At 42.2% G+C, this 72089-nt stretch overlaps 3 protein-coding genes across 3 annotated transcripts; all 3 read right to left on the bottom strand.

Moving 5' to 3' along the window:
- Positions 1-19388: 19388 nt before the first annotated feature.
- On the bottom strand, positions 19389-28111 carry LOC145351352 (putative G-protein coupled receptor 139). Its single transcript, XM_080200969.1, has 2 exons — positions 28042-28111; positions 19389-20317 (listed from the first exon to the last, which is right to left on the bottom strand). Exons 1-2 carry the CDS (start codon positions 28109-28111, stop codon positions 19389-19391), a joined length of 999 nt encoding a protein of 332 aa, XP_080057095.1.
- A 20250-nt stretch (positions 28112-48361) lies between these two features.
- On the bottom strand, positions 48362-56938 carry LOC145351351 (putative G-protein coupled receptor 139). The gene is made up of 2 exons (XM_080200968.1): positions 56869-56938; positions 48362-49290 (listed from the first exon to the last, which is right to left on the bottom strand). The coding sequence occupies exons 1-2, from the start codon at positions 56936-56938 to the stop codon at positions 48362-48364; spliced, it is 999 nt and encodes a 332-aa protein (XP_080057094.1).
- Positions 56939-67607: 10669 nt separating this feature from the next.
- On the bottom strand, positions 67608-71875 carry LOC145351350 (putative G-protein coupled receptor 139). Its single transcript, XM_080200967.1, has 2 exons — positions 71806-71875; positions 67608-68536 (listed from the first exon to the last, which is right to left on the bottom strand). Exons 1-2 carry the CDS (start codon positions 71873-71875, stop codon positions 67608-67610), a joined length of 999 nt encoding a protein of 332 aa, XP_080057093.1.
- Positions 71876-72089: the final 214 nt, after the last annotated feature.

Genomic DNA, 72089 nt, shown 5'->3' with positions numbered 1-72089 from the left:
GGTCACCTCAGCACCTCACTGAACCGCAAGCCCACAGACAATCTCACAATGCTCCACTTCTCCAGTTTCCACCCTAAACATGTTAAAGAAACCATTCCCTATGGACAAGCCCTCCGTATACACAGGATTTGCTCAGATGAGGAGGATCGTGACAGACACCTCCAGACCCTGAAAGATGCCCTCATAAGAACAGGATATGGTGCTCGACTCATAGATTGGCAGTTCTGATGCGCCATAGCGAAAAACCACACCGGTCTCCTCAGAAGGCAAACACGGGACTCAGTGGACAGAGTACCCTTCGTCGTCCAGTACTTCCCTGGAGCGGAGAAGCTACGACATCTTCTCCGGAGTCTTCAACATATCATTGATGAAGACGAACATCTCGCCAGGGCTATCCCCACACCCCCACTTCTTCCTTTCAGACAACCACACAACCTCAAACAGACCATTGTTCGCAGCAAACTACCCAGCCTTCAGGAGAACAGTGACCACAATACCACACAACCCTGCCACAGCAACCTCTGCAAGACATGCCGGATCATCGACATGGATACCATCATCACACGTGAGAATACCATCCACCAGGTACATGGTAAATACTCTTGCAACTCGGCCAACATTGTCTACCTGATACGTTGCAAGAAAGGATGTCCCGAAGCATGGTACATTGGGGAGACCATGCAGACGCTACGACAACGGATGAATGAACATCGCTCGACAATCACCAGGCAAGACTGTTCCCTTCCTGTTGGCGGACCCTTCAGTGGTCACGGGCATTCAGCCTCTGACCTTCAGGTAAGCATTCTCCAAGGCGGCCTTCACGACACACGACAGCGCAGAGTCGCTGAACAGAGACTGATAGCCAAGTTCCGCACACATGAGGACGGTCTCAACAGGGATCTTGGGTTCATGTCGCACTATCTGTAACCCCCGTGACTTGCCTGCGTTTGCAAAACCTCACTTACTGTACTGTCTGGAGACAATACACATCTCTGTAACCTGTGATCAGTGCTCCTTCCACTCACATTGTCAGCCACTTCAGGTCTTGAACAGCAGGTTAGGTGTAAGGATTCGCATTCTAATCAGTAATCTCTAAACTGTCTGTGCTTTATATGCTCTGTCTGAGGCCAGAACTCTCCATTCACCTGACGAAGGGGCTAACCCCGAAAGCTAGTGAGTGTACTATCAAATAAACCGGTTGGACTTAAACCTGGTGTTGTCAGACTTTTTACTGTGTTGTAGGCACATAAGTCACATACCTTCCTCCTAAATAAGGATTCATGGTGCCTTTACGTCTGGCACACAACCCAGTGTGACCAGAAAGTCTTTTTCATCCTGGAGATGGCCCATATCCTGTGTATTCACTCATCAGGGTTGCAGCCTGTTTGTCTGTCTTTAAACTGCAGCCTGTCGGTTTAGTTTCTTGCCCAGTTATCCCAGAGTGCTTTACAAAACGCCATTTTAGATGGCCTGTTTGGCTACACCAGCATTTTCTATTTTTGTTTCAGATTCCAGCATCCACAGTATTTTGCTTTTATCTTTGGTCCTCTGTGATTGTGGCAATATTTATATTTACTGTTCAAGAGTGAGTGAAGCAAATGGAGCAAAGGAGAGACTGAGTGGATTGAGTCTGCATTCCCTCCATCAGCAATTTACAACAAGGGTAAAAACGATTAATAGTAGATTTCCAAGAGGTGTCCACCTTGATGATGAGTTCAGATAAAATAGGCACATCAATGTTTTTTTAAATAATCAAATTTTAAGTCAATTCCCAAACTGTATGCTCTCTTTAATTATAACCAATCAACTCTAACAAATAATGACTTAATTGGTAAAATGGGTTACATCAGGTATTAGTGCATTCATCTAAAGATGGCCCAATCCTTCCAGGAATTAACCACCAATGTGGGACTTCTTCAGTTATCTCAAAGTGAGAAAGGAGGATGACAAGATAGCTTCTTTGATTTATTAGTGTCACATGTATTGCTATACAGTGAAAAGTATTGTTTTTTGCATGCTATACAATGCGTACTGTACATAGAGAAGGAAAGGAGAGGGTGCAGAATGTAGTGTTACAGTCATAGCTAGGGTGTAGAGAGAGATCAACTTAATATGTGGTAGGTCTGTTCAAAAGTTTGATAGCAGCAGGGAAGAAGTTTTTCTTTAGTCAGTGGCACATGACCTTAGATATTTGTATCCTTTCCCTGACGGAAGAAGGTGAAAGAGAGTATATCCGGGGTGCATGGGGTCCTTGATTATGCTGGTTGCTTTTCCGTCAGCAGATAGGAGGCTGGTTTGCATGATGGACTGGGCCCTGTGCATTTTTTGCAGTTTTGGTCAGAACAGGAACCGTACCAAGCTATGATAAGAATGCTTTCTAGGTCGCGTCTGTAAAACTTCTGAGAGCGAACTGGACGTTTTATTTAGAACCGGGGATTTATATAGTGATTAATACAATTTGATAAATTTATTGTGTTGCAGAAATTGATTTGTTGAATGATCAATATGGCCAGAATCATAAGTATTCTTCGTTCGTGTAGTGCTTAGTACCTTTTACTGTCACACCGGAGACCAGTGTTCAATTCCCCAATGGGAAAAAAAAACTTTTGATTAATGGAAAATCAGAAGCAGAGTTGCAAATGTGTTATCCAGGAGATGTTGAGTGCAGGTAGAGATTGTGTATTGCTGCCGGCAAAGTCTGTCAGTCACTGAGCACATCGTTGATGAGCAGTGTTCTTTCTATCTGCTGGCTTCAGAAACCAGACTGGAAAGTGAAGATATGCTGAAACTTTCTGAATGGTTGAACAGAACCCAGCTGCAGTATTGTCAAAAGCTGTTCAGTTTTGAAGTCAATAAGAATAACTTAGTCATAGATATTTATAGCTTTCGGCCCAACTTGACCATGCCACCCCATGCTAGTCCTAATTGCCAACTTGACCATGCTAGTCCTAATTGCCTGCATTTGGCCCATATCCCTCTAAAGCCATCTTACCCATGTAACTGTCTAAATGCTTTTTAAAAGACAAAATTGTATCTGTCTCTACCACCACCTCTGTTCCAGACACTCACCACCCTCTGAAAAAATTGCTCCTCTGGACACTTTTGTATCTCTCCCCCCTCACGTTAAAACTATGTTCTCTAGTTTTAGACTTGCCTAGTTTTTGGAAAAAGATATTGACTGTCTAGCCGATCCAAGCCCCTCATTATTTTATAGGCCTCTATAAGATCACTCCTCAGCCTCCTACGCTCCAGAGAAAAAAGTCTTAGTAGCCTCGCCTTATAACTCAAACCATCAAGTCCCAGTAACTTGTTTCCATTCAGAAGAAGTGATCAGCAGAGGATAGAAACTTGATAAAATAATCAGACGGGAAATGAGGAGAGTTTCTTCGATGCGATAGATTGTTTTGATCTGGAATACATTGCCTTAAAGAGAAGCAGAATCAGTAATAACTTTTGGAATGGGTTTCAATAAATCTGTGATATTGGGAGGTTGCAGAGCTATGGAGAAAGGAAAGAGAAGTAGGACTAGGGAAGGTGTGCAGGCGAGATGGGCCAAATGTACACCATTTGTGCAGCATCACTGTATTATTCTAGGAGTTTTTGATTTTTTTTATATCACAGTGAAATGTGAAAGTCCTGCATGGATATAATGTTATATAGATACAGTAACAATCCTAATATTAAATAACGATTAACATTACATCCATTTCACCTCCAATATATCTGACTAAATTGCATGATGTTAGACAAACTGGCAGAATGTTGTCAAATGAATACACTATGCATCCACATCCTAAATATCATCCAGCTCCAACCCTGCCTCAGCTCATCAGCTGCTGAAACCCTCATCCATGTCTTTGTTCACTCTAGACTTGATTATTCTAGTGTTCTCCTTGCCAGCCTCCCATCTTAAACCCTCCATACATCTATGCTCATCCAAATTTCTACTGCCTGCAATTTCACCTGAACAAGTCTAGTTCACCAATCAGCGCCATGTTTGCTGACCTACACTAGCCCTTGTCTGGCATTGTCTCCATTTTAAAATCCTCATCCTTACTTTCAAATCCCTCCATAACTTCCCCTTCCTTTCTATGTAACCTCCTGCAGCCCAACAAATTTTCCAGATTTCTGCTCTTCTGCAATCTTGTACATTGCTTATTTTAGTCCCTACAGAGTTGATTGTTGTGCTTCCAGCTGGCCTGGACTAAAATTCTGGACTGTTGCCCTAAATCTCTCCACTCCTCCAGCTCCCTTTCCTCCTTATGATGCTCCTTTAAATTTCCCTCTTTGACCAAAATAATCCACTGCATCACCTGACCAAATAACTTCTCCTGTGTCTCAACATCGACTTTGTTTTGTTTTTAATGCTGACGGTTTTGGTAACTGCTTTGGGTTGTTTTGCCATAGCAAAGCTCCATGTCAAAGCAAAGGTTGTGAGCATAGCTTCAAGTAGTTAACCAGGGTTTAATTCCCAGTTTTTAAACCTCTCAAGTCAGAAACCCAACCTTGGAGCGGTAATGAAGGGAATGCCCATTGATGGCAGAGATTTAAACTGCAGCAATACAGAGAAAGCAACAGGTCTGACAGTTGTAATAAAGATATTGTGAAGGTTGTATTTTACCTTTTTTGGTTTTAACTTTTAAACAGACAGTGCTATTCTATTTGATTAGCTTCATTTCAAGTATCATTTTTAAGTGATGATGAAGATGATTATTTAATATTTATAAGTGAAGATATATTTTGCTATGTTTTAAATTTGTGAAACTGCTATTTAAATTTACACTATATTTTGATTACATAAATTTATGTTTGGCACGCTGAAAAGTGTTTGTAAGCTTTAACTTCGAATCTAGCAATTGAAAATATGACAGGAAAGTACAGAAGTTAGGATTTCTCTGATCATAATTTGGATAACTTTTTACATGACATTGAGCGAAGGAGAACGCAAATTTTGGGTCATAAAATCTAAACCAGCAAGAAAGATGTAATCCATGCCTCGGAAGGAAGTCGCAGGCATTCTCTTCGCAGACAGCAAAGTGCTTGAATTGCAGATCAGTGTCAAAAGAAAGTTCATGAACTTTCATGTGTTCAGGCAGGGAATATAAATATTTTGGTGAAAAATTGCAATAACTTCAAAAACACGCTGCAAAAGAAAAGAAAGGTTTCAATTTGTATTTGGTATGTTATGAACTAACCCAGGGTTCATAAGAACATAAGAAATAGCAGCAGGAGTAGGCCATCTGGCCCTTCGAGCCTGCCCCGCCATTCAATAAGATCATGGCTGATCTGTCGCTGCTCAGTTCCACATTCCCGCCTTCTCCCCATAACCCTTAATCCCCTCTCTTATCAAAAACCCATCAACCCGCGTCTTAAAAATATTTAGCGAGGTAGCCTCCACCACTTCAACGGGCAGAGAATTCCAGAGATTCACCACCCTTTGAGTGAAGAAGTTCTTCCTCAACTCCGTTCTAAACCGCCCCCCTTTATCTTGAGGCTGTGCCCCCTAGTCCTACTGTCCTTTCTGAGCGGGAAGAGTCTCTCCACCTCTATCCTATCCATCCCATTCATCATCTTATACGTCTCAATGAGATCTCCCCTCATTCTTCTAAACTCTAACGAGTACAAGCCTAGTTTATTCAGCCTCTCCTCATAGCTCAACACCCTCAACTCCGGCATCAGCCTAGTAAACCTCCTCTGCACTCCCTCCAAGGCCAAAATATCCTTGCGTAAGTACGGCGCCCAAAACTGCACACAGTACTCTAGCTGCGGCCTCACCAATGCCCTATATAGCCACAGCAAGACCTCCCTACTTTTATATTCAATCCCCCTCGCTATGAAGGCCAGCATCCCATTCGCCTTCCTGACCACCTGCTGCACCTGCAAGCTGGGTTTTTGCGACTCATGCACAAGGACCCCGAGGTCCCTCTGCACCGTCGCCTGCTGCAGTTTTTCTCCACGTAAGTAATACTCCTTCCTACCATTATTCCTACCAAAGTGGACCACCTCGCACTTGCCAACATTAAATTCCATTTGCCATTTCCTGGCCCATTCGCCCAGCCTATCTAGATCCTTCTGCAGACTCTCCACACCCTCCGCGCAATTTGCCTTTCCACCAATCTTGGTGTCATCAGCAAACTTCGACACCATACACTCGGTTCCCTCCTCCAGATCATCTATATAAATGGTAAATAGCTGAGGCCCCAGCACCGACCCCTGGGGTACTCCACCAGTCACCAACCGCCAATCCGAATAGCACCCATTGACCCCCACTCTCTGCCTCCTATTTGACAACCAGTCCTCTATCCACGCTAACACCCTACCCCCAACTCCATGTCCCCTGACCTTCTGCAATAACCTCTTGTGAGGTACCTTGTCAAACGCCTTCTGAAAATCAAGAAAGACCACATCCACCGGCTCTCCTCTATCCACCGCCCTAGACACATCCTCATAAACTAGGCTTGTACTCGTTAGAGTTTAGAAGGATGAGGGGGGATCTTATTGAGACATATAAGATGATGAAAGGGATGGATAGGGTTGAGGTGGAAAGGTTCTTCCTGCTCAGAAAGGACAGTAGGACTAGAGGGCACAGCCTCAAGATAAGGGGGGGGGTGCGGTTTAGAACAGAGTTGAGGAGGAACTTCTTCACTCAAAGGGTGGTGAATCTCTGGAATTCTCTGCCCGTTGAAGTGGTGGAGGCTGCCTCGCTAAGTATTTTTAAGACGCGGGTTGATGGGTTTTTGATAAGAGAGGGGATTAAGGGTTATGGGGAGAGGGCGGGAAAGTGGAACTGAGCCACTTCAGATCAGCCATGATCTTATTGAATGGCGGGGCAGGCTCGAAGGGCTGGATGGCCTACTCCTGCTCCTATTTCTTATGTTCTTATGTTCTTAACAAATAAAGTACTTCAGACTAATCGAGGCACTCAAATAAATAAGTCCCGCAGCCTAATACAAACAGTTGAACAAACACAATCCCTTGGTCTAGTCGAGTGATTTGGAAACAAAAATCAGTCCCTCGGTCTAATACAGACACTCGAACAACTGCAGCAGGGGTCAGTCCTCGGACCTCAACTTTATAATCTACATGAATAATCTCAAACAGGGACAGAGTGTAGCATAGCAAAATTTGTGGATGATATTAAAATAGTTGGGAAAGCAGGCAGTGAAGGGAGTATTAATATTCCACAAGCAGTTATACAAAGGCGAGGAGAATGGTCCACAATTCTGCAGGTGGAGTTTAATGTGGGTACGTATGAGGTTATCCGTTTGGCGGGAAAATAGGAAGACAAATATCTGGAACTCAGATTCAAAATGCACCCAGGCAGAGGGATCTGGGTGTTTATGTTCATGAATTGTGCAAAGTTCATCCACAGATGTAGCACATAATGAAAAACAGACTAATGGATTGACTGGCATTTATTGCGAAATGACTGGAGTACGAAATTAGAGGCGTATTGTTGCAATTGTTGGTGAGACCACATCTGGAATACTGTGTCCTGTTTTGTTATGGTGTTGGACACAGTTCAGAGGAGGTTCACAAGATTGATTCAAGGGATGAAGGGGTTGATGTATGAGGAAAGATTAAACAGTAAGTAGTGTTGCAACGCAGGTTCAACTCCAAAAGGTTTATTAGATAGCACAAGCTTTCAGAGAGCTGCTCCTTCATCAGGTGAGTTGGAGTTGGGTTCACAAACAGGGCATATATAGAAACAAACTCACTTACAAGATAATGGCTGGAATGCAAGTCTTAACAGGTAATCAAGTTTTTACAGGCACAGACAATGCGAGTGGAGAGAGGGGCAATCACAGGTTCAAGAGTTGTAAATTGTCTCCAGCCAAGACAGTAAGTGAGATTTTGCAAGCCTTGACAAGTCATGGGGGTTACAGATATTGTGACATGAACCAAGATCCCAGTTGAGGCTGTCCTCGTGTTTGCAGAACTTGGCTATAAGTTCCTACTCGGTGATTCTGCATTGTCATATGTCTTGAAAGCAGGCTTGGAGAACACAAAGATCAGAGGCTGAATTTCCACGATTGCTGAAGAATGCCCCTACAGGAAGGGAACTCTCCTGCCTGATGATTGTCGAGCCATGCCCATTCATCCACTGTTGTAGCGTCTGCATTGTCTCACTAAAGTACCATGCCTCGGGACATCCTTTCCTGCAGCTTATCAGGAACACAATGTTGGCCATGTTACAAGAGTATGTATCGTGTACTTGGTAGATGGTGTTCTCACGTGAGCTGATGGCATCTGTGTCGATGATCCAGCAGATCTTGCAGAGGTTGTTGTAGCAGTGTTGTGTGGTGTTATGATCACTATTTTCCTAAAGACAGGATAGTTTGCTGCATAGAATATCTTGTTTGAGTTTGTGCGGTTGTTTGAAGGCAAGCAATGGAAGGGTAGGGATGTTCGTCTTCATCGATGATATGTTGAAGGCTCTGGAGAAGATTTCATATCTTCCCCACTCCGATGAAGTACAAGACGACAACCTAGGATCAATCCTATTGTGCAAAATATTGAAATTTCATCACCAGTATAAAAGAAGGGGTCAGTAGGACAAATAGGGCAGAGCAACTGCCACCTGCCATAACTACCAACTCTCAGCTCTTATATCTTTTGAGAGAGAGAGAGAATCGCTGGCTCTCATAGCTTCAACCATGTCTTAGAGAAAGCACCATATAGATAGCAAAGATGCCAAAGAAGAATGAAGTTCCAGACAGAAGAATTAACAGAGAAACAATCCAGAAGGCAAAACATCTGACTTTAATTTAGAGAGTGACCAGTTAATTTGTTCACTGTCATTTAGATCAATAAATTGTTATGTGTTGATTTTAGAGAGTGTCAGAAAATTATTTTTATTTAAGTTCGAGAAGTTGCTGAAACTCAAGTTGCACTACTTGACACACACGATGCAGATTTCAATTTCAGATGCTCCTCTTTGAGTGTCTTAGTGTTAGTTTTCAGAAGGGAGATCAACCCTCTGCTTTAGATTATATGGGCGGGGGGGGCCGGGGGGGAGGTGGGGTGGGTGGGTGGCATGGCCCGAGATTTTAACATTTGTATATCTTTAAGTAAGAAGTAGAAAATCTGTTTAATTTTGGTGGCTTGTTGTTGGTTAAGTCAAAAAGGGGGAAATGACTCTTAACATTGCTAAAGAGGTTCTGGGGATGGAAGATGCTTCCTAAATTTGTCAAGAAAGTTTAGGAATACAGAAAAAAGATGGTACTTGCAGAATTAGCAACCAGATGAAAAATGGTTCAACCAGGGTTCAAACAGAAATTGTAACGGAGTTAGCCAAGCATTTAGGTATATCAGAGAAACTGTCAAGTGCAGTGGCATCAGAAAATATTAAATTGCAAATGAGACAATTGAAGCTAGAAGATAAAGGAAGGAAAATTTGTTCGAGTTGGAAAAGGTGAAGTTGGAATTTGAAGCAAAAAGATTTCAAATGGCATAAGTAACAGTACGGGATAGAAGTCAGATGAGAAATCTCAAAGTAGCCAACTGCCTTGTGGGGATCGACAAAAGTATGTACAAACATTGTCACAATTTAATGAAGAAAGATGCAGAAGCTTTTTTCATTTCCTTTCAGAAGTTTGGCTACACAGATGTAATGGTGAGAGGAGGTGTGGGGAATGTTAATTTAGACCAGCCTGGTGGACAAAGCAACTGAGGTGTTTGTAGTACTATCAGAGGTAGCGTCAGGAGAAGTAAAAAAAGTTATTTTGAGTGCCTACAAAGTGGTAGCAAAAGCATTTAGTCAACAGTTCAGAAATGCAAGAAAGGAGCCAGGAACTTATATCGAGTTTGAAAGAGTTAATTAGAGCAACATCGATAGATAGGTGAGAGCATCAAAAATAGAAAAGACATTTGAGGCTGTTAGAGATACAATTCTGCTGGCAACATAGAAAACTCGCTTCCAGAAATGATAAGAACTCATGTTGAGGAATAGAAAGTTAAAACAGCAAAAAGAACCGCAGAAATGGCGGATGAATGCACAATTGTGCATAAATTGAAATCTGGCTTCTGACAGCAATTTCATTCCATGAGGGATAGAAATCAATAAAGAGGCGGTGATAAAACCGGCGCCTTTGATGCCAATTCCTACATTTTACTGCCAAATTATTTCAGGTGGTCACGAACAGTTCAAGCATCAGACACTTTACATCAAGTGTGTACCATTCTGAATACCAGGGAACATTGGAAAGGTGGCATCAGACCCTGAAGATCACGTGAGGGCTTATTGCCAGAGTTGCACAAATGATGGGGATAAAGTTATCCCATTAACATTATTTGGTATTAGAAATGTTCGAAATGAACCCACTCAGTTTATTCTATTTGAATTTATATTCGGACACAAAGTAAGAGGACATTTCAAATTAATTAAGTAAAAATTGGTATGTCTGAAATCAGATGTCTCACAATTGGATAATGCATCTGATGTGAGAGAAAGATTAAACAGAGTAGGTGAATTAGGTAGACAACATTTGAAGGTGGCGCAGCATCTAATGAAGCAAGAAGCAGATGAGAGATCTAAAATTCATAGCTTTGTCCAGGTGATAAAGCACTGGTGCTATTACCAGTGGTAGGAAGTTCCTTAAGAGGCTTATTTGTCCCTATTGAGTGAGAAAAAAATAATAAATCAGGTGAATTAGAATCATAGAACCCTACAGTGCAGAAAGAAGCCATTTGAGTCTGCACCGAACACAATCCCACCCAGGCCTTACCCCCATATCCCAACATATTATACCCACTAATCCCTCTAACCTACACGTCCCTGGACACTAAGGAGCAATTTCTTAGCATGGCCAATCATTCTAACCCGCACATCTTTGGACTGTGGGAGGAAACCGGAGCACCTGGAGGAAACCCACGCAGACACGAGGAGAACGTGCAAACTCCACACAGTTATATGAATTACAAATTAATCACAGGCACATTGAATATAGGACAGCCTGATGAAATTGATACTTGTTTTCAATTGTGGCAGAGAGAGTTTGATGACATAAGGCTGTCTTCGTGACTGAAAGCCATTGTCCAATGGCGTACCACAGGGTTCTGTGGAGGGTTCCCTCGTATCCATCAATTATATGAATGACATAAATGGCTATATAAAGGGGTAAGATTAGTAAGTTTGTGGATTACATGAAGATTTGCTGGTTAACAATGAAGCTGACCATCTTGGACTACAAGAATATATAGGCAGGATGATCAAATTGGCAGAAAACCGACAAATGGATTTTAACCCAGAAAAGTGTGAGGTGATACCCTTTGGGAAGAGTAACTTGACAAGGAAGTATCCAAGGAGTGGCGTACACTAGGAAGTTCTGGAACAAAGGGAGCATGGTGTTTTTGTTGATAGATCTCTGAAGGCAGAAGACCATGTTAGTAGGGTGTTGAAAAAGGCAGACAGGGCTCTTGCCTTCATCAATCGAGCATTGATTTAATAAAAACACAGGGAAGTCACCTTGGAGTTGTATAGAACTTTGGTGAGGTCGCAGCTAGAGTACTATGTACAGTTCTGGTCACCACATTATAGGAAGCATAAAATTTCACTGGGGGGGATGCAGAGGAGGTTCACCAGAATGCTGCCTGGCGTGTAACAGTTGCGTTTGGAAGAGAGCTTGGATTGGCTTGGGTTGTTTTCGTTGGAGCATAAAAGACTGAGTGACAACCTGGTCGAGGTGTACAAGATTATGAGGTGCTTGGGCAGACTGGTTAGGGAACTAGTGTTAATTGAAGGGTCAGTTACGAGGGGAGAATCGTGTAAGATTTAGGGGGATAGCAGGAAAGTCATTTTTACTCAACAAATGGAATGCAGGTTGCATCACATACTTTCCAAAGAACCTGGATGAGAACTTTGCATGTCATAACTTTCAAGGCTATGGACCAAGTGCTGGTAAATGGGCTTAGTTGGAAACTCAAGTATTCCTCACGTTTCAGTGCAGATTTGATGGGCTGAAGGAGTTCTGCTCTGTATGATTCTGTCAGCGGGATTTGGCCTTGGCCCGAACCTCCCTGCCACTTTTACCTCTTCAAGACATTTCCAGTGTCAGCCTTTAACTGAGATTAACCAGTTTATTCTTCACTTAAACTTGCTATAGACTGAGAACCCATCTGAATGGCCACAGTTTAGGAATCCCACATGCCGATATTCCGACCAATTTGCTAACTGGGAAAGAGAAGAAACTGGGACGGAACCATCAGAATTACTCCATTTCAAAAAGGCCGCCAATTTCAGCATAGGAGAGAAAGAAATTAAAACGAATGTCTGCCTCAGTCAGAGATTTAAAATCATGTTCTTTATCTTTTCTCATTTAGCTCATTCCATCCTCAATTGCAGGCACAACTTTAAAAATCCTGTACGAATTATGATTCATTCTGCTTCTAATCTTTATAGGTTGGAAAAACTCCCCAATTTCAGGTGGAGGCATTGGGAGATGGGGAGGTGAAGGAGCTAGAATAGCCACCAGACAGAATTATCGCAAAGCATGAGAGATAAACTGAGTCTTTATTCCTAGCGAATGCAGGAGCAGTAAAATGTTTCTACACTGTAGGTTCAGCAAGGTTGCTCTCAGCAAGAATTCCTTAAGAATCAAGTTATGACACTCTGCAGATATTCTGGAAAAATGTCCTTTCATGGCAGGCATCTTAAAGACCATCCAGAAAATTCAGCAATTATAACAGGGCTGTGATGGAGCATGTAGCAACCACCTGGATGGCTACATGCACAAGAACATTGAAAAATATTCACAGAGTTCAGGATAGAATTTTTCAGAGAAATGTGGAGGAACACAGAGATTTTGGGGTTCATATCCACAGATCTCTGAAGGTTGCCACTCGAGTGGATAGAGCCGTGAAGGAGGTTTTTAGTGTATTAATGCTTATAAGAACATAAGAACATAAGAACATAAGAAATAGGAGCAGGAGTAGGCCATCTGGCCCTTCGAGCCTGCCCCGCCATTCAATAAGATCATGGCTGATCTGTCGTGGCTCAGTTCCACTTTCCCGCCCTCTCCCCATAACCCTTAATCCCCTCTCTTATCAAAAACCCATCAACCCGCTTCTTAAAAATATTTAGCGAGGCAGCCTCCACCACTTCAACGGGCAGAGAATTCCAGAGATTCACCACCCTTTGAGTGAAGAAGTTCCTCCTCAACTCCGTTCTGAACCGCCCCCCCTTTATCTTGAGGCTGTGCCCCCTAGTCCTACTGTCTTTTTTGAGCGGGAAGAGTCTTTCCACCTCTATCCTATCCATCCCATTCATCATCTTATACGTCTCAATGAGATCTCCCCTCATTCTTCTAAACTCTAACGAGTACAAGCCTAGTTTATTCAGCCTCTCCTCATAGCTCAACCCCCTCAACTCCGGTATCAGCCTAGTAAACCTCCTCTGCACTCCCTCCAAGGCCAAAATATCCTTGCGCAGGTGCGGCGCCCAAAACTGCACACAGTACTCCAGCTGCGGCCTCACCAATGCCCTATACAGCTGCAGCAAGACCTCCCTACTTTTATATTCAATCCCCCTCGCTATGAAGGCCAGCATCCCATTCGCCTTCCTGACCACCTGCTGCACCTGCAGGCTGGGTTTTTGCGACTCATGCACAAGGACCCCGAGGTCCCTCTGCACCGTCGCCTGCTGCAGTTTTTCGCCCCGTAAGTAATAGTCCTTCCTACCATTCTTCCTACCAAAGTGGACCACCTCACACTTGCCAACATTAAATTCCATTTGCCATTTCCTGGCCCATTCGCCCAGCCTATCTAGATCCTTCTGCAGACTCTCCACACCCTCCGCACAATTTGCCTTTCCCCCAATCTTGGTGTCATCAGCAAATTTCGACACCCTACACTCGGTTCCCTCCTCCAGATCATCTATATAAATGGTAAATAGCTGAGGCCCCAGCACCGACCCCTGGGGCACCCCACTAGTCACCAACCGCCAATCCGAATAGCACCCATTTACCCCCACTCTCTGCCTCCTATTTGACAACCAATCCTCTATCCACGCTAACACCCTACCCCCAACTCCATGTCCTCTGACCTTCTGCAGTAACCTCTTGTGAGGTACCTTATCAAACGCCTTCTGAAAATCCAGAAAGACCACATCCACCGGCTCTCCTCTATCCACCGCCCTAGACACATCCTCATAGAACTCCAGTAAATTTGTCAGACACGACTTTCCTTTAATGAAACCGTGTTGCGTCTGCTCTATCAAGCAATTCCCTTCAAGATGCCTCGCAATTTCCTCCTTAATGACGGATTCTAACATTTTACCTACCACAGACGTTAAACTAACCGGCCTGTAATTCCCCGCCTTTTGCCTGGCACCCTTCTTAAACAACGGCGTAACATTAGCGAGGGGTTTGAGTTTAAAAGGTGTGGGTTATGCTGCAACTATACCTAATGGGAATAATGGATGTGTAGAGTATAGGGCTAACTGTAGGACTCTGAATAGTGTGGATGAACAGAGGGATCTAGGTATATGTGTACATAGATCCCTGAATGTTGGGAATCAAGTAGATAAGGTTGTTAGGAAGGCATACGGTGTCTTGGTGTTTATTGGTAGGGGGATTGAATTTAAGAGCCGCAGCGTCATGTTGCAACTGTACAAAACTCTGGTGCGTCCGCACTTGAAGTATTGTGTGCAGTTCTGGCCCCCACATTATAGGAAGGATGTGGAGGCTTTGGAGAAGGTGCAGAGGAGGTTTACCAGGATGTTGCCTGGTATGGAGGGGAGGTCCTATGAGGGGAGACTGAGGGATTTGAGGTTGTTTTCATTAGAAAGAAGGCGGCTGCGAGGGGACCTTATTGAAACATATAAGATGATTAGAGGTTTAGATAGGGTGGATAGTGATAGCCTTTTTCCTCGGATGGAGAAAGCTAGCACGAGGGGGCATGGCTTTAAATTAAGGGGGGGTAGTTATAGGACGGATGTCAGGGGTAGGTTCTTTACCCAGAGGGTGCCGAGGGATTGGAATGCCCTGCCTGCTGCAGTTGTGGATGCGCCTAGTTTGGGGGCGTTTAAGAGGTCCGTGGATAGGTTTATGGACAAGAAGGGATTGGTTTAGGTTAGTGGGTCATTGTTTTGTAACTGGTCGGCGCAACATCGTGGGCCGAAGGGCCTGTTCTACGCTGTAATGTTTTATGTTCTATGTTCTAAGGAGATGGAAGTATTGGAAAGAGTGCAGAGGAGATTTACCAGGATGCTGCCTGGTTTGGAGAGTAGGTCTTATGAGGAAAGATTGAGGAGCTGGGGCTTTTCTCTTTAGAGCAGAGGAGGATGAGAGGCAACTTAATAGTGATTTATAAGATGATAAGGGGATAGATAGAGTTGACTTTCAGAGACTATTTCCTCGGGTGGATGGAGCTGTTACTAGGGGGCATAACTATAAGGTTCATGGCGGGAGATATAGGAGGGATGTCCGAGGTAGATTCTTTACTCAGAGAGTGGTTGGGGTGTGGAATAGACTGCCTGCTGTGATAGTGGAGTCGGACACTTTAGAACTTTCAAGCGGTTATTGGATAGGCACACGGAGCAGACCAGAATGATAGGGAATGGGAGAGCTGGTTTTGAGTTTGGACATAGCTTGACACAACATCAAGGGCCTGTACTGTGCTGTACTGTTCTATGTTCTAGAATGGTCTTCTTGATCGGCACTCCTGTTTCCAGCTGAACCTGAAGTGTGGACAACTTACATGAAGCACTTCAACAAGTCAACAAGTTGCCTTCGGGCACTACCTCCCTCCCTTGAAAGCAGTATCAGCCAAAGAGAAGTTATGGGAACATAATTACACGTTGTCTGCCAAGTTCGTTTCCAGGTAAAATAGCATTGTGATTTGGTTTTTAGTTCGCCATGCTTTCAATATCACTTTATCAGTACGTTGGAGTCCTTTCCTGTAAGCTGAGCTAGATCACCATGACCACCTAGTCTGCAGAGTTACACTATCTTCACCGGTAACTAGGTAGTAATAAATCTTAGCGGTATCTGTGGCATTAGCACAAATATATTAAGTAACATGACTAACTGCACTGACCTTTAATTTGTGTTGTTACCGTAAATCAAGTCAATTAAAACTAAAACATTTGACTTGTGATGTGCTAAAATTGTTTGACATTCTGAAGCCTTGTTAGAAAGTGAAGTGTGTGTCATCTCCAATATCCAGTCAGGCCAAAATCAGAAAGAAAGGTAAATTTAACAGCTAATAACTGAAAGAAGAGTCATTTTAATGTGGAGTGTTGTGAAGGCATACAGCAAACAATAAATATAATGTAAATTTCCCTGGTAACTGATCTAACCGTTTCTTGTTTAAAACAAGCAGCACACGTGGTGGGTAAATTATTTCTTTCTGTAAAGGTTTAAAAGCCGAAAACTAAATATAAGAACTACATGCATTAATTTACCACTTTCAATGCAAAAACATCCTAAAATCCTATGTCACTTGATAGATCATAGAATCTTACAGTGCATAAGGAGGACTTTTGGCCCAATGAGTCTGCACCCATCACAATCCCACCCAGGTCCTATCCAGATAACCCCATGCATTTACCCTAGCTAGCCCCGCTGACTCGAAGAGTCAACTTAGATGGGCAATCCATCTAAACTACATATTTTTGGACTGTGGGAGTAAACCGGAGCAGCCGGAGGACACCCACAGAGACACGCGGAGAATGTACAAACTCCACATAGAGACCCAAGACCACTGTGCCACCGTGCCGCCTGCAGGGTAAAATCGTGATCAAACGTAATTGAGTGCCAAGTCACAGGGATATGCATTAGCAGATTTGGGAAAAGCTGCATTGAACACATGAATTTTAGTAGAATCTTTAAATGAAAGTAGATTGGTCCGGAGTGAAATGTTTTCAGGGTGCGTTTTACGGAACATGGGCCATGCAGTCGACGACGCTTCATGAAATAGTAGAACAAAGTTTGGAGAAAATGGCACATGACTATACTGAAAGGAGCAGTGATAGTTCCATATGTCGATGTGCACTGCAGGATTGGAATCTGTTGCAACATGATGTGAAATCTATATGAGGGTGAGGTGAATTTGTAATTGATAAACGTGTGGGAACTGCTCACCAATTTATGTTCTCAATGTTAGGAATGACTTATGAGTTTGCCTCGGTTAGTGAAATATATGACGAAGAGAACATCAGAATAATTCCAAGTACAGATGACAACTCGATGGATAAAATGTTTGGAACCAATGTGATGTCACGATACGGGTAATATTACAGAGCAGAAAAGAGTTCCCTCTATAAAGGAATGGGTATGATGAAAGCATCCCAGGGGACTGGCTCACAACTTTTAAACAGAGCTAATCTGCATGAGATAGTGATATGGGGAAGGATGTAATAGAACATAGAACATTACAGCGCAGTACAGGCCCTTCGGCCCACGATGTTGCGCCGACCAATTAAGAGAAAAGCAATGACCCTCTAACCTAAACCAATCCCTTTCCATCCATAAACCTATCCACGGATCTCTTAAACGCCCCCAAACTAGGCGCATCTACAACAGCAGCAGGCAGGGCATTCCATTCCCTAACCACCCTCTGGGTAAAGAACTCTGACATCCGTCCTATAACTACCACCCCTTAATTTAAAGCTATGCCCCCTCGTGCTAGCTTTCTCCATCTGTGGAAAAAAGCTATCACTGTCCACCCTATCTAAACCTCTAATCATCTTATATGTTTCAATAAGGTCCCCTCTTAGCCGCCTTCTTTCCAACGAAAACAACCCCAAATCCCTCAGTCTCTCCTCATAGGATCTCCCCTCCATACCACGCAACATCCTGGTAAACCTCCTCTGCACCCTCTCCAATGCCTCCACATCCTTCCTGTAATGTGGGGACCAGAACTGCACACAATACTCCAAGTGCGGCCGCACCAGAATTTTGTACAGTTGCAACATGACGCTGCGGCTCCTAAATTCAATCCCCCTACCAATAAACGCCAAGACAGGCAAGTGTGTAGAGTTTGTTATAGGAGGTAAGAATGTTGGGGCATTCTCCCTTCGCATGAACCATGGGAATCATAGCGAGTAGGGCAGACCACGTAAAGGTCCATTGGCCTCGGGTGGGATTTTCCGGTTTTGGGGCGAGCATAGTCGGATAATCCCACCCGTTTTATTGCACAACCTCAACTAGAGGAAAACACATCACATTCAGTATTCGAAATAAAACCAGCAATTCAGTAAAAAAAGATAGTTCATGTCAACAAAAACTGGTGGAGATATAGAGCTGTGTCTCAGCAATGTATCTGCTTGGCATGGCATCAGAAAGTTGCAGCATGTGGATGAGGACGAGGAGGACTCCAAGTTTCGACATTTGTATGATTAACATTGGACAGACCAGAGGGGAAGTAATCAGTGGATGTGTTCTAACAATTACTTCTTATATAAGGATGCCGCCAGCATGTGAATTATTTCTATGCTGGTAAATAGAAAAGACGTATTTGAGATAAATGTATGATAACGGTTCGAAAGCTCGCAAGGTTGTTCAGGACCAGAACGGGGAATGTACCATGTAGTTATTGTAGAAAGTTATGATCATATTCTGCCTTTAAGAAATAGATGCATATCATGTACCTTGCCTGGGGTATGCTTAGATTCCAGATCTGGTTTGTAGAGCGCCAATCTGTGAAATGAACACGTTAAATTGATAATGGAGGAACAGCATAATTGCCTGGGGTATTTGTTCCAAGATGATTTAATGAATTTGTGTTTATTTAGGATTCCACCGGTTTCTAGAGTAAAGTTTTGATTAGGTTGAGTGATGTGGACAGTCATGTGCTTCATCGGAAGAGCTAAGATTCACGGAAGAAATTATCTTTCAATTTTATTTTTAATATCCAAGCAGTTTGCTGCCTAGACTTCTAGAAAGAAGCACTCTTAATCTCTCTCACTCTCTCTGAAAAGATCCCTCTGAGAGTTCTAGTACTGTTAACAAGCAAACAAGCCCGTATTTTACTAACTAAATTGAAAGAGGAGACTTAAGTCAATACAAGGAACATTGCTTGAATTGGGACTGATAGCGAGCGTTTTGCAGTTAAGAATTTAACTAGAAATAGGAGCAGTTAAGAATTGCATCTTGTCTTTAACCGTTGTTCAGTTGTTAAAAATTAAGCTAATTAATTTGCATTTGTTAACCTGTGTCGATGAATAAAATTTGTTTCGATAAAAATCTCCCATTGTGCCATGGAATCGTGCCTGGAGTGAAACATCATATCCCCACATTAAAGCCAAAATAGCAAAATGTTGGGGTTTAACTTGACATCATAATGTGTTTCTGATCTCACACTCTAACAAACCATGTTGCGTTGCAATGACTGTAAGTATGGAATGAAATTTGAAAGGAAATTTAGTTGTAACTCCAGAAATGAGGTTGCTATTGCCGACTGGTTTCACAATGTAGTTTAAAGACTTGGGCAACTGCAAAAAACGGATACTTCAACCCATTCTTTAACTCCTCTCTAAACATCCTTTGGGTTAATGCGTAAATGCAGGTGTTTGTACATGAACTCAGAAGTCGTAGCATGAATCCAAATTGTTGCGTGATATATGGCGGATTGCTAAGATATTTGTCTGTATAATTGTAGTTTACAACTTTCCATTTTAAGGAATGTACAACATATGGAATCCACAATAATATAAAATTGGTGGACAAAGCAAAGAGTAAAATGATGGATTTCCTTCGGTTCTCCACTTCTGGGTCAATCTGGTTCTCTGTTTTGCCTTGGCCCCTGAGATTCTTCCGGAGCCGATTGACAATTATAATGTTTCTGGCAGTCAGAGTATTGAAAACCAAAATCAGGACAAATGGAAGCAATGGTGTTAGTATGCTGTCCATCCATTCATACACTACCCAAAACGAAGAGGTGTAATAGTACTGTGATTGAATGCAAAACCATGGCACATTATCAATAATTATTGCAGGTATAAATATAAAGTAAAATGGAATAGACCGTACACAGTTGATAACGCTGACAGTTACAACCACCACAATCGCAGTTCTCTTGGTGCAATATCTTACTTTTAGCTTCTGGCAAGAAATGGCTACAAAGCGATCAAAGGTAAAGGCGACTGTGAACCAGACAGAACAATACAAAACTGCAAGAAATAAAGCTATCTTCAGTGCACACACGGGAGTAATGAATAAAAAATTAACTGGTAAATAAATATTATTAATTCGATTCAGTATAACATCAATGATGACGAGTAGTAGATCTGCTGATGTCATTGCCATTAGATACTGCGTGATACATTTGGAGAGGCCACATTTCCCTCGGTTCAGGATCACAAGCGCCGCTGAGTTAACTGTAAGAAATAAAACACAGCAATATCTTATTGGGTAAATCCACATGGAAAAAAATCACATCATTTTAAGACGCTTCAGTACAGAAGTTACAACTATACAGCAATTGCAACACGTTCTTCATTTTATTTCCAACGGAACAATATAATGCATATTGACATTTTAACACAGCAAATAGTGCAAAATGCCAATGAAATAAAGGGAGCAAAAAAATTGTTGGTAACAAATGTCAATAGTGAACTAAGAAACTATAAAAAGAGATCAATGAGACAGCGATCTAGAATGAAGGGATGCCAATGCACAACAATTCACAATCAAATTGCTTTCACTAAAGCTGCTAATGTGGAGTGGAACCAGAAATCTTGGAACTTCGAACTTGTTGTATTAAACAAAACCAATTCAGAAAGTCCTCAAGGCAAGAAACCAGTCGTCATATCACAAGAACATAAGAAATAGGAGCAGGAGTAGGCCATCTAGCCCTTTGAACCTGCCCCGCCATTCAATAAGATCATGGCTGATCTGAAGTGGATCAGTTCCACTTTCCCACTTTCTCCCCATAACCCTTAATTCCCTTGTCTATCAGAAATCTATCTACCCGTGACTTAAACATATTCAGCGAGGCAGCCTCCACCACTTCAACGGGCAGAGAATTCCAGAGATTCACCACCCTTCGAGTGAAGGAGTTCCTCCTCAACTCTGACCCAAATTGCCCCCCCACTTATCTTGAGGCTGTGCCCTCTAGTCCTGCTGTCCTTTCTAAGCAGGAAGAATCTCTCTACCTCTACCCTATCCATCCCCTTCATTATCTTATACGCCTCTATAAGATCCCCCCTCATCCTTCTAAACTCCAACGAGTACAGACCCAGACGATTTAGCCTCTCAATTGACAGGCTCAATTATCTCATCAGGGTAAATGATGGATAATCTAAAGTTGTCAGGCTTTTATCAGTACCTGATGAATATGAGAAATAGGGGCAATGTAGCTTTTAGTCCCATTAACATGCTCTGAGATTAAATAGCGTGATGGCTGATCTAATTGCTGTTTTAACTCCACTTTCATTCCCAACCCTCATATGTCCTGACTTCCCTTTCAATCGGAAATGAGTTTTAGGCAGCCTTGAATATATTCAATAACCTAACAAAAAAAAACAAACTGCAGAAGCTAAGGAACCTCGGAGAAAGGAAACTCCTGCTCTTCTTATTCAAGTTAGAGATGCAACAAATTTCCAACAAACACAATGGCAATCAAAGTGAGAAGCGAGTAAAAGCATGAGGAAGCTTATTAGAGATTAAGTGTGGACAGGACTGACGCTGGAAGTCAAAAACAGATAATCACAATATATACAGAAATAAGAACATAAGAACATAAGAAATAGGAGCAGGAGTAGGCCATCTAGCCCTTCAAGCCTGCCCCGCCATTCAATAAGATCATGGCTGATCTGTCGTGTCTCAGTTCCACATTCCCGCCCTCTCCCCATAACCCTTAATCCCCTCTCTTATCAAAAACCCATCAACCCGCGTCTTAAAAATATTTAGCGAGGCAGCCTCCACCACTCCACCACTCAACGGGCAGAGAATTCCAGAGATTCACCACCCTTTGAGTGAAGAAGTTCCTCCTCAACTCCATTCTAAACTGCCCCCCCCCCCTTATCTTGAGGCTACGCCCTCTAGTCCTGCTGTCCTTTCTGAGCGGGAAGAACCTCTCCAACTCTACCCTATCCATCCCTTTCATCATCTTGTACGTCTCAATGCGATCTCCCCTCATCCTTCTAAACTCTAACGAGTACAAGCCTAGTTTATTCAGCCTCTCCTCATAGCTCAACCCCCTCAACTCCGGTATCAGCCTAGTAAACCTCCTCTGCACTCCCTCCAAGGCCAAAATATCCTTGCGTAAGTACGGCGCCCAAAACTGCACACAGTACTCCAGCTGCGGTCTCACCAGTACCATGTACAGTTGCAGCAAGACCTCCCTACTTTTATATTCAATCCCCCTCGCTATGAAGGCCAGCATCCCATTCGCCTTCCTGACCACCTGCTGCACCTGCAAGCTGGGTTTTTGCGACTCATGCACAAGGACCCCCAGGTCCCTCTGCACCGTCGCCTGCTGCAGCTTTTCGCCATGTAAGTAGTAGTCCTTCCTACCATTATTCCTACCAAAGTGGACAACCTGGAGGTTGTTCTGCAGGTTGAAAGATGACTCCATAGGAGTTATAAATGGAAAAGGAAACATCACCAGCATCTGTTTCTTTAACATGCTCCATGATTTAATTCATCATGTATTTTCTGATCCTCTCTATTTCTAATCTTCCCCTTTGTTCTCTTCCAAATTTACCATTTTTTCCTCTTCCTCTTCCCTTATTCGTGGATTTCCAATGGAGAATTAAAGGGCAGTGTTGCGGCAAATAGTTCTTTTTTGCAAGCCAGAAAGTGGGAAATAGTGGTAATCTGTTTTTTTTAACTTTACAAAATGTTGAGAGGAATAGATAGGGTGGACTCTCAGAGGCTATTTCCCCGGGTTGAAATGGTCGCTACGAGAGGACACAGATTTAAGGTGCGGGGAGGGAGGTTCAGAAGTGATGTTAGGGGTAAGTTTTTCACTCAGAGGGTGGTGAGTGAATGGAATCGGCTGCCGTCAGTGGTGGTGGAGGCGAACTCGCTGGGGTCTTTTAAAAGACTTCTGGATGAGTATATGGGGTTTAATGAGATTGAGGGTTATAGATAGGTCTGTAGGTTGGTAGGTGATGATGTGATCGGCGCAACTTGTGGGCCGAAGGGCCTGTTTGTGCTGTAGTGTTCTATGTTCTATGTTCTATGTTTAGGGAAGTTTCCAAAGCATCCAAACTACTGCTCGTGTAAATATATGAGTATATGGGATCTAATGGGATTGGGAGTTACAGATAGCTCTATGGCTTGGTAGGTATAGATGTGATCGGCGCAACTTGTGGGCCGAAGGGCCTGTTTGTGCTGTAGTGTTCTATGTTCTATATAACAATAAGCTGAATTTTGATGTACGAAGAATAATTGAAAACATAAAAATGACATGAGACAGGAACATATAATAATTAGCGGGATATCAGAAGGGCAGAAACTGGGAGATGAAAGTTTCAAACACACAACATATAAACACTAATATGAATAAGTCTGTTGATTCACCCAGGAAGAAACCTTCTGAGAGCCCGTACTAACTTCACAATGCAATTAAATAGCGGTGGAAGGTCCCTTGTGGTGCAGTTATACACATCATTAAAGGTGGCAGCTCTAGTGGAGAAAGTTGTTAACAAAGTTTTAAGGCTTCATAAATGGAAAACAATGAAGCCCAGCGAAACATTTAATAAACACGGAACTGGAGCATTTTGTGACATTCAGGGCAATCTGCTTCAGAAAATGTGTGAGGCATTGATGGCACGGGTAAAGGGAAGATGTATGGAACCTTACTGGACTGATGGAATAATGTGGAGAGATTGGAGAAGCTAAGAACGGAAACCATTGAAGTCGATTTAATAGAGGGGTTCAGAACTATTAAACGCTTTGCTAGTTAAGGTATTCAAAATCGCTGTCCATTGGCAAAAGGGCCAGTTACCAACGCAAAAAAGATTTCTGATAACTGGGGGAAAAAAACTGAGGACAAATAGAAATGGAGGATTTGCAGAGGTGTTCCATTCTTTGGGGAAATTACTGTGATCCTTAATGCTTACTTAATGTGGAAACAGATTATTTTGCAGCGTTCAAAAGTGAACTGAACTTCTCTGAACAAAAAAACAAATGTTTTGGCTCCGGGAAAACAACAGGAAGGAAGGAATATTCGATATCTCTACCCCAGATTAACAGAAACAAATTATTTCTTGGTGTAACATGACTCAATGAAATAAACAACGACCAACATTGGATTGTCTTAAAGGCCCAAGATTCGATTCACTAATATCTTTCGATAAAACGATAATAATCAGGTCTTCTTGGTACTTAACGTACATTCTAACGTTTTCTAGTAATCCATTCTGTTGTACCAATATATAACAGGCAGCGACGTGGAAGCGCATTCACCTGACCGCCTGTAACAGTTAAGGAAGGAGGCCAAACCCGGCAAGTAATAAATATCAGCTTTGTCAGGCATGTCGCAAGAAACAAACAATAACATGATCGTTTGTTCAAGTTATAAATATTTCAAGAGTCCAATCAATTAAGAAATAAATGCAGCATTTAATGTTATTGAATCCAGTTCCCCCTCTAAATAGCGATGAAACTACTCAGCATACTAAATATTAATTAAACCTGACCAGTACATGTAAAAATAAAGAACATAAACTTACGTTACCGCTTCCAAGACCATCGAATTTCAAACAATTCTGCAGGTATGAAGTATCACAGAATCGCTGATTTTTTTTTGCCGCGCACAGAGAGGCCATTCGTCCCATCGTGGGTGTGCTAGTTTTCCATGTTGTAGTCCCAATTCGCTGCCTTTTCTTCGTACCCCTTAACATTGGTTTTATCCAAATAATCATCAATACCCTTTTGTTTGCCTCGATTGAACCTGCCATCACCGCATTTCCAGGCAGTGCATTCCAGACTGGAGCCACTCGTTGCCTGATTCTTTCTCTCTCACATCACATTTGCTTCCTTTGCAAATCACTTTAAATTTGTATCTTCTAATTCCCGATCCTTTTACGAACAGAAACAGTTGCTCCCTACTTACAATGCCCAGGCCCCTCATGATTTTGAAATTCTCAATCAAATCTCCTCAAAGAAAGCAGCCCCAACATTTTCAGTCTAGCCTCATTACTTAAATCACTCATCGCTGGGACCATTCTTGTAAACCTCGACTGCACTTTTTCAAATTTGTTCATGTCTCCTGGCCTGTACAGCTATAGGCGATATTGCAGCTGAGACTTTGTATAAGTTCAGCATGACCTCCTTACTCTTGTAGTCTATGTCTCTATACTCTTGTACTCTATGTCTCTATACCCTTGTAGTCTATGTCTCTATACCCTTGTAGTCTATGTCTCTATACCCTTGTAGTCTATGTCTCTATACTCTTGTACTCTATGTCTCTATACTCTTGTAGTCTATGTCTCTATACTCTTGTAGTCTATGTCTCTATACACTTGTAGTCTATGTCTCTATACTCTTGTAGTCTATGTCTCTATACTCTTGTAGTCTATGTCTCTATACACTTGTAGTCTATGTCTCTATACTCTTGTAGTCTATGTCTCTATACTCTTGTAGTCTATGTCTCTATACTCTTGTAGTCTATGTCTCTATACTCTTGTACTCTATGTCTCTACACTCTTGTACTCTATGTCTCTATACTCTATGTCTCTATTAATAAATTCCGGAATTCTTTATGATTTATTAACTGCTTTCTCCACCTATCCCGCTGACTTCAATGATCTGCACACAAGTACACTTAGACCCCACTGCTCCTGCACCCTTTTAATATTTTTACCCCTTATTTTGTATTGTCTCTTAATATTTCTCCAACCAAAAATTCATCACCTCACAATTCTCCGCATTGAACCTCATCTGCTACCTCGCTGTCAATTCCAAAAAAACTTGTCTATATCTTTCTGAACGTTTACACAGTCCTATTCCAGGTAACGTATCATCATGAAAATTCTCCTGCATACCAAGATCAAAATTGTTAATTTAAATCAGAAAAAAAACAAGTGCGCCTGTACTGGTCCTGGGTAACAAGCCTGAAAAATATCCACTAATCATTATTCTCCTCTTATTGTTCAGCTCATTTGTATCCGCATTGCTACGGTCTTAGAAGTGCTTCAAAATGCGTTCCCTAATGTACTTTAAGAAATGCGGGGGTCACTTTGCACATAGCAAACTCTCAGAAACAGCAATGTTAAGATATGAAGATAAATAGTACATTTGAAATCTGCATTGGCAAAAATGTTGGCTAGAATATCCTCTTGTTTATGCAATTTTGGCAAACGATCCTGAACAATAGAATATGGGTTACTTGGTGGCCTAAAGGTATTGTCACAGGGCTAGTTATCTCTCAGATGAAAGATAATGGTCTGGGCAGCCGAGTTCGAATTGAATTGAATTTGATAAGAATTTGGAAGTAAATCCAGAAATCTGATTCACTAATGCTCCACTGGGGCCTAAGACAATTTAAACAACTTCCGAAATGGCCTAGTAAACTGGCTTAGAACCCAACGTTGGGTTTTGGAGTCTTTCTTCTGATACGAATTTTATTAATGAGTTTTTTAATTCATTAAATTCAGCTAATAATATGGCATGGAAAATATGAGGTGAGATGTGGTGTTAAGTGCCAGGTCTGTTGCTAAAATGGGGAGAAATATTTCAAGGTGCAGACTGACTGATGTAAAAAGGTGCGGAAGTAAGAAAGAAGATTCATAGCAATCATTTAGAATGGTTTGTTTCTTGGGGAAAACTGCTGACTTGTAATTAATGCATCAGAGACAAACGATGGATGTATGAAATGGAGAGGAAGACACGAAATACTGAAGGTTTGGCTACAACCCACTTATCCCAGTTGTTACTTTAACTTTACTTATGATTTTTAATCAATGTGTGACTTGGTAATGTATAGTATCCTGCTGTGTGATGTTCATTATGTTTTCAGCTTCTGTTGCAGACATGTATAATAGATTAATTTGAATAATTTGTTTAATTTAATACACTATTAACTCACATTTTCGCTACCACAATAATACCGATGTATTTTATACTGTGTTAAATCGTGACAGGTAGAAAATCATCTTGGACAGTATCACAACATGAGCAGTATTGTGTCAGTTGCCCCATTGCAAGCAATGTTTGGTATTGAATTACATTGATTGCAATTGTTCTAACTATCACCTACAGTATGCGAGGGCTGGCAAATCAAATACTATCCATTTTGTGTTCTGCTAAATGACGCACATTTCTACCCACCAGGGCTCACTGTTACGCATCAAATAGTTATAGAAAGCATGGAAAACTTCATTACATAGGAAATTATATAAAGCAGGCCGCTAATGTATGACTAGAATAGGAAATATTAACATAGTAAAAGCAAAATACTGTGGATGCTGGAAATCTGAAATAAACACCGAAAATGTTTGACAAACTCAGCAGATCTGGCAGCATCCATCGAGAGAAACAGAGTTTATGTTTCAGATCCAAATGATTCTACTACAGAAATAATAATGTTTGTTCTAATTACCAGGGAATACTGCAAATTAATGTTATATTTGCAAAGGTATTAGATGACACCATATACATTATTTTGCTTATCAGAGGTCTAAGAATAAAAGTCATCACTCAAACCACATGAAGTGGAAGGAAGCCCACAAAAAGAACATTGTCACAAAACTAAGTTAAATATTAAATTTATAGCATTCAATAAAATATGTTTGCGATAGGACATTCAATGACCCAGTTCGAAAATGCCATCTACTTAACAGTATGCAGTTATTAAAGGAGCATTCAGAAATATTTACACTCTGTTGCAGATTTGCTCTGGAAGTGAACTGTTCAATAGAGGATGACACCAGTAGCATCAGCATTATCAAACTCTGAAGAAGATAAATAACTTTCATAAACAATCCATCCATGGCAAACAGAAACATTATTTTGAGCTGAATTATTAATACTAAATGTCTGACTTTATAACACATAGGGTATTTGATTAGATTACTGTGTAAGGCAGGGATCAAGAATACTAACACTTGAACATTGGGTAACATCATTAATACTGGATTCAAATCCTTACCGATAATGCCAATAGCTGCAAGAGCAGGATAGTAGATACGTTCTATTTGAAAGATTAATGGGTATCCCATCTCCTGTGAACTTTGTGTAACAGTGACTCTGAATGATTATATATCACTGCAGATTCAACGAGCCACTATTTATATTGAGAGAACTCTCCAGTGAGACAATTATACTGGTTATAGAAAAAACAATATTAGTTACACTTACTTAACAAACAATTAATGAGAATGTGGACCAAAGACAATGATGATCATGTTGTTTTTGCCATTTCTTATGAAAAGAAAATAAATACTGATGTGCTGGTAAAAGCAGATCTTCTGTTATATCCATACTATTAAGTGAATGTTGTGAGACATCTGAAACTCACTGCCCGAATGGATGGCGAATGCAGATGCCCATCTCACATCTAAAAGAGAAAAAAATAAATATGCACCTGAAGAGCTCTCACCAACAGATGTGTACATTCAGAGCTAGAATGGGGCCAGGGAAGCATTTTTCCATCGCCATGAGCTTATGTTTATGTTTGTGTTTCTACGAGCAGTTATGTATTCTTCTCCTCATCAGACAGATGAACGAAGATTTGAATCTGGACACGTACAGTTCAGTGTTTTCTAAACTGTTACTCACTGTCACTACACACTGACTTAGTTCCTATGGTAACTTGTGACAGCAATAAAGGCAGACAAAATGTGCGGTTTAAAAGGATCTTCTTTATAGAATAATATAATGAGGTTAAACAATGACAACAACTCAGCACATAACAGTAATAACTATGGTGCAGGAGCACAATTGCTTGCAGAGCACTCTCTTGCAGACTGAAAAATCCCTTCTAAACTTGTATATGTTCAGAATCCCCAATGGACGCCAGTAAAATAATTAAATAGTTGAAAAGGCTTTTAAGAACTCTATACGCAAAATTACACTCTGTAGCATCCCCCCCACAACACACCTTAAATTTCAGTCCCCGCCAAGACAGAAATACAACGAAAGTAATTTCTTAACAGGCGACGGTGCAGAGGGACCTCGGGGTCCTTGTGCATGAGTCGCAAAAACCCAGCCTGCAGGTGCAGCAGGTGGTCAGGAAGGCGAATGGGATGCTGGCCTTCATAGCGAGGGGGATTGAATATAAAAGTAGGGAGGTCTTGCTGCAGCTGTATAGGGCATTGGTGAGGCCGCAGCTGGAGTACTGTGTGCAGTTTTGGTTGCCGCACTTACGCAAGGATATTTTGGCCTTGGAGGGAGTGCAGAGGAGGTTTACTAGGCTGATACCGGAGTTGAGGGGGTTGAGCTATGAGGAGAGGCTGAATAAACTAGGCTTGTACTCGTTAGAGTTTAGAAGAATGAGGGGAGATCTCATTGAGACGTATAAGATGATGAATGGGATGGATAGGATAGAGGTGGAGAGACTCTTCCCGCTCAGAAAGGACAGTAGGACTAGGGGGCACAGCCTCAAGACAAAGGGGGGGGCGGTTTAGAACGGAGTTGAGGAGGAACTTCTTCATTCAAAGGGTGGTGAATCTCTGGAATTCTCTGCCCGTTGAAGTGGTGGAGGCTGCCTCGCTAAATATTTTTAAGACGTGGGTTGATGGGTTTTTGATAAGCGAGGGAATTAAGGGTTATGGGGAGAGGGCCGGAAAGTGGAACTGAGACACGACAGATCAGCCATGATCTTATTGAATGGCGGGGCAGGCTCGAAGGGCTGGATGGCCTACTCCTGCTCCTATTTCTTATGTTCTTAACGATAAGAAAGGCAGTCCAGAACTTTGCACTTTGTTATGATCGGTACAATACCACTGGTGAATATTGTAACAGTTGATCTGGAATCATAGAGAAGATGTAGATTGAGAAACTGTGCACGAATGTTCCACTTCCCCTCTCCGATCAGAGTCAATTGGCAAACCTGGAAAGAGAATACATTGCCCACGGCAATATTATCTTCTGTCATGTTATCAATGACAGTTGCTGACTCTGAAATCTTTTCTGACCCTAAGTCATACTGTAAATGCATGTGATCTTGGTGTCTGCGAACAACTCTTCCATTTCACCGTCTCACATTCCAAAAACTGGACCAATTTTGCTTAAAATTATTCTTAATAACTACCTGTAGTTACTACCAAAGGTCTTGACATAGACTTGATCACCCTGTTTCATCTGTCTCTCTATGACATGATAGTATTGTCCCTTCTTCTATTTCATTTGTCTCCTGTCCAAGTTTGATCTAAGATCTGGACGAAACAAATCCAGGTGAGACTTCTACCTGGCAACAATCTGGTGGAGATAGCTTGGTTGTAAATTGTGGCATAAGACAACGACAATAAGAATCAGGACAGCTTTGTTCTCAAAGTGTCACTTGCCATTTTCTTCATTCCTTACTTCAGAGTTTGAACAGCTCTCTCTGCCAGACTATTGGAAGTCGGATGAAGCAGTCCATTAAACACTTGACATATATCATTCTTTTGCGTGAATTCTTGAAATAACTCTCTAGTAAGTGTACCGCAGTTAGCCAAAACTAGCGATTCCAGTAAAACATGTATCACAAAACTTTGATGTAGCTTCTCATTTGTCACAGGAGCTACTGATATTACTTAAGATATATTTTTTTTCCAACCATTTTGAATGTGCAGCTACAACAACCAAATATATGTGTTTCGTGACAGATCCCGCAATGTCCACATGAAGTCTGCAACACGGGTGACCCAGACACTCTCAAGGACGAAGCGTTGCTGTTGGAAACATCTTATGGTTGATTTGACAAGAGGAAAAGAACTTCACCTTGTTTGTTCAAGTCCAGATCCATATTAGGAGACCTAATATATGAGCTTTTCAGTCAAGAGACACTTGGGTGTGCCTCATGAATTGCTGATTTGTGAACAGCAAGGGGGCAGAGCAACCAATCTTTACCCCCACAGTATGCATCCATCCCATAGACTTAACTCATTCTTATGCTTCACAAAAGGTTCACAACTCATCGTGTTCAGACCACTCTTTCATCAAAAATCTCTTGACTTGAAACTGGATAGGGTCATTTTCCATGCACTGCTTAATTTGATTAACACTAATTGGAGATTGGGCAAGTCTCTCCAGTGAGAAAATTGTCTCGGAAAAAGACAATACCATAGATGACAAATCCAGTAAAGGGAGATGAATCAAGGCGTTCATATTTTCATTGCCGTTCTCTGTTCAGAATACAATATTGCACTGATAAGTTGACAGCGTCGGCACCCAGCATCGCATCCTTGCTGATGCCATGGGAAGGTTACATTTTAATTCACTGAAAATACTCAACAATGGCGTTCTGTCAGTATATATGGGAAACAAACAAGCTCCTGGTGGAATCTTCGGACCCCAAAAACGATAGCTAGATCCTTTTTGTCCAACTGTAGAACACAGTTTCAACCTCTGTCAGGATCCGAGATGCAAAACCAAAGTGGTTTTTGGACCCATTCTCCATCAGATGGGAAAGTGCCACTCCCACATCACAGGGCACAGAATCGCACCACAGAATAATTTCGCATAGTAGATACAGTGAAAAGAACACTGTTGACAGGTCTGGCAAGAACATAATAGTTTACTAATCCCAAGTGTCACTTTCTTGGGCTCTGAAGCTTCTTTAATGGCTCAAATTTTCTGCTTCACAGGAGAACATAAGAACATAAGAAATAGGAGCAGGAGTAGGCCATCTGGCCCTTCGAGCCTGCCCCGCCATTCAATAAGATCATGGCTGATCTGTCGTGGCTCAGTTCCACATTCCCGCCCTCTCCCCATAACCCTTAATCCCCTCGCTTATCAAAAACCCATCAACCCGCGTCTTAAAAATATTTAGCGAGGTAGCCTCCACCACTTCAACGGGCAGAGAATTCCAGAGATTCACCACCCTTTGAGTGAAGAAGTTCCTCCTCAACTCCGTTCTAAACCGCCCCCCCTTTATCCTGAGGCTGTGCCCCCTAGTCCTACTGTCCTTTCTGAGCGGGAAGAGTCTCTCCACCTCTATCCTATCCATCCCATTCATCATCTTATACGTCTCAATGAGATCTCCCCTCATTCTTCTAAACTCTAACGATTCCTCATCAACTTCTGAGTCTTTGCACAAAACACACTCAAAAGAATCGAGCGTAATTTCACCTTCCCTTTTATTCCACTTGCTAATACAAATTCTGCAGGCTCTGCACTTATTCAGTCGAGCATTCTCTTTCTCATTAAACTCTCTGTCTGTCCCAAATAGAAAGAAATCCCAGTTTAAAGTCCAAACAGGTTTATTTGTAGCAAAAGCCGCAAGCTTTCGGGACAGCCTGTCTCTTCATCAGGTGGCTGGGAGTTCTGATCGTAAAAAGGACACAGAGACACAAATTCAATTTACATGCATAATGATTGGAATGTGAGTCTTTACAGCTAATCAATTCTTAAAGGTACAGACAATGTGAGTGGAAAGTGCCACCTGATGAAGGGACAGGCTGTCCCGAAAGCTTGCGCCTTTCGCTACATATAAATCTGTTTGGACTTTAAACGGGTGTTATAGGATTTCTTTCTGTTTTACCCCAGTTCGACGCCGGCATCTCCACATCATGTCCCAAATGGAGCCATGGCACAACTAACTTGAAATTCTGTTGAATAAATTCATGATCTAAACTGGCTATTCAATCTATGCCACATTGAATTTCAAAAAAAACTTTGTTTCCTCTTCATTTACAATTTTCTCCTTGCTGCCAAAAAGAATGTGATAACTTGATATCACAATAAAGGTTTTGATTAAAAGTAGGATCGTATTTTATATAATAAAATAATGATGTGCAAAAATAACTAACTCAGCAGAAAATTAGTAATGGTAATAAATATGAAAACAGCAGAACTAGCCAAACAGCTCTTGCTCACAGAACATCATTGCAGACTGAAACGTCCTCCAAAACCCACACATACTCAGAACATTCAAGAGGCACCAGTGAAACAATTAAATAATAGAACACGCTTATGTGAACACTCTGGACTCAAAGTGACACTCTAACAGTTCCTAATACTAAATTAGGAGTTATTTTTCAGACTACATGTTATACTTAAACATATTATAACTGCACTCTTATTCATACAGTGCCTTGGCATCTGTACCATTGTTCATTCATGCATGTAGAACATAGAACATTACAGCGCAGAACAGGCCCTTCGGCCCACGATGTTGCGCCGACCAGTTAAAAAACAATGACCCACTAACCTAAACCAATCCCTTTTCGTCCATAAACCTATCCACGGATCTCTTAAACGCCCCCAAACTAGGCGCATTTACAACTGCAGCAGGCAGGGCATTCCAATCCCTCACCACCCTCTGGGTAAAGAACCTACCCCTGACATCCGTCCTATAACTACCACCCCTTAATTTAAAGCCATGCCCCCTCGTGCTAGCTTTCTCCATCCGAGGAAAAAGGCTATCACTATCCACCCTATCTAAACCTCTAATCATCTTATATGTTTCAATAAGGTCCCCTCTTAGCTGCCTTCTTTCCAGCGAAAACAATCCCAAATCCCTCAGTCTCTCCTCATAGGACCTCCCCTCCATACCACGCAACATCCTGGTAAACCTCCTCTGCACCCTCTCCAAAGCCTCCACGTCCTTCCTGTAATGTGGGGACCAGAACTGCACACAGTACTCCAAGTGCGGCCACACCAGAGTTGTGTACAGTTGTAACATGACGCTGCGACTCCTAAATTCAATCCCCCTACCAATTTATTTTTCATTCCATATCACTGTCAGTTGCAGCTCAGCAATAATGCAATTACTTCTGAACCGAGACTTGTGTATTATAAACCCCTGTTAAAATGCTGATATTCAGACAAATACATAGCAAGAGGGTAGATTAACCTTTAGCACCTTGCATCAGCATTTTGAAATATGTGTGTTATTTCCCAGCTTACGTCTAAAAGTGAATGGTGCCTAATATTGTTGGCCCGAATTGTCTGATATCATCAAGTTCCCATTGAGTTTGTTTTATTCATCGCCCTTAATTCAAATCCCCGCAAGCTCCTATGTAAATATTTCATGCATGCTCTGTCCTGTCGAGGTCCTTGTTATTCACTGAAGGGTCAGTTTCTAAAGAACAGAATGCCATGGATATTGGAGTGTATCAAAAGAAAGAACAAGAAACAAGAGTAGATAATATTCCCTTTAGCCTGTTCTACTATTCACTCACTTCATGAATAATCATCAAACTTAACTTTATTTTCATATAAAACAAAAAAAAATCATTTGGTGGTGGCAAAAATGGTTAACATTCGGAGAATGGAACCCCTTCCTTTCCACAATTCGTGGTGTCTGTCGTTTTGGGGCGATTTGTATATAATGATAGCCCCCTACACAGCGTATATTCAATAACCGAGCCTCTATGACTCTATTCGGAAGCAAATTCCAAAGGCTAACAGGCCTCGGAGAAAGGACATTTCTGTCCTTCTTAACCGAGTTAGAGATGTTATATCATTTCAACAAATACAATGGCAATTAAAGTGAGAAGTGGAGAAAAACGTGAGAAAAGTTTACAGAGATTAAATGTCGACCGGGATGAATTTGGAAATCAAAAGCAGATAATTACAATATATATATAACAATAGAAAATGGGCCCACAGAATATACAAAAGGAAAGGGAAACTTCAGCAGCAACTGTTGCTTTTAATGTGTTCCATGATTCATTTTGTTATGCATTTTCACATCCCTTCTATCATATAATCCCTTTCTTCAATTTTTCATATTTTTTTCCGTTGCTGCTGGCTTCCCAAGAGAAGATTCGGGGCAACGTCATGATGATAGAAACTTGATCATGAGTGAGAATGCCGAAAATAGTTGTAAATTTTTTTTATATACTTTAAGGAGGTCTCCAAGGTTATCAGATTCATTGCTTGTATACAAATATACTAATCAACTGAATTTTGATATACGGAGAATAATTGAAAATGTACAAATGACACGAGGCAGGAACATAAACTAATTGGCGAGGAGGGTAATAGACTTCAGGAGGGCAGAGGCTGTAGATGAAAGTTTCTAACACATTGCATGTAAAAGTTAATATGTATAAATGTATTGACTCAAATAGGAAGTAACATTCTGGGAGACTGCATTAACTTCACAATACAATAGGATACTGGTGGAAAAGCTCTAGTGGCATAGGTACAACATCAGTAAAGGTAACAGCTCAAGCTAGAAAGCTGCTGACAAGGTTTGCAGGCTTTAGAGAGGCGCAGAGAAGAAAAACAAATAAGTTATGTGAAACGTTCAATAATCACGAATTAGACATTAGACAGAGCATGAGGTGTCACTCTGAAATATGTATTTCGGAATGGTCATGAGGCATTCAATGAGCGGGTCAATGGAAGGTGTATTGAGACGTTACTGCACTGATGGACTGACATGGAACGTTTGGAAAAGCAAAGAAGGGAAAATGCTGAAGTTGATACAGCTATTTAATGTAATTAAAATCATTGTCCACAAATACGAGGGACAGTAACCGAACACACAGGTTTATGATCATTGGAAATAAACGAAGGAAATATAGACATGGAGGATATGCATTGGCTTTCCATTGATTTGGAGAATTATCCGAAATGCTTGCTTCCTCTATCTGAAGTGAAGGAAACGAATCATTTTGTAACAGTCACAAAGGAAGTTATCTACTATGTAAAATGAACAAACATTAACACTATGGGGAAAAGTTTGTGAAAATTTAATTTCTAGCATTCAACAAAATATTTTTGCAAATGAATATAACTGAAATAGATCATTTGTTGAACTAGTTTGAACACACCATCTAGTTATCATTATGCAAGAATTAATACGGCATGGGTGTTATTGTGGATTTGCTCTGGAAGTGAGAATAAAGAACAAAGAACAACACAGCACGGGAAACAGGCCCTTCGGCCCAACGAGCCCACACCGCCATTTTAACATTGTGAGTCCCCTCTTCCACCCATGACCCTTGTCTACGCTTATGGCACTCCACATTGGAAACCAGATTGAGGGGAGACTAATTTAGGGACAATTTGTTACACCAATCAGCCGAAGAGCACATCTTTGGGGTGTGGGAGGAAACTGGAGCACCCGGAGAAAACCCACGCAAGCACGGGGAGAATGCGCAAACTCCCACAGACACCGGCCCAAATCTTAATAATGGAAATATGATGAAATGAGGCATGAGGTGGCCTTGATAGATTGGGGAGAGCTACTTAAAGGGATGACAGTGGATAGACAATGACAAACATTCAAGGAACCCACAGGGGAATTGCAGCTACTGTTCATTCTTGTCTAACACAAATGCAAAATGGGTAAGAGGGCCAATCCATGTCTTACAAAGGAAATTAGGGAGAGCAGCCAATGCAAGGAAGACGCATGCAGATTGGTTAAGAAAAATAATAGGTCTGGGAATTGGGAGCAGATTAAAATTCAACAAAGAAAGACAAGGGACTGATTAAGAAGGGGAAAACACAATACAAAAGTAAGCTTTCAGGGAACATAAAGAATGACACTAAAAGTTTCAGTTGATATGTGAAGAGAAAGAGGTTGGTGAAGACAAATGTAGGCCATCGACTGGTAGAAATGGGGGAATGTATAATAGGGGCAAAGAAATAGCTGAGCAACTGAATACATACATTGGTTTTGTCTTCACAAAAGAGGACACAAACCAGATGAGATGTTGGAGAATGCAAGATTTATTGAGAGGGAAGAGCTGAGGGAGATCAATATTAATAGAGAAATTGTGCTGGGAAAATCGATGGGACTGAAGACGAATAATTCCATAGGGCATGATAACCTACATCTCAGAACACTTAAGAAAGCGACTGTAGAAATTTTGGATGCATTGGTGGTCAATCCAGGATTCTATGGAGCTGGGAACAATCCCTGCAGATTGGAGGGTAACTAATGTCACTGTAATGCTCAAAAAAGGAGGTAAAAAGAAAATAAGGAATTATAGACCATTAAGCTGAATATTGGTAGTGGAGAAAATTCTCAAATCCATTATCAAGGATATTATAGAGGAACATTTAGAAAGCAGTGGCTGGGTCAGACAGAGTCAGCATGGATTTATGAAGGGGAAATCATGCTTGACAGATCAGTTGGAATACATTGAAGATGTAACTATTAGGGTTGATATGGGGGTGCCAGTCGATCTGGTATATTTGGACTTTCAGGAAGTGTTTGACAAAGTCTCGTGTCAGAGATAGAACATAGAACACTACAGCACACTCCACTTTCAGGCCCTTTGGTCCACAAGTTGTACCAATCATATCCATACTACCAGCCCTATCTATAACTTTCAATCCCATTAAATCCCATGTACTCATCAGATGATCATGCAAGATTAAAGTGCATGGGATTGGGGAAAGTGTATTGAGATGGATGGAAAACTGGTTGGCCCAGAGGAAACTAAGTGTTGGAATTAATGTGTTTTTTTTTCAAATTGACAGGCACTAATTAGTGGGCTGCCACATGGATTGGTGTCAGGATCGCAGCCATTCACAATATATACACATGATTTGGATGAGAGAGAGAACAAAATGTAACATTTCATAGTTTGCAGGTTATACCAATTTGGGTGGGGTGGAGAACTGTGACAAGGATGCAGAAATCCTTCAGAATGATCTGGACAGGTTGGGTGAGTGGACATATCAATGGCAGATGCAATGTAATTTGGATAAATGTGAGGTTATTCACTTTGGAAGCAGAAACAAGAAGGCTGATTACTACCTGAATGGCTGTAAATTTGGAAAGTGGAGTGTGCAGCAGGACCTCGGTGTCCTTATGCATCATTATCTGAAGGTAAGGATGCAGGTGCAAATGGCATGTTTGCCTTTGTTGCGAGAAGTTTCACATTCAGGAGCAAAGATGTATTGTTGCGATTATCCAGCACTCGCTCCCTGTGGCACCGCACTAGTTACCGCCTATCGATTTGAAAAGCACACATTACTTTCAACCCTTAATTTCCTCTGCGCCAACCAGTTTTCTATCCATTTCAATACACTTTGCCCAATCCCATGCACTTCAATCTTGCGTGATCACCTCCTACGTGGGACTTTGTCAAACACTTTCTGAAAGTCCAAACATATCAGAATGACTGGCTCCCCTGTGTGAATCCTATTCTTTACATTTTCAATGATTTCCAACAGATTTATCAAGCATGATTTCCCCTTCATAAATCCATGCTGACTCTGCCTAATCCCGCCTCACCTAGAGTATTGTGTGCAGTTTTGGTCTCCTTTTCTGAGGAAGGATGTTTTTGCTCTTGAGGGAGTGCAGTGAAAGTTTGCCAGGCTGATTCCGGGGATGGCATCCTGATGTATGAACAGAGATTGACTAGGTTAGGATGGAGTTCAGACGAATGACAGGATGGGGGGTGTGGGGGAACAGGGTAGAGGGGGATATGATATTGGTTAGAATAGTACGTAAAGGGTTAAAATGATTTTTAACCAACGTTGACTGTTAACCTCATTTTATGATGTGGATATGCCAGCGTTGGACTGGGGTAAACACAGTAAAAAGTCTGACAACATCAGGTTTAAGTCCAACCGTAACCCCGAAAGCTTGTGAGTTTACTATCAAATAAATCAGTTGGACTTAAACCTGGTGTTGTCAGACTTTTTACCGTGTCAACCTCATTTTAATCAGATGTGAATGCATTTAATTGCAGTGAAATTATATATTTTGACTCTGTATGTGAAGTATCTTTATTCAACCAAATAATCATTTTTAACTAATATGTATTAACTAAAATTTGATGTGTCTGTGAAATAGAGAAGTGACAGTTATGGAATTTGAATTTTCATGATTTTAACATGTAACACAATGTTTCAAAAGAAGAATAATGAATGCAACATTGAATTTGGAATATTTGATTACGTGTGGATGTTATTAACTGATTTTGGCAATCTTTCTGGAATGTAATAATTCTATACTTAATATTTTTACATGAATCAGGATTTTAAATATGGAAGGATTTATGTTCAAACTTAAAACAAATGTAGTAATGTGATTTAAATATTTCTTAAATCTCAGTCAAGAAATGTGAATTATGCAGTAAACTACAAATTCAGAAACTCATAGTTGTCACTAGTAAAGAAATATAATATTTCAACTTAGATCAGCTAATGAAACACATTAAATTTAGAACAATAGGTCATATGTTGTCCAGACAAGTAATAGTCAATCTTCAGAGCCCAAAGTTGGTGTTGCCTGTGCCGTGGCGACATGCCACTGATAAGTTAGACAAGGAGTAGCGTCCTGAGATACAAAGCATAAAGGAAAATAAAATTTCATTAAATCGGTTGGCGTACTGTAAGTGACTGAAACATTTGGCATGAAAAAAAACTAACAATTTCATATGCAATGAAATCGAATTAAGCTAATTAATAGGGATGGCTTAGATCAGAAAGAAGGATAATATTGGATTGAATTTTGGCACAAAGATAAAATATAGAAACAGAAATCCCACAGTACAGAAAAAAAGGCCCTTCGGCCCATCGAGTCTGCACTCACCACAATCCCACACAGGCCCTACCCCGAATCCGTATATATTTTACTCACTAATCCTCTCTAACCTATGCATCTATGGTCAATTTAGCACGGCCAATTAACCTAACCCGCTCATCTTTGGGCTGTGGGAGGAAACCAGAGCACCCAGAGGAAACCCACCCAGGTACGAGGAGAATGTACAAACTCCACACAGACAGTGACCCAAGCCGGGAATTGAACCTAGGTTGCTGGAACTGTGAAGCAGCAATACTAACCACTGTGCTACCGTACTGCAAGGCTACCAATTTTTGGTAGTCTGGTAGTATTCTATAGTGCTTGGCAATCTCTCTTCGGCTGTTGTTTCATGTTTTTCTATGTCTATGTAAGTTCTATAATTTTAAATAAATCTTGGAACACATTAAACTGACGGATCTTACCTTTGTGACTTTTAATTTTTTTTCGCATTGTTTAGTTTTTTCAAAGGAATCAGGCCACCATTTGAAAAATTACAACTTCATAGAGGAAGGGAAAATCCTGGTAGGTTAGAAAGCATTTTGAACAATTAGGCACTGAAAACACAGACAGAACTACCAACATCAACTTAAATGACTCAAAGTCAGACTTATAAGGTAACAAGAAAATAGTACACATGCATGCAATTGCAATCAGGGTTAAAACAAAAGATTATACGTTAAATGCATACTTTGATCTTAAACGAATTGGTTTTATTTTTACTGGTGCACTTTGGACAAGAACAAATTGCTGCAAGGCTTGATGGTACAGGGAGTGTTAGACAAAACCACATTCTCAAGAAACAATGAAGTCACAGAACGTGCAGTTTCTTATCAACGGGAATTGCGAGCAAAAAGGCTCTCAGGACCACTTATGCATAGAAAGATTCACAGTCAAGATATGATGGATGCTTGCCCAGAACCGGGATCGTGTATTCATCTGGTTTGACAGTGAACAAAGAGGAACCTGTGGAAATTTTAAGTTTGAACTTGGTGGCTAAGCGTCTGCTTGCTAAGAGATAGAGGAGTTGAGTTAGCCAAAAGGGTAGGGTATGTCAGGATTTCCTGGACCAATGAAGTTGGCTAAGGTATATGACTTTTTTTAAAAATTATTTATGACGTCTGAAGATGATTGATTTAAAGTTAATGGAAGAAAGGAGAATTTGGCCATGAAAATGCATAATTGATCAATCTAGTACACTCAAATAAATTGGATGGACTTAAACCTGGTGTTGTCAGGCTTTTTACTGTGTTCACCCCAGTCCAATGCCGGCATATCCACTTTATGTTGGAATTCATCAGAGAGGTCAGGAAATTCCGAAAACTCTTTCATTACTTCACCCGATGAGCACTGTTCAAATAGATATATGCCTTTAAACTGGAACAATGGCTTTTGAGAATCTTTGTACTGATGGAAATTTCAGTGATACATGGCCACATCACAAACCCTGCCATTAGATATGAAGAGGGGTTGGATAGGCTTGGATTGTATTCGTTGGAACAGAGAAGATTGAGGGATGACCTGATCGAAGCATAAAAGATTATAAGTGGCATGGGCAGGTTGGATAGTCAGTCACCAAGGGACATAGGGGCTGTGATAGGCGAAGCAGATTTAGCAGGATTTGAGGAAAAACATAGAGGAAGGGAAAATCCTGGTAGGTTAGAAAGCATTTTGAACAATTAGGCACTGAAAACACACAAAACTACCAGCATCGACTTAAATGACTCAAAGTCAGACTTATAAGGTAACAAGAAAATAGTATACATGCTTACAATTGCAATCAGGGTTAAAACAAAAGATTATACGTTAAATGCATACTTTGATCTTAAACGAATTGGTTTTATTTTTACTGGTGCACTTTGGACAAGAACAAGTTGCTGCAAGGCTTGATGGTACAGGGAGTGTTAGACAAAACCACATTCTCAAGAAACAATGAAGTCACAGAACGTGCAGTTTCTTATCAACGGGAATTGCGAGCAAAAAGGCTGGAATGCACTGCCTCATAGGATCATAGAGACAAGTTGCATCACATCCTTTAAAACATATCTGGATAAGCACTCCGCGCGTCGTAACATTCAAGGTTAACATTGGGCCAAGTACTGGGAAATGGGATCAGGCAGGATTTCAAGTGTATTGAATGTTTCGCTGCAGACTTGAAAGGCTAAAATGTCTCTTCTGCGCTGTATGAGTCTATATTCTATGGGCGGGACATGGCCTTGGTTCAAGATGTCCCACCACGATTGTGTTTCCAATGGTTGAATTCATTGAGACTCACCACATTATTCAGCATTAACTCTTTCTATAGGCTGAGAACTCATCTGAATGGTCACTCTTTAATGAATCCCACATGCCTATATTTTCCTAACTGGGGAAGAGAAGAAACCGGGACATTACAGCCACAAGAGTCAGAATAGAGAATGTCCCTATTTCATAAAGCCAGCCAATTTCAGTCTGGGAGAGACGCAAATTCAAATTAATGTCGTTCACAATCAGTGATCTTTTTAAAAGTTTTTTTTAGTTTATTTTATTCAGCCCCTTCCGTCAAGTACTGTTTTCAAAATCCTGTATGAATTGTGATTCATTCTGCTTTCAAACGCTTACAGGTCGTAAAAATTTCCCATTCACAACACGCCCTGAGAAAGGTGCATGTGGGAGGTGAAACAGCCAGGAAAAGAACCAGGCTGAATCATAGGCGAACATCAGAGATTGTCAATGGAACTGGCGAATGTGACCGGAGATTTACTCCAGGTGGATACAGGAGCAGGAAACTGTTTGTACACTTTAGATTCAGCAAGGTTCCACTTAGCGGGAACTCCTCGCACAGCAAGTCATGGCTGTCCTGCTGCAGCTGTATAGGGCATTGGTGAGGCCGCAGCTGGAGTACTGTGTGCAGTTTTGGGCGCCGCACTTACGCAAGGATATTTTGGCCTTGGAGGGAGTGCAGAGGAGGTTTACTAGGCTGATTCCGGAGTTGAGGGGGTTGAGCTATGAGGAGAGGCTGAATAAACGAGGCTTGTACTCGTTAGAGTTTAGAAGAATGAGGGGAGATCTCATTGAGACGTATAAGATGATGAATGGGATGGATAGGATAGAGGTGGAGAGACTCTTCCCGCTCAAAAAGGACAGTAGGACTAGGGGGCACAGCCTCAAGATAAAGGGGGGGTGGTTTAGAACGGAGTTGAGGAGGGACTTCTTCACTCAAAGGGTGGTGAATTTTTGGAATTCTCTGCCTGTTGAAGTGGTGGAGGCTGCCTCGCTAAATATTTTTAAGACGTGGGTTGATGGGTTTTTGATAAGAGAGGGGATTAAGGGTTATGGGGAGAGGGCGGGAATGTGGAACTGAGCCACGACAGATCAGCCATGATCTTATTGAATGGCGGGGCAGGCTCGAAGGGCTAGATGGCCTACTCCTGCTCCTATTTCTTATGTTCTTATGTTCTCTTGGGTATTCTGAAAAATGTCCTTTGACATCAAAGACAGTCCAGAACATCATTCGAGGAGCATAAGAAGACTACGATAGAGCACATGGCAGTTGCTTGGATGGCTGCACCCACAAGAACATGAAGAATTCGGCGTAGAATAGGCTGCTAAATTGGTACTCCTGTTACCAGGCTAAACTCCATCGCCAGTGTGCGGAGATTGGAAATCTCACAGGAAACTCTTCAACAAGGCAACGAGCTGGCTTCAGCAGTACCTCCCTCAACTTTATAGAAAGAAGAAATACTACAGGAAACTATTATTTCTCCGTTGTCTCCCTAGTAAAGTGGTACTGTGATTAGGTTTCAAATTGGCCATGTGTTCATTATTGCTGTATCAATATCTTGGAGTTCTTCCCTGTAAAGTGTGTGAGATTAACATGGCCTGAGACCGACCCTCACTTCACAGTGTAATGAGATAGCTATGAATTCTGGCCTTGTCTTTGGCACCTACACTTAAATATTAAGTAATATGACTAACCACACTGAGTTGTAAACGAGGCTGTTACTATAAATCATGTCAATTAAAACCAAAACATTTAACCGGTGATCTGCTACAATTGTTTGAGATTCTGAAGATTTTTATGAAGTGAAGCGGATGACATTTCTGATATCGGAACAGACTGAAATTAGATAAGATAAATTTACCATTCACAACTAATAAATGAAAGAATGATCATTTTATTATAGAGCACTGTGAAAATATGAAATAAAAAAACATGATAGCCTCTGACAATTGACCAAACCACTTTTTTTAAAGCACAGATGTAACTGACTTATTTAGAACATAGAACATAGAACATTACAGCGCAGAACAGGCCCTTCGGCCCATGATGTTGCGCCGACTAGTTAAAAAACAATGACCCTGTAACCTAAACCAATCCCTTTCCATCCATAAACCTATCCACGGATCTCTTAAACGCCCCCAAACTAGGCGCATTTACAACTGCAGCAGGCAGGGCATTCCAATCCCTCACCACCCTCTGGGTAAAGAACCTACCCCTGGCATCCGTCCTATAACTACCACCCCCTTAATTTAAAGCTATGCCCCCTCGTGCTAGCTTTCTCCATCCGAGGAAAAAGGCTATCACTGTCCACCCTATCTAAACCTCTAATCATCTTATATGTTTCAATAAGGTCCCCTCGTAGCCGTCTTCTTTCTAACGAAAACAACCTCAAATCCCTCAGTCTCTCCTCATAGGACCTCCCCTCCATACCAGGCAACATCCTGGTAAACCTCCTCCGCACCCTCTCCAATGCCTCTACATCCTTCCTATAATGTGGGAACCAGAACTGCACACAATACTCCAAGTGCGGCCGCACCAGAGTAGTGTACAGTTGCAACATGACACTGCGACTCCTAAATTCAATCCCCCTACCAATAAACGCCAAGACACCATATGCCTTCCTAACAACCCTATCTACTTGATTCCCAACTTTCAGGGATCTATGTACACATACACCTAGATCCCTCTGTTCATCCACACTATTCAGAGTCCTACCGTTAGCCCTATACTCTACACATTTCTGTGCTGTAAACTCTAAAAGCAGAAAGTTATATATAAGAATTCAGGAACAAACATGCATTAATTCACCACATTTAATGCAGGAAAGATATCCCAACGTTCCATGCCAGGTTGTAGAATCGTGGTCAAAAGTAGGTGGGCGCCAAGCCAGAGGAACGTGGCTGGACAGAATTGAGAAAGATGCGTTGAACAAGTCATTTTCGATAATTTTTTTAAAGGAAGGGAGACAGGTTAAGGGCGAAAGGTTTTTTTGGGGGGCACTTTACAGAAATTGGCCACGCAATTCATAACACTTCTTGACATAGTGGAACAAAGTTTGTGAATAAGTGACAAGTGGCTATAATTAAATGAGTGTTGAGTATGTCGATGTGGGCTGTAGGATTGGAGTAGGATGAGACGCAACATAAAGTACACATGAGGTTGAGGTGAGAGTTAGTCATTGATGGCCTGTGAGAACTGGATGCCAAAATAAGTCTTTGTGTTAGGGGTAATTTATGAGTGTGTACTGGTTAGTGACAAGTATTAGTAGGAGACCATTGGAATAATTCCATCTACAGGCATCAAGGCAATTGCTAATTGTTGTTGCAACCGATTTGTTGCCACAGGAATGAGAATGTGTTTTTTTTCTCGTTAAAACTATGATATGGTCACGAGCATTTTAGTGGGCTGGCTCACAATGCGTGATCAGTGAAGCAGTGAGTATGGAGAATGGAATAATGGCAGGCAGGTTTGCTTCAGGACGCAAGAATGTTGTCTTCTGGAAGTTTAACTAGAGGAGATTTCACCACATTCAATATTTGATATAGGATCAGCGGTTATATAAAAACATAGAACATTACAATGCAGTACAGGCCCTTTGGCCCTCAATGTTGCACTGACCAGTGGAACCAATCTAATGACCCTGTAACCTAAACTATTCCAATGTTATCCATATGCCTATCCAATGACCATTTGAACGTCCTTAAAGTTGGCGAGTCCACAACTGCTGCAGGCAGGGCATTCCACACCCTTACTACCCTCTGAGTAAAGAACCTACCTCTGACATCCGTCCTATAATTATCACCCCTTAATTTAAAGCTATGCCTCCTCATGTTAGCCGTCACCATCCCAGGAAAAAGGCTCTCACTATCCATCCCACCAACCCTCTGATCATCTTGTATGCCTCAATTAGGTCACCTCTCAACCTTCTTTTTTCTAACAAAAACAACCTCAAGTCCCTCAGCCTTTCCTCAGAAGACCTTCCCACCATACCATGCAACATCCTGGTAAACCTCCTCTGCACCCTTTCCAATGCCTCCACATCTTTCCTATAATGTGGCGACCAGAACTGTATGCAATACTCCAAGTGCGGCTGCATCAGAGTTTTGTACAGTTGCAACATGACCTCACTGCTCCGAAATTCAAACCCTTCACCAATAAAAGCTAACACACCGTACGCCTTCTTAATAATCTTATCAACCTGGGTGCCAACTTTCAGGGAGCTATGCACATGTACACCGAGATCTCTCTGCTTGCTGATATTACCAAGACTCCTTCCATTAACCCTATATTCTGTAATCCTGTTACTCTTACCAAAGTGAATCACCTCACACTTTTCCGCATTAAACTCCATTTGCCACCTCTCAGCCCAGCTCTGCAGCTTATCTATGTCCCTCTGCAAACTGTAACATCCATCCTCACTATCTACAACTCCTCCGACTTTGGTGTCGTCAGCAAATTTACTAACCCATCCTTCTACACCCTCATCTAGGTCATTTATAAAAATTACAAACAGCAGTGGCCCCAAAACAGATCCTTGAGGTACACCACTTGTAACTGAACTCCAGGTTGAATATTTCCCATCAACCACCACCCTCTGTCTTCTATCAGCTCGCCAATTCCTGATCCAAACTGCTAAATCACCCTCAATCCCATGTATCTGCATTAGCTTACCATGGGGAACCTTATCAAACGCTTTGCTAAAATCCATATACACCACGTCAACTGCCTCACCTGCCTTAAACTGCCTTAAAAACTGCCTTAAAAAGATAGTTCATGTCAAAAAAAAGGTGGACATATAATGCTGCGTCACAGGTGTGTATCTGCTCCCTTGGCTTAGTATGCTATTCCTAAAATGCAGTATTTGGATGGTGATGAGGAGTTCTCCAATTATCGATCTTTGTATGAATTATAGTGACAGGCCAGAGGGAAGTGATTGCTGGATATGTTCTGATAATTACTTATATAAGAATAGGACCAGAAAGTGAATTCACTTTGGGCTAGTAAATATAGAAGGCACCTTTTCAGATGAATGATCTAATAATGATTTAAAAGCTCACAGCTCGTTTAAGATGGGAATGACAATCCATCGTGGTGGCTATTGGAGTATACTGTGATTATACTGTGCCTTGAAGAATTTTATGTCTATCACGTTTCTTGCATGGGGTATTTTTAGAATTGAGATCTGGTTTGCAAGGTGCTAATTTGTGTGACAATGATTTTATATTGGGAGTAGCAGATCATGATAATTACCTCGGGTGTTGGTTTTAAGCTGAGCTAACGTACTTCAGTTTACATAGCTTTCCACTGGGGTTTTGGAGGAGGGTTTTTTATGTTGATTGAAACGGACAGAGTTGTGTGTTTAATGGGAGGAAGCTTGTTGGGAAGACTGTCGGAAGGAAGAGTCCTCTTTATCACTCTCTCTGAAAAGGTATCTGTCAGAGTTTTAGGACTATTGAACTGACACAATCAAATAAGCTGATGTTTTGATGAATAAATGTAAACAGGTCATAAGAACATAAGAAATAGGAGCAGGAGTAGGCCATCCAGCCCTTCGAGCCTGCCCCGCCATTCAATAAGATCATGGCTGATCTGTCGTGGCTCAGTTCCACATTCCCGCCCTCTCCCCATAACCCTTAATCCCCTCACTTATCAAAAACCCATCAACCCACGTCTTAAAAATATTTAGCGAGGCAGCCTCCACCACTTCAACGGGCAGAGAATTCCAGAGGTTCACCACCCTTTGAGTGAAGAAGTTCCTCCTCAACTCCGTTCTAAACCGCCCCCTCTTTATCTTGAGGCTGTGCCCCCTAGTCCTACTGTCTTTTTTGAGCGGGAAGAGCCTCTCCACCTCTATCCTATCCATCCCATTCATCATCTTATACATCTCAATGAGATCTCCCCTCATTCTTCTAAACTCTAACGAGTACAAGCCTAGTTTATTCAGCCTCTCCTCATAGCTCAACCCCCTCAACTCTGTTATCAGCCTAGTAAACCTCCTCTGCACTCCCTCCAAGGCCAAAATATCCTTGCGTAAGTGCGGCGCCCAAAACTGCACACAGTACTCCAGCTGCGGCCTCACCAATGCCCTATACAGCTGCAGCAAGACCTCCCTACTTTTATATTCAATCCTCCTTGCTATGAAGACCAGCATCCCATTCGCCTTCCTGACCACCTGCTGCACCTGCAGGCTTAAGTAAATAAGAGAAATATAACTTGCATTGGAGCTCACAGTAAAGGGATAGCAGTTAAGAACTGTGTCTTGTCTTTAAGTATTGTTCAATTGTAAAAACTTAACGTCATTCATTTATTATAGTTAAACTGGGTTGTTAAATAAAAATTGTTTTGGTAAAAACCTTCCATTGTGCCAGTAGAATTGTGCCTGGAGTGAAAGATCATATCCTCATGTTGAAGCCAAAATAGCAAATTGTTGCAGTCTAATTTGACTTGATAAAATATCTTGGGGTTTTTGATCTCCTACCCTAACAACACGCTAGGCTACAATAATTGTTACATGACAATATGGAATGATATTTGAAAGATTAAGTTTTAGCTCTAGAAATGTTGTTGCTATTGCCGTTCAGTTTCACATTTGCATTCAAACAACTGAATAATTGCAATAAAAGGATATTTAAGCCCGTTCTTTAACTCCTCTCTAAATTTCCTCTGGGTTAATGCATAAATGCAGGTGTTTGTGCAAGAACTCAGAAGTCGTAGCATGAATCCACATTGCTGGATGACGTATATTGGATTGTTAATATATCTGTCTTTATAATTGTAATTTATGACTTGCCAATTTAAGGAATGTACAAGATATGGAATCCACAACAGTATAAAATTGGTGGACAAAGCATAGAGTAAAATAATGGATTTCCTTCGGTTCTCTACTTCCGGGTCAATATGATTCTGTGATTTGCCTTGTCCCCTGAGCTTCTTCCGGAGCCGATTGACAATTATAATGTTTTTGGCAGTCAGAGTATTGAAAATCAAAATCAAGGCAAATGGAAGCAATGGTGTTAGTATACTGTCAATCCGCTCATATACTATCCAAAAGGGAGCGGTATAGTAGTCTGATGTTTGAATACAAAACCATGGTACATTGTCAATAATTATTGATGGACGAAGTGTAAAGTAAAAGGGAATGGACCGTGCACAATTGATAATGGTCACAATTACGACCACCACAACTGCAGTTCTCTTGGTGCAATATCTTGCTTTTAAGTTGCTGCAAGAAATGGCTACAAAGCGATCAAAGGTAAAAGCGACTGTGAACCAGACAGAACAATTCAAAACTGCAAGAAACGAAGCTAGTTTGAGGGAACACAAAGGTGTAAGGAATAAGAAATTAATTGGAAAATAAATATTATTAATTCGATTCAGTATAACATCAATGATGACGAGTAGTAGATCTGCTGTTGTCATTGCCATTAGATACTGCGTGATGCATTTGGAGAGGCCACATTTCCCTCGGTTCAGGATCACAAGCGCCGCTGAGTTAACTGTAAGAAATAGGAAATAGCAACAACTTAGTGGCCAAATTCACGTAGAAAAATAATATTATTTTAATAGTTTTTAGTGCAAAAGCGACAATTATACAGCAACTGCGACCCATTCATTCTTTTTATTTCCTGCACAACAATAAAATGCATGTTGATACTCTAACATTGTTAATAATACAAAATGTCAATGATATGAATAAAATAAAAACTTGGTTAGGAACAACTGTCCAGAGTGAAATATTAATTAGAACAACTAGATTAAAATCACGGTGATCTGTAGATGAGATACGGCAATGAACAAAAATTTACATGCCCGGTGTCATTATATCACATTGCATTCACTAAAGATGTTAACATGGAATGAAAGCAAGCTAAATATTGGAAACTATCGTGTGACATTAAACAAAACTGATTCCATAAGTCCTCAGGGCAAGAAACAACTCACTAGCTTTAAAATGACAGCCTCAAACATCTCATCATGGTAAATGATGAATAATCAAATGTCAGCAACATTCATCAGAACTGGATGAGCAGAGTAAACAGAGGCAGAGTTGGCTTTTTTGTCCCACAAGCCTGCTCAGACATTAAACAAGATAAGAACATAAGAACATAAGAAATAGGAGCAGGAGTAGGCCATCTAGCCCCTCAAGCCTGCCCCGCCATTCAATAAGATCATGGCTGATCTGTCGTGGCTCAGTTCCACATTCCTGCCCTCTCCCCATAACCCTTAATCCCCTCTCTTATCAAAAACCCATCAACCCACGTCTTAAAAATATTTAGCGAGGCAGCCTCCACCACTTCAACGGGCAGAGAATTCCAGAGATTCACCACCCTTTGAGTGAAGAAGTTCCTCCTCAACTCCGTTCTAAACCGCCCCCCCTTTATCTTGAGGCTGTGCCCCCTAGTCCTACTGTCCTTTCTGAGCGGGAAGAGTCTCTCCACCTCTATCCTATCCATCCCATTCATCATCTTATATGTCTCAATGAGATCTCCCCTCATTCTTCTAAACTCTAACGAGTACAAGCCTAGTTTATTCAGCCTCTCCTCATAGCTCAATCCCCTCAACTCCGGTATCAGCCTAGTAAACCTCCTCTGCACTCCCTCCAAGGCCAAAATATCCTTGCGTAAGTGTGACGCCCAAAACTGCACTCAGTACTCCAGCTGCGGCCTCACCAATGGAGGTGCCGATGTTGGACTAGGGTAAACACAATAAGAAGTCTCACGACACCAGGTTAAAGACCAACCAGTTTATTTGATAGTAAACGCACAAGCTTTCGGGGTTTCCCCCTTCATCAGGTGACGGGAGAGTTCTGGTCTCAAACACAGTATATAAAAAGCACACACAGTTTACAGAATTCTGATTAGAACGTGAGTCTTTACAGCTAACCTGCTATTCAAGTCTTAAAGATGCAGACAATGTGAGTGGAGATAGCATCAGGCATAGGCTAAAGAGATGTGTGTCGTCTCCAGACAGGACAGTAATTGAGATTTTACAAGATCAGGCGAGTCATGGGGGTTACAGATAGTGCAACATGAACCCAAGATCTTTGTTGAGGCTTTCCTCATGTGTGCGGAACTTGGCTATTAGTCTCTGCTCAGCGACTCTGCACTGTCGCGTGTCATGAAGGCCACCTTGGAGAACGCTTACCCAAAGATCTGATCTTCATCTTTAAGACTTGAATAGCAGGTTAGCTGTGAAGACTCTCATTCTAATCAGTATTCTGTAAACTGTGTGTGCTTTTTATATACTGTGTTTGAGACCAGAACTCTCCCGTCACCTGATGAAGGGGCAAACCCCGAAAGCCTGTGGGTTTATTGTCAAATAAACTGGTTGGACTTTAACCCGGTGTTGTGAGACTTCTTACAGACATTAAACAATATCTCATCAAGGCAAATGATGAATAATCAAATGCTGGCAGCATTCATCAGAACTTTTTTTGAAAAAGTGACCAAAGAGGTGGATGGGGGTAAGGCAGTTGACGTGGTATATATGGACTTTAGTAAGGCGTTTGATAAGGTTCACCATGGAAGGCTTCTGCAGAAAATGCAGGTGTATGGGATTGAGGGTGATTTAGTGAATTGGATCAGGAATTGGCTAGCAGATAGGAGACAGAGGGTGGTGGTTGATGGAAAGTATTCGTCATGGAGTTCGGTTACAAGTGGTGTGCCTCAGGGATCTGTTTTAGGGCCACTGCTGTTTGTAATTTTTATAAATGATCCGGATGAGGGTATAGAAGGATGGATTAGTAAATTTGCTGATGACACCAAAGTCGAAGGAGTGGTAGATAGTGAAGAGGGGTGTCATAGTTTACAGAGAGACTTGGACAAGTTGCAGAGCTGGGCCGAGAGGTGGCAGATGGAGTTTAATGCGGAAAAGTGTGAGGTAATTCACTTTGGCAGGAATAACAGATGTGTAGAGTATAGGGCTAACAGTAGGACTCTGAATAGTGTTGACAAACAGAGGGATCTAGGTGCATATGTGCATAGATCCCTGATAGTTGGAAATCAAGTCGATAAGATTGTTAGGAAGGCATATGGTGTCTTGGTGTTTATTGGTAGGGGGATTGAATTTAGGAGCCGCAACGTCATGTTGCAACTGTACAAAACTCTGGTGCGGCCGCACTTGGAGTAATGTGTGCAGTTCTGGTCCCCACATTATAGGAAGGATGTGGAGGCATTGGAGAGGGTGCAGAGGAGGTTTACCAGGATGTTGCCTGGTATGGAGGGAAGGTCCTATGAGGAGAGACTGAGGGATTTGAGGTCGTTTTCGTTAGAAAGAAGGCGGCTAAGAGGAGACCTTATTGAAACATACAAGATGATTAGAGGTTTAGATAGGGTGGACAGTGATAACCTTTTTCCTCGGATGGAGAAAGCTAGCACGAGGGGACGTAGCTTTAAATTAAGGGGGGGTAGTTATAGGACGGATGTCAGAGGTAGGCTCTTTACCCAGAGGGTGGTGAGGGATTGGAATGCCCTGCCTGCTGCAGTTGTAGATGCGCCTAGTTTGGGGGCGTTTAAGAGATCCGTGGATAGGTTTATGGATGGAAAGGGATTGGTTTAGGTTAGAGGGTCATTGCTTTTTTCTTAATTGGCCGGCGCAACATCGTGGGCCGAAGGGCCTGTTCTGCGCTGTAATGTTCTATGTTCTATGAATGAGCAGACTAAATAGAGGCTAAATGAGCAGACGTTAAACAACACATAGCTGATCTAACTGTGGCTTTTAATTCACGCTCTTTCCCGACCCTCATAACACAGACACCGTCTATGAAAATCCATCAAAGACGACAAAACCGATACCAGACTAAGCTACAGTCCCAGGCTAACCACACGGATTCACAGCGACTATGGCGTCGTCCACAAGATACAACAGGTGGCAAGAAGAAGGCATTTGGAATTGCCAGCATCCCAGTGAGCTCAACGCCTTTCATCCAGGAACATAAGAACATAAGAACATAAGAAATAGGAGCAGGAGTAGGCCATCTAGCCCTTCGAGCCTGCCCCGCCATTCAATAAGATCATGGCTGATCTGTTGTGGCTCAGTTCCACTTTCCCGCCCTCTCCCCATAACCCTTAATCCCCTCTCTTATCAAGAACCCATCAACCCGCTTCTTAAAAATATTTAGCGAGGCAGCCTCCACCACTTCAACGGGCAGAGAATTCCAGAGATTCACCACCCTTTGAGTGAAGAAGTTCCTCCTCAACTCCGTTCAGCTGAAGCAAAATCCAAGGTGACCATTGCAAGCGTCAGATCAGCCTTCTCGAAAGTCAACCCATGGAAAGCGACTGCCCTGGATGGAGTGCTCAGATGGGCACTCAGATCCAGCACTTGCCAGCTGACGGAGGTAATCACAGACAATTTTAATCTCTCTTTACATCAATCTGAGGTCTCCACCTACTTCTAGAGGATGACGATCACCCCTGTACCTAAAACAAGCCAGGCAGCGAGGCTTAATGACTATCACTCTGACATCCATCATTATCAAGGGCTTTGGAAGGTTATTCATGGCACAAATCAATCCCGGTCTCTCACATTGCCTGGAGCAAATGTGGTTCACCTGTTGGTACAACAGTTCTACAGCAGATACGTTCTCCCCACCCGTACACTCAAGCCAAGAACACCTGCATAACAAAGTGAACTATGTCAGACACCTATTCATTAACTATAGCTCAGCCTCCAACACCATTATTCCTACAAAACCCATCTCCAATCTCTGTGGCCTGATGCTCGGCTCCTACCTCTGCGACTACCTGGTTTACCTAACGAGAACACCGCAGTCAGTAAGGATAGACAACAACACGATCATCCTCAACACCGGTGCCCCACAAGTTTGTGTGCTTAGCCCCTTACTGTGTTCCTTACACGCCTGTGACTGTGTGGCCAAATTCCCCTCCAACTCAATTTTCAAGTTTGCTAATAACATCACAGTAGTGAGTCTGATTTCAGACAATGATGTACAGGGGAAGAGATGACTTGGCGAACTGGTGCGATGACAATTTCTCCATCAATATCGTCAAATGAATGAGATAGTCAACAATTTCAAGAAGGGGAGATGAGGTACCCCTGTGTATATCAATGAATTTCAAATGGTTGTGACTTGAAGTTTCTAGGTGCCCAGATGCCAACAACCTGCCCTGGTCCCTCCTTGCCGACACTATAGTAAAGAAAACCCACCAAAGCCTCCACATTCACAGGCTAAGGATATTTTGCTATGACCGTCATCATCTTTTACAGATGCATCACAGAAACCATTATTTCTGGTTGTATCACATCTTGGCATGGCACCTGCTCTGCCCAAGACTGCAGGAAACTAAAATTACAAATGTCTGAGGTCACATACAACTGATTCAAGAACAGCTTCTACCCTGCTTCCTGCAAACTTTTGAAGTTGATCTTTCCCTGCACTCTCGCTATGACTGTAGTATTGCATTCAGCACCCTTTTTGTTCCTTGTCTGTGTATAGTATGCATTAGCGTACAGGAAAGAATACTTTTCACTGTATTAGAACATAGAACATTACAGCGCAGAACAGGCCCTTCGGCCCACGATGTTGCGCCGACCAGTTACAAAAACAATGACCCACTAGCCTATACCAATCCCTTTTCGTCCGTAAACCTATCCATAGATCTCTTAAACGCCCCCAAACTAGGTGCATTTACAACTGCAGCAGGCAGGGCATTCCAATCCCTCACCACCCTCTGGGTAAAGAACCTACCCCTGACATCTGTCCTATAACTACCCCCCCTTAATTTAAAGCCATGCCCCCTCGTGCTAGCTTTCTCCATCCGAGGAAAAAGGCTATCACTGTCCACCCTATCTAAACCTCTAATCATCTTATATGTTTCAATAAGATCCCCTCTTAGCCGCCTTCTTTCTAACGAAAACAACCCCAAATCCCTCAGTCTCTCCTCATAGGACCTCCCCTCCATACCAGGCAACATCCTGGTAAACCTCCTCTGCACTCTCTCCAAAGCCTCCACGTCCTTCCTATAATGTGGGGACCAGAACTGCACACAATACTCCAAGTGCGGCCGCACCAGAGTTGTGTACAGTTGCAACATGACGCTGCGACTCCTAAATTCAATCCCCCTACCAATAAACGCCAAGACACCGTATGCCTTCTTAACAACCCTATCTACTTGATTCCCAACTTTCAGGGATCTATGTACACATACACCTAGATCCCTCTGTTCATCCACACTATTCAAAGTCCTCCCATTAGCCCTATACTCGACACATCTGTTATTCCTACCAAAGTGAATTACCTCACACTTCTCCGCATTAAACTCCATCCGCCACCTCTCGGCCCAGCTCTGCAACCTGTCTAAGTCTCCCTGCAAACTATGACACCCTTCCTCACAATCTACCACACCTCCGACTTTGGTGTCATCAGCAAATTTACTAATCCATCCTTCTATACCCTCATCCAGATCATTGATAAAAATTACAAACAGCAGTGGCCCCAAAACAGATCCCTGAGGCACACCACTCGTAACTGTATTATTAATCATGTGATAATACCGAAAGGGGTGATGTTGGAAATCAAAAACAGATAATTACAATATATGCTAAAGCAAAAGATTTGTCCATAGGAGACATAAATGGACAAGGAAAATTCAGCAGCAACTGTTGTTTCATGTGTTCCATAATTCATTTTGCTGGGCATTTTCTCCTCCTTTCCACTGCATTACTGTTCTTCCCGTTGATTCTCTTCTACTTTTCCCATTTTTTCCCCTTGTTTATGGATTTGCAGCAGAAATATCGAGGGCAATGTCATCTGATAAAAACTCAATTGTAATTAAGTAAGAACGCTGAAAATAGTTTTGTTTTACTTTATGGAGGTCTCCAAGAGTATCAGATCCACTGTTTGTGTACATATATACTAATCATCTGAATTTCGATATACAGAGAATAATTGAGAAAGTAATAAAATGACACGAGGCAGGAACATAAACTAATTAGCGAAGAAGGTAACAGACTCCAGGAGGGCAGAGGCTGTAGATGAAAGTGTCTAAGGTACGACAGATAAAAGTTAATATGTATAAATGAATTGATTCACCAAGGAAGAAACATTCTGAGAGGGCGTACTAACTTAAGGATACAATTGGATACACGTGGAAGAGCTCTTGTGGTGCAGATACACACATCAATAAAGGCAACAGCTCAAGATGAGGAAATTGCAGGCTTTATAGAGGGGCAGAGAAGAGAAATAAAGAAGTGCTATGAAACATTTAATAATCACGAATTAGACATGAGCCAGAGCTTGAGTTGACATTCGGGGATAAATGATTTGGAATGACTATGAGGCATTCAAGGAACGGGTGAATGGAAGCTCTACATAGAACATCACCAAACTGATGGACTAATGTGTACCATCTTGAGAAGCAAAAACTGGAAAACACTAAAGATGATATAATGGTGGGTTTCAAATTTAAGTGCCTTGCTCGTTAATGCAATTAAAATCGCTGTCTGCTCGTACAAGCGTCAGTAACCAAGACACAGGGATTTATGTTCATTGGAAATAAATGAAGGAAAATAGACATGGAAGATATGCAGTGGTTTTCCGTTGATTTGGAAAGTTCCTGTTATCCAAAATGCTTGTTTCTTCCATCCGAAATGGAGGAAACAAAATACTTCGAAACATTCAAAAGGGAAACGACCTTCTATGTAAAATGAACAAACGTTAAAGCTACGGGGAAAAGTTGTTAAAATTTAATATATAGCATTCAATAAAATATTTTTGCAAGTGAATGCAACTGAAATAGAATATTTGTTGACCCACTTTGAACACGCCATCTACCTTAACATTAATACAGCATTCGTAAATATTTGACTCTAATTACAGATTTGCTCTTGAAGTGAGTACACCTAACAGGGATGACGCTATTAACATCAGCGCTATCAAACTCTAAAGAAGACAAATAACTTTCGTAAACAATTCTCCCATGGCAAACAATAATATAACTCTGAGTTGAATTGTAAATACTAAATTTGTGGCCTGATAACATACAGTTATTTGATTGTATTACAGCCAAAGGAAAGGAAGGAGAGTAACATCATTAATGGATTTATATCCTTACCAGTAACGCCAATAACTGCAAGAACTGGGTAGTAAATGCATTCAATCTGAAAGATTAATGGATATTCCATCTTCTGTGAGCTTTGTATAACGGCGGCTGTGAGTAATTAGACATCATTTTAGGTTCGAAGGAGCCACTATTTATATTGGGAAGAACTCTCCCGTGACCCAATTATCTAGTTATATAATAAACGATATTAGTTACACTTATTTCACAAACGAGGAAAATGGAGACAAAAGATAATGATGATCTGTTTTGCCATTTCGTCTAAAAAGAGAATGAATACTAATGAGCTGGTAGCGATTAATGGTTTTGTTAGCTCCATATTATCAATTGGGTTTTGTGGAAGACCTGAAGCTAACTGCCCAAAAAAAAGGTGAATGCAGAAAGAAAAATATTTGAAAATGCACCAAAAGGACTGCCAGCAAAAGTTCTGTGATCTCGGTGCTCGAATGGGGCGGGGAAGCATTTTTTTTCCATCAGCATTACCTCCTTCCGTGTCTTATATTTACTTTATGTTTCTATGAGCAGTTGCGTACTCTTCACAGCAGCGGGCAGACTGAGCTCTGAATTTGTATCTGCATTACAGATCTTTCAAAACTTTCACACTGATTTTCTTCACTAACAAAAACAGAAAATGCTGGAAAATCTCAGCAGGTCTGACGACATCTGCGGGGCGAGAATAGAGCTGACGTTTAGAGGCCAGATGAGTCTTCGTCAGGACTGTAACAAACCCTGACAATAGATCATCTAGACTTGAAACATTGGCTCTATTCTCTCCTAACAGGTGCTGCCAGACCTGTTGAAACTTTCCAGCATTTCCTGCTTCAGTTTAAGATTCCAACATCTGCAATATTTTGCTCTTACGCTGATTTACTTTGTGTGGTAACTTGAGTCCTCAACAAAGGCAGTCAAATGTGTTGTTTAAAAGAAGGATTTTTAATATATATATTAAAACAAAGTGGTTTTGCAATTACAGTACCTCTGCAGAATATTAAACACAGTATTAAATATGGATACAGGATCACTAATAAAACAGATTTATTTTGCAGACACTTTTTTGCCAACTGGAAAGCGTTCCAAAAACAGCACATGCTCAAAATTTTCAAAAGTCGCCAGTAAAATAATTACGCAGGGAAAAAGCTTATGAGCACTGTACTCAAAGTGAGACCCTTCAATTTCAATCCCCCCACCAGAACATAAATATAATATTAATAATGTCTTAATGATAGGAGAGTCTGTCAGGAGATTTGCGACCTATACAGTGCCACTACTAATTTATTTATTCATTCGTTGGACATGGGTTTCACTGACTGGCCACCATTTATTCCCCATCCCTACTTGCCCTTGATAAGGTGGTGCTCAGCTGCTTTCTTGAAATGCTGCAGTCTGCGTGCTGTGAGTTGACCAATAATCCATTAGTAGGGAATTCCAGGAGATTGACCCAGCAACTGTGAAGGAGTAGCGATATTGTTGGCAATTTAATGTTGGCAAGTGTGAGGTGGTCCACTTTGGTAGGAAGAATGGTAGGAAGGACTATTACTTACGCGGCGAAAAACTGCAGCAGGCGACGGTGCAGAGGGACCTCGGGGTCCTTGTGCATGAATCGCAAAAACCCAGCTTGCAGGTGCAGCAGGTGGTCAGGAAGGCGAATGGGATGCTGGCCTTCATAGCGAAGGGGATTGAATATAAAAGTAGGGAGGTCTTGCTGCAGCTGTATAGGGCATTGGTGAGGCCGCAACTGGAGTACTGTGTGCAGTTTTGGTCGCCGTACTTACGCAAGCATATTTTGGCCTTGGAGGGAGTGCAGAGGAGGATTACTAGGCTGATGCCGGAGTTGAGGGGGTTGAGCTATGAGGAGAGGCTGAATAAACTAGGCTTGTACTCGTTAGAGTATAGAAGAATGAGGGGAGATCTCATTGAGACATATAAGATGATGAATGGGATGGATAGGATAGAGGTGGAGAGACTCTTCCCGCTCAGAAAGGACAGTAGGACTAGGGGGCACAGTCTCAAGATAAAGGGGGGGGGGGGTGCGGTTTAGAACGGAGTTGAGGAGGAACTTCTTCACTCAAAGGGTTGTGAATCTCTGGAATTCTCTACCCGTTGAAGTGGTGGAGGCTGCCTCGCTAAATATTTTTAAGACGCGGGTTGATGGGTTTTTGATGAGAGAGGGGATTAAGGGTTATGGGGAGAGGGCGGGAATGTGGAACTGAGCCACGACAGATCAGCCATGATCTTATTGAATGGCGGGGCAGGCTCGAAGGGCTAGATGGCCTACTCCTGCTCCTATTTCTTATGTTCTTATGATATTTTTATAAGACAGGAGATGAGCGCCTTGGAGGGGAACTTGCAGGTGGTGGTGTGTCCATCTATTTGCTGCCCTTGTCCTTGCAGATGGAAGTAGTGTGAGTTTGGAAGGTGCTGGCTAAGAATATTTGGTGAATTGCTGCAATGAATCTTGTCAATAGTGTACACGGATGTGACTAAGCATTGGTGGGTGTGGATATGGAAGGAATGGATGTTTGTGGATGTTGTTCCAATCAAGCTGGATTCTACGTCTTTGGATGGTGTCGAGCTTCCTGAGCGTGGTTGGAGCTGCACCCACCCAGAGAAGTGAGTGTGTTCCATCACAGCGCTGACTTGTGCCTTGTAGATTGTGAACAGGATTTCGGGAATCAGGGAGTGAGTTACTCATCTAGTCTCAGGCCTGCTCTTGTAGCAACTATGTTTACGAGGCTAGTCCAGTTGAGTTTCTAGTCAATGCTAACCCTGTGGATGTTGACAGTGGGGAATTCAGTGATGGTAACAATGTCAGGGGGCAGCTGTTAGAATGCCTCTCATCGGTGATGGCCTTTGCCTGACATTTGTGAGTCGTGAACTCTACTTACCATCTAGGCCCCTCCTGAATACTTTCAAAGCTTTTGCATCAACTCCCTCCTGTGGTAATGACTTCCATAGACTCACCACTCTTTAGGTGTAAAAATGTCTCCTCACCTCTGTCCTAAATGATCCACCTGAATCCGTAGACTGTGACCCCTGGTCCTGAACTCCACCATCAGGAACATCCCCCCTGCATCCACAATCTAGTCCTGTTCGAATTTTATAAGTGTCTATGAGATTCCCCCCTCCGCCACCACTATCCACACCTATATCGCCGTACTTACGCAAAGATATTTTGGCCTTGGAGGGAGTGCAGAGGAGGTTTACGAGGCTGATGCCGGAGTTGAGGGGGTTGAGCTATGAGGAGAGGCTGAATAAACTAGGCTTGTACTCGTTAGAGTTTAGAAGAATGAGGGGAGATCTCATTGAGACGTATAAGATGATGAATGGGATGGATAGGATAGAGGTGGAGAGACTCTTCCCGCTCAAAAAGGACAGTAGGACTAGGGGGCACAGCCTCAAGATAAAGGGGGGGCGGTTTAGAACGGAGTTGAGGAGGAACTTCTTCACTCAAAGGGTGGTGAATCTCTGGAATTCTCTGCCTGTTGAAGTGGTGGAGGCTACCTCGCTAAATATTTTTAAGAAGCGGGTTGATGGGTTCTTGATAAGAGAGGGGATTAAGGGTTATGGGGAGAGGGCGGGAATGTGGAACTGAGACACGACAGATCAGCCATGATCTTATTGAATGGCGGGGCAGGCTCGAAGGGCTAGATGGCCTACTCCTGCTCCTATTTCTTATGTTCTTATGTTCTTACTCTTCTGAACCTCCAGCAAAACCTCTTACTAGAGAGGCGGTGCTCGACAGACTGGAGGGGCTGATTGTGGACAAGTCCCCAGGACCGGATGGAATGCATCCGAGGGTTCTGAAAGAAATGGCGGAGGTGATAGTGGATGCCTTGGTGGTTATTTTCCAGACATCGCTGGATTCCGGGGAAGTGCCGGATGATTGGAAAACGGCTAATGTTACGCCATTGTTTAAGAAGGGTGCCAGGCAAAAGGCGGGGAATTATAGGCCGGTTAGTTTAACGTCTGTTGTAGGAAAAATGTTAGAATCTGTGATCAAGGAGGAAATAGCGAGGCATCTTGAGGAGGATTGTTTGGTAGAGCAGACGCAGCACGGTTTCGTTTAGGGGAAGTCGTGTCTGACGAGTTTATTGGAGTTCTATGAGGATGTGTCTAGGGCGGTGGATAGAGGAGAGCCGGTGGATGTGGTCTTTCTTGATTTTCAGAAGGTGTTTGACAAGGTCCCTCACAAGAGGTTATTACAGAAGGTCAGGGGGCATGGAGTTGGGGGTAGGGTGTTAGCGTGGATAGAGGATTGGTTGTCAAATAGGAGGCAGAGAGTGGGGGTCAATGGGTGCTATTCTGATTGGCGGTTGGTGACTAGTGGAGTGCCCCAGGGGTCGGTGCTGGGGCCTCAGCTATTTACCATTTATATAGATGATCTGGAGGAGGGAACCGAGTGTATGGTGTCGAAATTTGCTGATGACACCAAGATTGGTGGAACGGCAAATTGTGTGGAGGGTGTGGAGAGTCTACAGAAGGATCTAGATAGGCTGGGCGAATGGGCCAGGAACTGGCAAATGGAATTTAATGTTGGCAAATGTGGGGTTGTCCACTTTGGTAGGAATAATGGTAGGAAGGACTATTACTTACGTGGCGAAAAACTGCAGCATAAGAACATAAGAACATAAGAAATAGGAGCAGGAGTAGGCCATCTAGCCCTTCGAGCCTGCCCCGCCATTCAATAAGATCATGGCTGATCTGTTGTGGCTCAGTTCCACTTTCCCGCCCTCTCCCCATAACCCTTAATCCCCTCTCTTATCAAGAACCCATCAATCCGCTTCTTAAAAATATTTAGCGAGGCAGCCTCCACCACTTCAACGGGCAGAGAATTCCAGAGATTCACCACCCTTTGAGTGAAGAAGTTCCTCCTCAACTCCGTTCTAAACCGCCTCCCCTTTATCTTGAGGCTATGCCCCCTAGTCCTACTGTCTTTTTTGAGCGGGAAGAGTCTCTCCACCTCTATCCTATCCATCCCATTCATCATCTTATACGTCTCAATGAGATCTCCCCTCATTCTTCTAAACTCTAACGTGTACAAGCCTAGTTTATTCAGCCTCTCCTCATAGCTCAATCCCCTCAACTCCGGTATCAGCCTAGTAAACCTCCTCTGCACTCCCTCCAGGGCCAAAATATCCTTGCGCAGGTGCGGCGCCCAAAACTGCACACAGTACTCCAGCTGCGGCCTCACCAACCCCCTATACAGCTGCAGCAAGACCTCCCTACTTTTATATTCAATCCCCCTCGCTATGAAGGCCAGCATCCCATTCGCCTTCCTGACCACCTGCTGCACCTGCAAGCTGGGTTTTTGCGACTCATGCACAAGGACCCCGAGGTCCCTCTGCACCGTCGCCTGCTGCAGTTTTTCGCCCCGTAAGTAATAGTCCTTCCTACCATTCTTCCTACCAAAGTGGACCACCTCACACTTGCCAACATTAAATTCCATTTGCCATTTCCTGGCCCATTCGCCCAGCCTATCTAGATCCTTCTGCAGACTCTCCACACCCTCCGCACAATTTGCCTTTCCCCCAATCTTGGTGCCATCAGCAAATTTCGACACCCTGCACTCGGTTCCCTCCTCCAGATCATCTATATAAATGGTAAATAGCTGAGGCCCCAGCACCGACCCCTGGGGCACCCCACTAGTCACCAACCGCCAATCCGAATAGCACCCATTGACTCCCACTCTCTGCCTCCTATTTGACAACCAATCCTCTATCCACGCTAACACCCTACCCCCAACTCCATGTCCCCTGACCTTCTGCAATAACCTCTTGTGAGGTACCTTGTCAAACGCCTTCTGAAAATCCAGAAAGACCACATCCACCGGCTCTCCTCTATCCACTGCCCTAGACACATCCTCATAGAACTCCAGTAAATTTGTCAGACACGACTTCCCTTTAATGAAACCGTGTTGCGTCTGCTCTATCAAGCAATTCCCTTCAAGATGCCTCGCAATTTCCTCCTTAATGACGGATTCTAACATTTTACCTACCACAGACGTTAAACTAACCGGCCTATAATTCCCCGCCTTTTGCCTGGCACCCTTCTTAAACAACGGCGTAACATTAGCTGTTTTCCAATCTTCTGGCACTTCCCCGGAATCCAGCGACGTCTGGAAAATAACCACCAAGGCATCCACTATAACCTCCGCCATTTCTTTCAGAACCCTCGGATGCATTCCATCCGGTCCTGGGGACTTGTCCACAATCAGCCCCTCCAGCCTGTCGAGCACCACCTCTCTAGTAACAGTAATGTCATTAAGACCCTCCAGTCCTACCACCTTTCCATCTCTAACACCCGGCAAATTATTCACGTCCTCCTCCGTGAAGACAGAAACAAAAAAGTTATTCAAGACCTTAGCCATATCCCCATCCCCTACCACTAGCTCCCCTTTCTCATCCTCTAAAGGACCAACGTTCACCCTAGCCAGCCTCTTCCTTTTTATATATTTATAAAAACTCTTGCTATCCTTTTTTATATTGCGATGGTGCAGAGGGACCTCGGGGTCCTTGTGCATGAGTCGCAAAAACCCAGCTTGCAGGTGCAGCAGGTGGTCAGGAAGGCGAATGGGATGCTGGCCTTCATAGTGAGGGGGATTGAGTATAAAAGTAGGGAGGTCTTGCTGCGGCTGTATAGGGCATTGGTGAGGCCGCAGCTGGAGTACTGTGTGCAGTTTTGGTTGCCGCACTTATGCAAGGATATTTTGGCCTTGGAGGGAGTGCAGAGGAGGTTTACTAGGCTGATGCCGGAGTTGAGGGGGTTGAGCTATGAGGAGAGGCTGAATAAACTAGGCTTGTACTCGTTAGAGTTTAGAAGAATGAGGGGAGATCTCATTGAGACGTATAAGATGATGAATGGGATGGATAGGATAGAGGTAGAGAGACTCTTCCCGCTCAGAAAGGACAGTAGGACTAGGGGGCACAGCCTCAAGATAAAGGGGAGGCAGTTTAGAACGGAGTTGAGGAGGAACTTCTTCACTCAAAGGGTGGTGAATCTCTGGAATTCTCTGCCCGTTGAAGTGGTGGAGGCTGCCTCGCTAAATATTTTTAAGACGCGGGTTGATGGGTTTTTGATAAGAGAGGGGATTAAGGGTTATGGGGAGAGGGCGGGAATGTGGAACTGAGCCACGACAGATCAGCCATGACCTTATTGAATGGCGGGGCAGGCTCGAAGGGCTAGATGGCCTACTCCTGCTCCTATTTCTTATGTTCTTATGTAATTATTAAAATCTGTCCTAACCTCCGGGCATCCCCTGAATCAGCCTGGTTCCCTATTGTTGAAGGGAATGACCTCTCCGAGGAAAGCAGCAGCAGCCAAATTCATTGCACCATGGTTGGATGTGCTGCAGAGAGGACACGAACAAAAAAATGCCAGTGTAATGATTATGGGGGTTTCAATTGTAATGAGTATAGCCAGGCGTTTCTGTGGTGGTAAACACAGCTCCATAACTTTGTCTTGCCTCTCTAGATGTCTTGGTGTGGGTGCAGAACATTTTGGAAGAGGGAGGGTGAACAAGAAGTGGTCGTGGTACCCATCAGTACAAATGACGTAGATATAAAATAAAAGGTATGAGGACCTAAAAGCAGAAGGCAATAAGCTGGGAAGAAAGTTAAGAAATCGGATCTCAAATACAGTGATCTCAGGATTATTACCTATGCCACGTGTTTTTCAGAGTAGAGATTACAGGATAGATCGGATGGATACGTGGCTGAAGAGATGGTGTCAGGGGGACGGTTTCCAATTCTTTCAGCTTGGGGAATGGCTCTCGAGGAGGTGGGACCTGAACAATTTGGAATTGTTACATCCGAGCAGGACTGGGACTGATGTCCTAGGGGAACCATTTGCTAGATTGGGTGCGGAGGGTTTAAACTGATATGCCAAGGGAGGGGATTCTCTCTAAGGAGTCAGGGAAGGTGGGAGCAAGGGCAAAAACAAAAGGCAGAAAAGGGAATAAGAAAAGTGGTAAGTAGAGAAATCAAGGATATAGTTCAAACAGGACTATAGAGAAAATGTCGAGAGCAAGGCAAATAATGTTAAAAAGACAAGCTTAAAGACCTTGTGCCTTGGTGTGCTGAGCCTTTAGATAGTTGATGAACTAATTGTGTAAATAGATATAAATGGGCACCATAAGAACATAAGTTGGTGGAGTGGCACTGTTGATTAAAGAGAAAACTACCACAATGATGTGAAAGAATATTAGCTCTGGCAAAGCAGAGTCTATGCAGATAGAGTTGAGAAATACAAATATTAATGGATCTCGTATGTGGATCCCCAAACTGCAGTGGTGAGATTGGGAATGACATTAGACACAATTAGAGATGCATGTGATACATATAACATAATATAGTTAGATTACATATAACAGAGAAGGAGGTGCTGGAAGCCTTAAAGCATATCAAGATAGATAAATCCCTGTGACCTGATGAAGTGTATCCCGGGGCACTGTGGAGGGAGGGTAGGGAGGAAATTGTGGGTCCCCTCAGCAGAGATATTTGAATCATTGATAATCACAGGTGAGTTGCCTGAAGATTGGAGGGTGCAAATGTTGTGCCTTTGTTTAGTGGGGAGGCAGTGGACTTGTGGCATTATCACACATAATTAATTAAGGAACTGAGCTAATGTTCTGGGGACCTGGGTTCAAATCATGTCATAGCAGATGTTGGAATTTGAATTTTGGCGACACGGTAGCACAGTGGTTAGCACTGCTGCTTCACAGTTCCAGGAAACTGGGTTCGATTCCTGGCATGGGTCACTGTCTGTGTGGAGTTTGCATGTTCTTCCAGTGTCTGCGTGTGTTTCCTCCGGGTGCTCTGGTTTCCTCCTACAGTCCAAAGGTGTGCGGGTTAGATAGTTGGACGTGCTAGGTTGCCACTTAGTGTCCCGGGATGCGTAGGTTAGAGGGATTAGCAGGTAAATATGTGAGGATATGGGAATAGGGCCTTGGTGGCTTTCTGGTCAGTGCAGACTTGATGGGCCGAACGGCCTCTTTCTGCACTGTAGGGTTTCTATGATTCTATGAAGAAGAGATGCAGTGAAAAGCCTGGGGACTACAGGCCAGAGAGCCTCATATTTGTAGCGGGTAAGTTGTTAGAAGATATTTTGGGAGATAGCATCTGTACGCAGTTAGAGACACAAGGACAGATTAGGGGCATTCAGCATGGTTTTATGACTGGAAAATCATGTCTCACAAATTTGATTGAGTTTTTACGAAGGGGTAACCAAGAAGGTAGATGAGGGAAGTGCAGTTGATGTTGTCTACCTGGATTTTAGGGAGACCTTTGACAAGGTACCACATGGCACTTTGTTGCATAAAGTTTAATCTCATGGGATCCAGGGTGACGTAGCCAAATTGATACAAAATTGGCTTGATGAAAGAAGACAGACCATGGTTGTAGAGGGTGTTTTTTTTTCACAAGCTGGAGGCCTGTGACCAGCGGGGTGCCTCAGGGATCAGTGCTGGGTCCACTGTAATTAGGCATTTATATTAATGACTTGGATGAGAGTTTAGTTGGCATGGTTACTAAGTTTGCAGATGGCACCAAGATGGTAGCATAGTGGATATTGAAGAAGGTTATTTAGGATTGCAAAGGGATCTTGATCAATTGGGCCCTTGTGCTAACGAATGGCAGATGGAGTTTAAATTAGATAAATGATTGCTAATGCATTTTGGCAGATCAAATCAGGGCAGGACTTACTCATTTAATGGTAGGACACTGGGGAGAGTATTGAACAAAGAGATTTAGGGGTATAAGTGCGTAACTCCCTGAATGTGGAGTCACAGGAAGACAGAGTGGTGAAGAAGGCATTCAGCATGCTTGGTTTCATTGGTCAGAATATTGAGTACAGGAGTTGGGACGTACTGCTGAAGTTGTACAAGACATTGTTAAGGTTACACTTGGAATATGTGTGCAGTTCTGGTCACCCTATTATAGAAAGCATATTATTAAACTCGAATGAGCGCAGAAAGGATTTACTAGGATGCTACCGGGACTTGAAGGTTTGAGTTCAAAGGAGAGGCTGGATGGTCTGGGACATTTTTCTTTGGAGCAGAGATGGCTTTGGGATGATCTTGTAAAGGTTTATAAAATAATGAGGGGCATAAATCAGCTAGATAGTCAATATAGCTTCCAAAAGGTAGGGGAGTCTAAAATTAGAGGGCATAGTTTGAAGGTGAGAGGGGAGAGATATAAAAAGATCCAGAGGAGCATTTTTTTTCACACAGATGGTGGCAAATGTGCAGAATATGCTGCTAGAAGTAGTTCTAGAGACGGGTACAATTTTGGCTTTTAGAAGCGTTTACACAGTTACATGGCTAAGATGGGTATAGAAGGATATGGGCCAAACTTGGGAAACTGGGGTTAGCTTAGGAGTTAAAAAAAGGGATGCCATGGACATGTTGGACCAAAGGGCATGCTTCCACGCTGTGAACCTATCTGGCTTTATAACTCTATAAGAGAATATCAGTGGCTCTGGGTGATTATAATCTGCACGTGGATTGGGTAAATCAAATTAATGCAGTCGAGAAGGAATTCTTGGATTGTGTTCGGGATGGTTTTCTGGACCAATACGTGGAGGAACTGACTAGAGAGCAAGCCATCTTAGACTGGGTACTGTGTAATGAGAAAAGAATCGTTGTCAATATAGCTGTACAAAACGCTTTAGGGATGAGTGATCATAATATGGAATTAAACTTGAAAGGAGATTGAGTTGTAACTCTAGAAATGATGCTCCTATTGCTGTTTAATTTCTAATTTGCATTCAAATAACTGAACAATTACAATTAATGAATATTTAAGCCCATTCTTTAACTCCTCTCTAAATTTCCTTTGGGTTAATGCATATATGCAGGTGTTTGTGCATGAACTCAGAAGCCGTAGCATGAATCCACATTGTTGGATGACATATGTTGGATCATTAACATATTTGTCTGTATAATTGTAGTTTACAACTTGCCAGTTTAAGGAATGTACAACATAAGGAATCCACAACAATATAAAATTGGTGGACAAGGCATATAGTAAAATGATGGATTTCCTTCGGTTCTCCACTTCTGGGTCAATATGATTCTGTGATTTCCCTTGTCCCCTGATGTTCTTCCGGAGCCGATTGACAATTATAATGTTTCTGGCAGTTAGAGTATTGAAAACCAAAATCAGGACAAATGGAAGTAATGGTGTTAGTATACTGTCAATCCACTCATACATTATCCAAAAGGAAGAGGTATAATAGTCTGATGTTAGAATGCAAAACCATGGTACATTGTCAATAACTATTGTAGGGTTAAATACAAAGTAAAAGGGAATGGGCCGTGCACAATTGATAATGCTCACAGTTACGATCACCACAACTGCAGTTCCCTTGGTGCAATATCTTGCTTTTAGGTTCCTGCAAGAAATGGCTACAAAACGATCAAAGGTAAAAGCAACTGTGAACCAGACAGAACAATTCAAAACTGCAAGAAATACAACTATTTTGATCGAACACACAGGAGTAATGAATAAGAAATTAACTGGTAAATAAATATTATTAATTCGATTCAGTATAACATCAATGATGACTAGCAGTAGATCTGCTGTTGTCATTGCCATTAGATACTGCGTGATACATTTGGAGAGGCCACATTTCCCTCGGTTCAAGATCACAATCGCCACTGAGTTAACTGTAAGAAATAGGAAATAGCAACATCTCAGTGGCCAAATTCACTTAGGAAAAAATAACATCAGTTTAATAGGCTTTTGTGCAAAAGCTACAATTATACTGCAATTGCAACCCATTCATTCTTTTTATGTTGACATTTTAACACAATTAATAGTACAAAATGTAAATGATACAAATGAATATATATTACTCGGTTGGTAACTAATGCTAATAGTAAAATAAATATTAGAACAACTAGATTAAACTTACAGTGATCTGGAAACAAGAGATGGCAATGCTCAAAAATTCACAAGCCCAAAGCCGTTACATCAAATTGCATTCATTAAAGCTGTTAATATGGAGTGGAAGCGAGCGAAATACTGGAAATTACCATGTGAGATTAAACAAAACTAAATCCATAAGTCCTCAGGGCAAGAAACCAATCATCAGCACTAAACGGAGAGCCTCAAACATCTGATCTTGGTAAATGATAGATAACCAAAGGTTGGCAGCATTCATCAGAACTGGATGAGTGGAATAAATAGAGACAGAGTTGGCTCTTTGGTCCCACAAGCCTGCTCAGACATTGAACAACATTTTAGCTGATCCTGTTGCGTCTTTCAATCCATTGTCTTTTCTGAACTTCATAACACAGACACGGTCTACGGACATCCTTCAAAAACAGTACCAGCCCAAGCTTGAAGCGGAGTGGAGAAGATACCCTTGTGTACATCGATGGGGATGTATTTGAAATGGCCAAGATTTGAGATTTCTAGGTGTCCAGATTGACAACAACCTGCCCTGGTCCCTCCACACCGATGCTATATATCAGAAAATCCACCAAAGCCTCTCCATTCACAGGAAGGATAAGAAAGTTTTGCTTGTCCACTATGAATCTCACCATCTTTTATAGATGCATCACAGAAACCATTCTTTCTGGTTGTATCACACCTGCACCTGCCCTGTCCAAGACTGCAGGAAACTATAAAGGGTTGTGAAAGAAGCCATCCCATTAGGCAAACTAGCCTCCCATCCAATGATTCTGTGCACACGTGCCGCTGCCTTGGGAATAGCTGGCAACATAATCGAGAACTCCACACACCTTTTTCCATCAGGAAAAAAATATATGCAAGTGTCTGAGGTCACATACCAACTGACTCAAGAACAGCTTCTTTCCTGCTGCCTTCAAGTAGGGAGGTCTTGCTGCAGCTGTATAGGGCATTGGTGAGGCCGCAGCTGGAGTACTGTGTGCAGTTTTGGTCGCCGTACTTACGCAAGGATATTTTAGCCTTGGAGGGAGTGCAGAGGAGGTTTACTAGGCTGATACCGGAGTTGAGGGGATTGAGCTATGAGGAGAGGCTGAATAAACTAGGCTTGTACTCGTTAGAGTTTAGAAGAATGAGGGGAGATCTCATTGAGACGTATAAGATGATGAATGGGATGGATAGGATAGAGGTGGAGAGACTCTTCCCGCTCAGAAAGGACAGTAGGACTAGGGGGCACAGCCTCAAGATAAAGGGGGGACGGTTTAGAACGGAGTTGAGGAAGAACTTCTTCACTCAAAGGGTGGTGAATCTCTGGAATTCTCTGCCCGTTGAAGTGGTGGAGGCTGCCTCGCTAAATATTTTTAAGACGCGGGTTGATGGGTTTTTGATAAGCAAGGGGATTAAGGGTTATGGGGAGAGGGCGGGAATGTGGAACTGAGCCACGACAGATCAGCCATGATCTTATTGAATGGCGGGGCAGGCTCGAAGGGCTAGATGGCCTACTCCTGCTCCTATTTCTTATGTTCTTATGTTCTTTATAGGGACGCAGAGAAGAAAAACAAAATAGTTCTATGAAACATTTAATCATCATGAATTAGACATGAGCCAGATCATGAGGTGATATTCAGGGATATATGTTTCAGGATGATTCAAGGAGCGGGTGAATGGAAGATCTATTGGAACGTCACCGAACTGATAGACCAAAATGGAGCATTAGGAGAAGCAAAGAATGGAAAACGATGACGATGATATAATGGAGGGTTTCAAATTTAAGTGTGTTGCACGTTAACACCATTAAAATCGCTGTCTAGTGGCTCCAGGGTCAGTAACCAAGATCCAGGTGTGTATGACCATTGAAAATAGACATGGAGAAGAAGCAGTGGTTTTCCATTGATTTGGAAAGTTGCTGTTACCCGAAATGTTTGCTTCCTCCATCCCAAATTGAGGAAGCAAATTAGTTGGTAACATCCAAAAGAGGAATGGCCTTCTACGTAAAATGAACAAACCTTAAGGCTACGGGAAAATGATTGTTAAAATTGAATTTATAGCACTCAATAAAATATTTTCGCAAGTGAATATAACTGAAATAGAAAGTTTGTTGACCCACGCCATATACTTAACATAACGAAAGAATTAGTACAGCATTCATAAATATTCAGACTCTAATTGCAGATTTCCTCTAGAAGTGAGAATGCCCAATAGGGGATGATTCCAGCAACATCAGTGTTATTGAACTCTGAATAAATAACTTTCATTAGCAATCCCCCACGGCGAACAGTAATACAACTCTTAGTTGAATTGCAAATAATAAAATTGTATAACACACAGAGCCGTTTGATTATATTACTGTAAAAGGAAGAAATAAGAACATAAGAACATAAGAAATAGGAGCAGGAGTAGGCCATCTAGCCCTTCGAGCCTGCCCCGCCATTCAATAAGATCATGGCTGATCTGTCGTGGCTCAGTTCCACTTTCCCGCCCTCTCCCCATAACCCTTAATCCCCTCTCTTATCAAAAACCCATCAACCCGCGTCTTAAAAATATTTAGCGAGGCAGCCTCCACCACTTCAACGGGCAGAGAATTCCAGAGATTCACCGCCCTTTGAGTGAAGAAGTTCCTCCTCAACTCCGTTCTAAACCACCCCCCTTTTATCTTGAGGCTGTGCCCCCTAGTCCTACTGTCTTTTTTGAGCGGGAAGAGTCTCTCCACCGCTATCCTATCCATCCCATTCATCATCTTATACGTCTCAATGAGATCTCCCCTCATTCTTCTAAACTCTAACGAGTACAAGCCTAGTTTATTCAGCCTCTCCTCATAGCTCAACCCCCTCAACTCCGGTATCAGCCTAGTAAACCTCCTCTGCACTCCCTCCAAGGCCAAAATATCTTTGCGCAGGTGCGGCGCCCAAAACTGCACACAGTACTCCAGTTGCGGCCTCACCAATGCCCTATACAGCTGCAGTAATGAAGAGTAGCAATGCTTGAACATTGTGTAACATCATTAATATTGAGTTCAAATCCTTACCAGTTATGCCAATAGCTGCAAGAACTGGGTAGTAGATGCGTTCAATCTGAAAGATTAATGGATAGCTCATCTTCTGTGAACTAGTATAATGGTGACTGTGAGCAATTAAATATCATTTTAGGTTCAAAGGATCCGCTTTTTATATTAGGGATAACTCTCCCGTGAGAGAATGAACACGGTTGTATAAAAAACAATATTAGTTACACTCATTTCACAAACAATTAAGGAATAGTAGACGACAGAAAATGATGATCAAATTGTGTTGCCATTTCTAAGAAAATAAA

The sequence above is a fragment of the Carcharhinus amblyrhynchos genome, chromosome 13, assembly GCF_965287045.1.
Source record: "Carcharhinus amblyrhynchos chromosome 13, sCarAmb.v2.hapA, whole genome shotgun sequence".
NCBI lineage: Eukaryota > Metazoa > Chordata > Chondrichthyes > Carcharhiniformes > Carcharhinidae > Carcharhinus > Carcharhinus amblyrhynchos.
The sequence above is the reverse complement of the archived record's forward strand: the minus strand, read 5'-3'. Positions and strand labels throughout refer to the sequence as shown.

What these genes read in the sequence shown, in the direction of transcription:
- LOC145351352 (XM_080200969.1), bottom strand. Translation starts at nt 28,111, where the DNA reads ATGGGATACCCATTAATCTTTCAAATAGAACGTATCTACTATCCTGCT. An exon ending in TGCAGCTATTGGCATTATCG is followed by an intron (nt 20,318 to 28,041) that starts GTAAGGATTTGA and finishes TATTTCTTACAG; the next exon opens with TTAACTCAGCGGCGCTTGTG.
- LOC145351351 (XM_080200968.1), bottom strand. Translation starts at nt 56,938, where the DNA reads ATGGAATATCCATTAATCTTTCAGATTGAATGCATTTACTACCCAGTT. An exon ending in TGCAGTTATTGGCGTTACTG is followed by an intron (nt 49,291 to 56,868) that starts GTAAGGATATAA and finishes TATTTCTTACAG; the next exon opens with TTAACTCAGCGGCGCTTGTG.
- LOC145351350 (XM_080200967.1), bottom strand. Translation starts at nt 71,875, where the DNA reads ATGAGCTATCCATTAATCTTTCAGATTGAACGCATCTACTACCCAGTT. An exon ending in TGCAGCTATTGGCATAACTG is followed by an intron (nt 68,537 to 71,805) that starts GTAAGGATTTGA and finishes TATTTCTTACAG; the next exon opens with TTAACTCAGTGGCGATTGTG.